The 70277-nt window shown below is 50.7% G+C and overlaps 2 protein-coding genes across 5 annotated transcripts in view; both read left to right on the top strand.

Moving 5' to 3' along the window:
* Positions 1 to 32824: 32824 nt before the first annotated feature.
* Msi1 (musashi RNA binding protein 1) lies at positions 32825 to 59440 on the top strand. Of its 4 annotated transcripts, none has more exons than XM_036172018.1 (15): positions 32826 to 33385; positions 33556 to 33596; positions 34184 to 34265; positions 34366 to 34450; positions 37395 to 37436; positions 39137 to 39229; positions 42561 to 42609; positions 44366 to 44448; positions 45117 to 45234; positions 49912 to 49992; positions 51924 to 51980; positions 54519 to 54587; positions 55249 to 55403; positions 55840 to 55903; positions 57645 to 59440. In XM_036172018.1, the coding sequence occupies exons 1-14, from the start codon at positions 33327 to 33329 to the stop codon at positions 55879 to 55881; spliced, it is 1056 nt and encodes a 351-aa protein (XP_036027911.1). In that variant the 5' UTR covers positions 32826 to 33326; the 3' UTR covers positions 55882 to 55903; positions 57645 to 59440. The 4 variants fall into 4 exon arrangements, with proteins under 4 accessions (XP_036027913.1, XP_036027912.1, XP_036027911.1 ...); XM_036172017.1 differs by having other exon boundaries at positions 55216 to 55403; XM_036172020.1 differs by lacking the exon at positions 51924 to 51980 and having other exon boundaries at positions 32825 to 33385.
* A 9313-nt stretch (positions 59441 to 68753) lies between these two features.
* Pla2g1b (phospholipase A2 group IB) overlaps positions 68754 to 70277 on the top strand; it is a 6657-nt gene continuing 5133 nt past the window's right edge. Inside the window, exon 1 of the mRNA XM_036171669.1 lies at positions 68754 to 68925. Within this exon, the coding sequence (XP_036027562.1) occupies positions 68892 to 68925 (34 nt within the window). The 5' untranslated portion in view covers positions 68754 to 68891. The remainder of the gene's footprint in view (positions 68926 to 70277) is intronic.

Genomic DNA, 70277 nt, shown 5'->3' with positions numbered 1-70277 from the left:
TTGAGATCTAGTTGCAGAGCTGCCTGGCCCTGTGGGGATTTATTTATTCCCTGGGTTCGGGGACAAGGCTGAGTGAGCCAGACTGCTTGGGGCAGGACCAGGGAAGGGTCTGGTAAGCAGAGGGGCCCTCACTCCTCCACTTCCCATCTCCTGAATAATTCATGACAAATAAAATGGCCGGGGCCAGACCTGGGCCCTGGCTTCTCCTGACAGGGAAGGGAGAAAAGTTTCTAATTACAGATCAGCCTGCCTGGCTCCCCCGGGCCCTTGGGCGCTGCACACAGGGGGTATTTATGGGACGAGACTGGGGGGGAGAGCTCTGTCACAGCCCCTTTCCTGAGGAACTCAACCCCATTTGAAATTGTAGCCTTGCCCAGACTAAGTGGGGGGAGGACAAGGGTGGGGTAGGTGAGGAAACTAAGAACCCATGGGCAGGAAGAGAAAAACATTCGGAGAGGGCAGGGAAGAAGCATCCAGAAAAAACAAACAAACAAACAAACAACAAACAAAACGTCAGGTCAGGGAAGAGCCCTAGGGAAGAAGACTCAGCGGACAGGAGCAATGGGATCGGAAGGGAAAAGATTTGCAGAAATCCTGTCTCCAGCAGTGACGTCTGGGTACCCTGGCTCCAAAGCCGGGCTCCTTTAGATCTCCCCTAACATCTGTAAAATGGGAGCTCGCCCTACCTCACGTCACGCCTGGGGAGTTACGAGAGTTGATGTCTGCACAGTGCTCAGAACGCCGCCGCCTGGTACTCAAACTAAAAATACACACGAGTGAGTCGGGGAGGTGGCTTCATGGGTAAACTGCTTGCCACATAAGCGTGGTGGCCCAAGTTTGGATCCCTAGCAGCCACAGGAAAGCTGAGTGTGGTGGTAGAGAGAGACAGGAGGAAGCGGGGCAGGACCCGCTGGCCAGGAAGTCGCGCCCAAATGGGTTGCTCCAGGTTGAGAGAAGCCATTTCCAAAACAAAAGTCATCTAAAGCCACCTCTGATCTCCACACCCATACACACACAGGCGAGCGCACCTCCCAGACATGTGTACGCATATATATTAGCAATAGTATAGTTTTAGTTGAGTGCATATATGTATAGATAATAGTACATACACTATTATATGTACATTATATGTTGTATTTACATTATACTACATCTCTGGAGAAGACGGGGAGAGTGAAGATGACCAGAAGGTGGCATGAAGGAAACTGCTAAGGAAAGAGGCAGTTAGCATGATTCACAGAGAGCCCGTTGGACTGAGTACAGTGTGTAGCAGAGGGCTTCCCTGGCGTGTGCAAGGTCCTGGGTTCCACCCCCAGAAACCCTTTCAAGAAAGAGAAAGATTATTTTCCTTCAAGCATGGAGGTGCACACCTTTAATCCTAGCAGTCAGGAGGCAGAGGCAGGGAGATCTCTGTGAGTTTGAGGCCAGCCTGGTCTCCAGAGTGAGTTCCAGGTCAGCCAAGACTACACGGTGAGATCCTGTCTCAATAAAATAAAGTAAAAAGTTTAAAAATAAATAAGAAGCAAGCATGATCTTCATATGTTATACCATTATATGCGTGTGTTTTTGTTTTTGTTTTTGAAACAGTTTCTCTGTTTGGTTTAAGCTGGTCTCAACTTTGGAATCCTCCACTTCGTGAATGTGCTGGGATTACAGGCATGCGCCACCACAGCTGGCCCACGATAGTGATTCTTTTAAAAGAATAAAAGCCAGGCTGTGGTGGTGCCCGCCTTTATTCCCAGTACTTGGGAGGCAGAGGCATGAGGATCTCTGTGAGTTCAAGGCCAGCCTTGTCTACAGATCTCGGACAGCCAGGGCTACACAGAAAAAACCAACTGGTCTCGAAAAACAACAACAACAGCAAAAAGGAGCGGGCTGGGGCTGCCCTTACTTGATAGAGTGCTTGTCAGCATAAAGTCCTAGAATAGACCCCAGAACCACGTAAATGGTACTGCACACCTGGATCTCGGAACGTGGGAGATGGAGGTGGAGGATGGAGGTTCCAGGTCATCTTCAGCTCCATATCAAATTCAAGGAGACCCTGTCTGGAGAAACTCCAGGACTAGGCTGCCTGGGTTCAACTCTGACTTTCTGGCTGTGTGTCGTCTTGAGAAAGTTACTGTATTCAAACACAGGAGTCTATGGAGGCCATGCATATTCAAACCGCAACACTCCTTGACTTGAAATCTTCAAGGGAGAGGTCATAATAATCAAGAGCATTTATTGCATACCTAGAACATACAGGTTCAATGCTCGAAACTAAAGCAGGAAGTGTCTACCTTCAGTCTACAGAGGAAGAGGCTGAAATGGAAGGACCTTGGGAGCAGAGCAAGATGTAAGGGCAGGCGTTCACCCACCAGCACAGGCCGACCATCGAACCTTGTTCACAAAACGAGCTAACCCTGGAGGTCCTGTAGGATTTCATGTCTATGAATTTCTAGAAAAATTCAAACTAATCTATAGCGACAGAAAACTGATGAAGGGTTGCCTTGGGAACAGGGGGAAGGACACTGACTGTCAGGGGCACGTGGGTTGTTTTCTGGGAGATGGCAATGTTTCTCATATGACAGTGAACTACTCCGGTATGTGCAGTTGTCAATGTTCATTGAACTAGACACTCAAAAGGGGTGTCTTTCCTTGCTTATAAATTATTCTTCAGTGAAGCTGACTGTTTTTTAAACGAGAAAATATAGTTGTGTACTAGATTCCAGCTTCCTGCAACCCATCTTATGTTATTTGAGTATCTGATTTCAACCTCACTTTCATGCAGAAACTATCAGATTCCCCTCAGTTCTCGGCAAAATTCTTTTTAAAAATTTTTTTAATGACTTATTTTTGTTTTATGTACACTGGTGTTTTACTTGCATATATACCTGTGTGAGGGTGTTGGATCTCTTGAAATTGGAGCTAGACAGTTGTGAGCTGCCATGTGGCTGCTGGGAATTGAACCCGGGTCCTCTGGAAGAGCAGCCAGTGCTCCCAACTGCTGAGCCATCTCTCCAGCCCCTGGTAAATTTCTTTTAAAAAATATTTATTTTGTGTATATGTGAGACTGTATGTATGTATGTCTGTGCATCGAATGTATGCAGGGCCCAAGCAGCCTAGAAGGCCACAGATCCCTTGGAGCTGAGGTTAAAGATGGTTGTCCACCTCCATGTGGGTGCTTCGAATTGAACCCTGGTCCTCTGCAAGAGCAGCCTGTGCTCTTAATCCTGAGCCATCTCTCCAGACCCTCAGCAAAATTCTTTTTTGTTTTGAGACAGGGTTTCTCTGTGTAGTCCTGGCTGTCCTGGAACTCACTCTGTAGACCAGGCTGGCCTCGAACTCAGATCTGCCTGCCTCTGCCTCCGGAGTGCTGGGATTAAAGGCCCTACTCCAAGTTTAGCAAACATTTTACCACCCTCTTCCCCATCATTGCTGGGGATAGACCCAGTGCCCAGGCAAGTCTTTCACCACTGAGCCACACCCTCAGTCCCTGGCCCTCAGCTTGGCTCTTAAACCCAAGATTCAGATCAATAAATAAATCATAGCCACCCTGGTTTTGCTGGATGCCAAGGTCACCATGTCTGGTGGGGAAACAGACAAAGGTGGACACATGGACTCAGTGTAGAGTGGTAATGGACTAACGGGGCGACTCGTTACTAAGCCACCACTGGTATTAACAGATCTGCCCTTTGCTAGCCGTGTGTGTTTGGGGGCTACCGCCCTCAGCATACCAGACCTCCATCTCCATCTCTGAAAAATGGAGGGCATGGAAGCTCAAATCTGGAGGAATGCTGTGTGAGTTAAAGGAACCTGGGGTAGGGCATGTGCTACCCTTCTGCAGAGCAGGGGGTTGATTGCCAATTTGAAGCTAGCCTGTGCTATACAGAGTTCAAGCCCAGCCTGGGCTACATACACACTGAAGCCCTGTCTTGAAAACAAACAACAACAACACACACACACACACACACACACACACACACACACACACACACACAAACCCAAAAGCAAAAAAACAAACCAAAGGAAAACAAAAAAAGGAGCCAGCCCATGTCAAATGCTTGGGGGCCCTAGGCATAGAAAGTGCTGGGTAATTGTTAGCTGTCCTTACTTATTGTGATTGAAGAGCTGGGAGCTGGAGAAGGGCACAGAGGGAGGGGGGCTCCCCGCCCAACCTGAGGTGGGAGATGGGCCAAAGATGCTTTCCCAGAGAGGTGAGGATCCTAGGAGAAAGGATTGGCGGGTTCAAGTGGTCTTGGGAGTAGGAGGGAACGGGAACAGCTTGGCGCAAACGCTCAATAAATATTTACTCAATAAATAAATTTAAAAAAAAAAAAAAAAAAGGAAAGACTATTTGAGCCGGTAACCAGGGGGACAGATCAGACCCGCTAGGGAGGACTGGGGGGTCCTCAGGAGGCGGAGTCTGGGTGGCTGCACTGTTGACACGTTCCGACCCCACCCTGTCCCCAGATGGACTTGGGATCCCCCACCCCTCACTCCCCGATCTGCAGCCTGGAGCCTATAGAAGGGATGCTACGGAGGAGGGCTGGGGGCCAAGGGTCCTCGAGGGCCTTCGCCCCTAATGAGAATCGGCCGAGTCCCCGCGAGGCGCCTCTCACAAAGGAGAGGGATCAATGCAAGGCGGGAGCGGCCGAGGGGCCTCCTCTTTGTGCGGCTGTCTCGGGCCTGTTTGCGCCGCCGTCTCCGCGCCCCCATTGATCAGGCATGTGGAAAGATTCCGCCTCCCGGGCTCCCTTTGTGGCCGCGTTGCCAGGCTGCGGCCGGCGTGACTGCGCGGCGCGCGGGGCGCTCCCCCTGCGGTGGGCACGGGCTGGCGAGCCGGGCGGGGTCCCGGGAGGGTGGCGGCCGCCAGATTTAGTAAGCGAAAATAGAGGACGCCCTATTAAGTTCTTGCTTATGACAGATAACAAAAGGGGGGAAAAATGAAGTCTGTCCCAAATACTGTATGGGGCATGCTAATACCACGTGTTGTTTATCTGACATTCAAACTTCGCTAAGTATCCTGGATCTCATTTGGCATCCTAGGAGACCGGGATGCCGGCATTTACACGTCATCCTGTGGGATTTTTGTTTGTGAGCTTGCTTTTTGTTTTGGCCATTTCTGCGCATACTCTCTGAACTCCACCCTCATCCCTCCCACCCCATCCCCCTTCCCGCCCCCCTACCCGCTAGGTCACTCTCTGTAACACAGGCTGGCCTAGTACCTATAGCGTGGTGGCCTGGACTGGCTTCAAACTCAACATCCTGCCTCAGCCTCCCGAGAGCTAGGAGCACAGGCCTTTGGCGCATTACCTAGCTAGACTAAATTGAATTCAAAATTTTTATTGTGCTGGGGGTTGGACTCTCTAGAGTATTAGCGCTCGACTGCTGAACCACACCCCCCAGACATGAACTGCTCTTTATTTACTTATTTCCTTCCTTCCCTCTCCCTATAGCCCCCCTCTTTCCCTTTACCCCCAACCCCCCCCCCCCCCCCCCCCGCACTGACACGGTCTGATGTAGCCCAAGCTGGCTCAAACTCACTGTGGAGCAGCAGAGAGATGCTCTTGAATTCCTGGTCCTCATACTTCCATCTCCTAAATCTGGGATTAGCGGTCCCACAGCTAGCACTGTTTTCCTTTAAATGAAAAAAAGAAAGTTGTTGCTGCTGGAGACAGGATCTCACTATGTAGCCCAGGCTAGCCTAGAATTCTCCATCATCCTGCCTCAGCTTCTGGAGTGCTGGAATTGCAGAACTGCTTAAATAAGAATAGTTATCATTATTATCATCATCATCATGGCCGGGCAGTGGTGGTGCACGTCTTTAGTCCCAGCACTCAGGAGGCCTAGTCTACAGAGCGAGTTCCAGGACAGCTAGGACTGTTATATAGAGAAATGTTGTCTTGGAAAACCAAAAAAAAATAAAAAACAAAACAAAACAAAAACCATCATTATTGTTTTTATTGAGATCAGGTCTCACTGTGTACGCCAGGCTGGCTCTTAACTCCCAGAGATCCACCTGCCTCTGCCTCCTGAGTGTGGGCACTAAAAGTGAATACTACCACATTTGGCTAGCATGAAATATTTTTAACATTTTAACTTATTACAGTGATATAATAATACATATACATTAGGGTGAGTAGATTTTTTAAAAAGATTTTATTATTCATTTATGTATATTTGTGTGTGTGTGTGTGTGTGTGTGTGTGTGTGTGTGTGTGCACAAACTCTCTAAACCTTGTACAAGTGTCCATGGAGGTCAGAAGAGTATATCAGCTAGTTGAAGTTGTGAGTAGCCCAGTGTGGACGCTGAGAACTGAGCTTGGGTCCTCTAGTAGAGCACTTTTAACCAAAAGCTCTCTTTCTAGCCCCAAACTTGGATAAATATCAAATCTACTTCCTGGCAAGTTGTTACCTTTGGGGACACTGCTGTGAGAGAGACTTCATCCACATCAGGGCATATAGAATGCTCCCCTTGGGTTGATTGGAACTCCCTTCCCGGTGACAGATGGTCACTAGTTTGACACCTGTACCAAGGACTGACATCCGGTGTTCTCGAACATCATCTGAATGGGACTGTATAGTCTGTACTCTGAGTCTCGCTGTCTCTTCTCAGTGCTATGCCTGGGAGGTTCATCCATGCCGTGGGGTGGCTCCATCTTCTGTGGCTGAGGAGACTCCGTTGCATGGAGTCATCTGTCATCTTGTGTTCTCCCATTCTCCAGGCGAGGAATGCCTAACCCTAGATCTTTCCGGGGTTGTGTTTTCTTTTTGAATCAGGGTCTGAATATATAGACTAGGCTGGCTTCAAACTCAGAGCTCTGCCTGCCTCTCTGCCTGCCGGAGTAAAGGTGTGCACTCCAGTGCCTCAGCTCTTTCCAGCTTTGCTAGGACCACATCTGTACCAGTCCTTTCGAGGTCTTCAACGTATTTCACCCAAGCAAGACTGTGGTCCAAAGACTTCAAACGCTACTTTTATGTCTCCTCCTGCACACGGGCTATGTCTTAAACTGTCCTATGTTTATGGGAACTCGGCGAAGACTGCCTTCTTCTGTAACAGCCACTGCCTCAAGCCTTACTGAAGAAGTTACTAGAACAGGCAAGACATGAGTTTAGAGCAATTGGCCAGCATACACCAGGGTCTCAGTCAGCACGTGTTGGGAGAAGACAGAGCAGGCTGACTTAGTGGACCCTGGGCAAGAGAGACCCTCGGCTCCTAGGCTTGTCCTTAGGTAAAGTGGTGGGATGGTGTTAATGATCTCCCTAGGTGGTTGGGTAATGCTTAGGAAAAATACAAAGCACAGCAGGGTGTGGCGGTACTGTAATCCTAGCACTCAGGAAGCTTAGAAGTTGAAGTTTATCCTAGACTACTTGAGGCACTGCTGAATTCCAGGCTAGTTTGGGCTACATAAGAGCTGGTCTTAGCCAGGTGTAGAGGCGCACGCCTTTAGTCCCAGTACTCGGGAGGCAGAGGCAGGAGGATCTCTGTGAGTTCGAGGCCAGCCTGGGCTACAAAGTGAGTTCCAGAATAGCCAGGGCTGTTACACAGAGAAACCTTGTCTCCAAAAACAAAACAAAACCAACCAACCAAACAAACAAACAAAAAGAATCTGGTCTCAAACCAACAGCAATTAAAACAGCACAGGGGTAGCCCATAGTGACCGTTCCACGTGGGAGTCACTATCGAGTTTTTATTATTGTTTTTGTGTTTTATTTTCCAGTTGTTTGTTTACTCATTGTGAGTGGCATGCAGGAACATGTGTGTGCTATGGTGTGCGTGTGGCAGCGAGAGGAAAATGTGGGGGAGTTGGTTCTCTCCTCTCACCACACAGATCCAGGGGAATCAAACTCAGGATGTCACACTTGGCAGCGAGACATTTTGCCTGTAGAGCCATCTCATGTGAAGACCCTCATATCAAGTCCTTCATCCCAGACGGGTGAGCTGGCACATCAGGTGCCTGCTTTATTCCAGCAAGCCTTTGAAACAGATTCTCATACACCCATTTCACAGATGGGGAGACAGGCTAAGAGAGGCCACGCTCTTGCTAAGAAAAGCATGTCAAATGGTAAAGGTACCTCACAGTGCGGTTTCCTAAGCCAGGCGCGGGAGGGACAGATACGGCTCCTGCTTGAAGAGTCGAGTAGGTTGTACAATAAGCTGTTTACCTCCTCCTTCCTGCCTCTGTCCCCTACTGGTATCCACCTCAAAGGCAGGTGGGAGGACAGGCTGGAGGAGGGGAAGCCCAGCCCTCCTCCAGTGGCAGCCGCTGGGCAGCGCTCAGAATCACTACCTGCCACCTGAAGGGCACAGGAACTGATGATCTCAGCGGATTAGCGGACCGATTCCGATCCGATCCTCAGCCCTGAAGCTGGGTCTGCGCAATCCCATTTCAAGCCAGCTTTCTTTAGCTAGCTAATTAGGGAAGGAATATGGGGGTATAACCTTAAAGGGCCTCTGCCCCCAAGGCCCGGTCTGCAGTTCGGAGCTAAAAATGGACCTGACCATCCCCCTTCAGCTCAGAACAGTATGAGTGGCCCCTTCTCCAGAGTCTCCCCCAGGCTGAAGGCATGTGCCCACACCACAGAGCTGACTGGATTTCCTCTTTCCAGTTCTCCGGTGCAGCCATTAGGCTAATGGATGGAAACTTCCTCATGAGTTAGGAGTTTAGACACCTTTCTTGTTATCCAGGCTGACCTTCAATTCCTGAGCTCAAACGAGCTCCCTCCCATGTCAACTTCCTAAGCAGTGAGGACCACAGTCATAGGGGATATTGTGAAATATAACTTTTTATTTTTTATTTATTTATTTTTCTGACACAGGGTCTCTAGCTCCAAGCTAGCCTCTAATTCTCTATAAGGCCAAGAATGACTTTAAGTTTCTGATCCTCCTGCTTCTACCTCCCAAGCATGTGCCCCCCAGGACCTCTGGGTTTATGCAGTTGCTGCCCGTTAATCTCAGGGCCTTGTCTATACTATGCAAATAGCCTGTATTCTCAGCCCTCAAATATATATATATTTTCAAAAATATTTTTCACTTTTAAATTCTTTTTTAAAATAATTTATTTTTATTTTGTGTTCATTGGTGTTTTGGATGCACGTATGTCTGTGTGATGGTGTCAGAAACCTTGGAATTGGAGTTACAGATGGGTGTGAGCTGCCATGTTGGGTGCTGAGAACTGAACCCTGGGCCCTCGGGAAGCACAGCCAGTGCTCTTAACCCCTGCGCTGTCTTTCCAGGCCTCTAAATTCATTTTTTTAATTTGTGTATGTGCATGTGGATGAAAAGGAAATGGAGAGAGGGGTCTCACTATGTAGCTCTGGCTGTCCTGGAACTCGCCTTGTAGACCAGGCTGTGCTCGAACTCACAGAGATCCACCTGCCTCTGCCCCCTAACGCCCCCACCCCAAGTGCTGGGATTAAAGGCATGTGCCAGGAAACTTAGTTTCAGATGTCATTCTAAAGTAATTAGAGCACAGAGACAGTGGTCCAGAACTCAGCCCTCTACCTATAATACAGTATGGCCTCCAGCTGGACGCTAACAGGGACTTGGGGTGGCCCCTTCCGATCCTGCCTGTGCCACTTGGCTTGCAAACCGTGTGCTGTGGCTCTGGCTTCCAAGTATCAAAAAGCTGAAGAAGGCAGAACACAACCTTTGGGGTGAGGTAGGGCTGGTTTCGAATCCTGACTCTGCTCCTTCCTGTGTGTTCTCGGGCGGACTCTAAACCTCCCTGGGACTATTTGATCATCTGCCAATAGGACCGATTGAGTCAAGCTGGCGACAGGGGAGGACTGTGGGTGCAGCTTAGTTGGTAGAGTGCTTGCCTGGCATACTCAAGACCCTCGTTTTGGTCTCCAGACACATAGGTAAACAAACAAAAACCTGCGTCGGAAAGGACCTATCAAGCCAGGCATGGTGTCCCGCACCTTTAATCCCAGCACTCAGCAGGCCGAGGCAGGAGGATCAGAAGTTCAAGGCCAGGTTAGGTTTTTTTTGTTTTTGTTGTTTTTGTTTTTTAATAGCTAGATGGTGTCTTAAAAAACAAGGGGAGGGGGGAGGGAGGGAGGGAGAGAGAGGAAAACGAAGTTAGGGGTTTGCCTAGGGCACCCACCTACAAAGTTGCAAAGAGAGGCTCGAGTCCACCCGACCCTAGAATCAATGGCTTTTAGATGAGATGAGCCCTGTGGCAGCCACCACCACCCTTGCCCCACTTAGCCAGGCAGGCTCAGGTGTCTTAGTCACCACTTGGTGAAGCATTGTGCTGACCTCCGGGAGGGAGCTGGGCACAAGATGGACGGGGCATAGCAGGTTTCTCGTTTCCCGCTGAGGGGGTGGTATCTGGGATTACTGGATCAACGTAATCCTGTAGGTGGGTGGGAAGCAGGTCAGGTGGAGGGCCGGGCCACGGCAGAAACCCAGAGGCGACATCCAGCTCGGGACTTGGAGGAACTGGGGGGCGGGCAGCCAGTGAGGCTGAGAACCAGGAAGAGCCTTCATCAGGCTGGACGGTGGACCACTAAGAACTTTCTGACCGCTCCTTTCCCTGGTTTCCCTCTGGTCTCCCTTTCTTCCTCCAGGGCCTCCTATTTCTCAGGCCCGGGGCCAGGGCTGTCTTCCATTCCCCCCACTTTGCATCCTCCCTCCTCTGCCCCCTCATCCTCTTCTGAACAGCTGCCCCAACCCCACAGGTCCAGGTCTCACCCACCCCTACCCTGCCCTCCCCTCTCCCCCTGACAATGAGGACTGAACCCTGAGGCCTGTTAGCCACAGCATTGTCCCTTTAAGGAATACCGAAATCCGGACACCCCTCTCCTCCCCCACCTGAGAACCAATTTGGGTTCCCGAATTCAAGTAGAGGCTTTTGTGTGTCACGTGTTTGGGGAACAAAGCCCTCTGCGGCAGGAATAAAAGCTCCCATTCAGGAGCCCGTTTGTTCTCCTTCTAAACGTTTCCACGCCAGCCTTGCCTCTTTCCCGGGTTCCCAGGGCCGCCCAGCTCGGCCTCACCTTCTTGCCTCAGCACCAGGCATTAATGCCCTACCCAAAGCAGGTGGCCACAGACCCAGGGCTCTGCCCACCTCCCCCTCCCACCCCAAAGAGATCAAATGACACCAGCTGGCCCTGAGCTGGGCCCCGTGTGTTCTCTCTCTCTCTCTCTCTCTCTCTCTCTCTCTGTCTCTCTCTCTCTGTGTGTGTGTGTGTGTGTGTGTGTGTGTGTGTGTGTTAATGTCCCCAAGGCATCTGAGACCCACAGAGTTTAGGTAGTTGTCTGAAGTCATGCTGCTGACCAGAGAGGGAGTCTGGACCCTTACTTAGCTGGAAGACAGGACAAACTGGACGACACACTGACTTTGGCAAAGCAGGCAGCCTGTGGGGTCAGTCACCTGCTGGGAGTTAGAGCCCCCACTCACAGTGCCTGTGAAGGAGGTCACAGTCACAGGCAAGCCTGAGGCAGACAAGTTGGAGCCTAATCTTTGAGAGAAACAGTGGGTTGGTCAAGTCTATGGTGGAAGAAGAGCCAGCACCAGGGAGAGTCACATGCTGGAGCCATTAAAAAGAATGCACTGATGTTCGCCCGGTGTGGTGGTGCACATCTTTAATCTCAGCACGCAGGAAGCAGAAGCAGGTGGGTCTCTGTGAGTTCAGGGCCAGACTGGTCCACATAGCAAGGTCCAGGCCTGTAGTGGCTGCATAGTGAGACCCTGTCTCCAAAAGAAAAAGGGAAGGGGAGAATATGTGGATCTGGAATGGTAATTGATACGTTGCCAGGAGACTTGGTGAATACCGCGCAATCCGGTCTGTGGAAGAAAACCGGAGAAATGGCTCCTGAGTGAAGAGCATGTACTTCTCTTGCAGAAGACTTGAGTTCTGTTCCAGAGCCCACATCAGGCAGTTGACAATTGCCTGTAACTCCAACTCTAAAGGATCCAGTGCCTCTGGCATCTGTGGGCATCTGCACTCACATATACATGTTTTGTTTATTGTAATTTATTTATTTTTTCTTCCTGCCACCTCAGCCTCCGTTGCTGGGGTTGGTTGCAAATATAGCTGGCAAACAGGACTTTTTTTTTCTTCTTTTTCTGGTACTGGGTATTGAACCAGGGTCCTTCACATGCTAGGCACACGTTCTACCATGGAGTTATATGCCCAGCCCCCAATTAGCCACCTCAAAGTGTGCATCGTAGGATCATCCCAGTATTGTGCATTATTGTTTCCACCATTTCCTCCTTGTCCTCACCTCACCGACAAGCCTGTGGCTCACTTAGCCATCACTCCACTTTAAAAAAAACAAAAAATTTAATTCACCGGGCGGTGGTGGCACACACCTGTAATCCCAGCACTCGGGAGGCGGGTGGATCTCTGTGAGTTCAAGGCCAGCCTGTCTCCAAAGTGAGTTCCAAGAAAGGTGCACAAAGAAACCCTGTCTCAAAAAAAAAAAAAAAAAAAAAAAAAAAAAGAAAGAAAGAAAGAAAAATTTAATTCATTTTACATACCAACCACAGATCCCTTCTCATTCCTACTCCTTCTCCTTCCCGCCTTCCTCTCCCTGGACCCACCCCTCATCTCCTCCTCCAAAAGGGTAAATTCTCCCATGGGGGGGGACAGCTAAGCCTGGTACATTCAGCTGGGGCAGGACCAAGTCCCTTCCTCCTGCATCAAGGGTGGCGAGGTGTCCCACCATAGGTAACGGGACATCAGTTCACTTTTCTCTACCCCATGGAGGTAGCCCCTGACCTGCCCGCTGCTTCTCTAGCTTTGGCCCCATTTTGATAGTGCAAGTAAAGGGAAGTACATGACATTTTCTGTCTCTAAAAACATCTATGTTTACTTAGCATGAGTTTTTTTTTAATGTATGTATGTATACATGTGTGTGCAGCTGTGCGTGAACTTGTGTGTGTGTAGGTTACCTGTATATTGGTGTGTGATACTGCAGGTGTGGGGTAGGTGGTGGTGGTGTGTGACATCCAAATCCTGTGTGCCTGTGGGTCCAGCAATGGAAGCTCCATGCCATTCAGGTCCCTTTTATTTCATTTTGTATTTTATTAAAAAGGAAAAGGAGCCGGGTGGTGTTGGCACATGCCTGTAATCCCAGCACCTGGGAGGCAGGTGGATCTCTGTGTGTTCCAGGCCAGCCTGGTCTACAGAGTGAGTTCCAGAACAGCCAAGACTACACAGAGAAACCCTGTCTTGAAAAAGAAAGAAAAGGAGAGAAAGGAAGAAAGAAAGAAAGAAAGAAGGAAGGAAGGAAGGAAGGAAGGAAGGAAGGAAGGAAAGAGAGAGAGAGAAAGAAAGAAAGGAAGGAAGGAAGGAAGGAAGGAAGGAAGGAAGGAAGGAAGGAAGAAAGAAAGAAAGAAAGAAAGAAAGAACTCACTTTGCATCTGGGCTTCTTCTCATACTACCCCAAGTCCCAACACCACCAGAATTTTCTCTGTTCTGTAACCTGTAATGAATCCCAGTGTACACACACACACTGCTGAGATCAGAACCCTAGACTAGCTCAGGTTCCCAAACCAACATCTACAGCTTCATCTCATCCCCAGGCCAGATTCCCTTTGCTTTTATTCATTTTTGTCTTTATTAATGCCAGGTTAGTTAATTATTTTAATTTTAATTTTTTTAATTGTGTAAGGGAGGCCAGAAGCTTTGGATTCTCTGGAGTGGGAAGACATAATAGAGGAAGAAAAAAGAAAGAAAGAAAAAAAGAAAGAAGAATTCTTCCTCCATCACTATTTTTTATTTAGTTTTTTGTTGTTGTTGTTTTTTTATGTGTATACTGTATATCCATATGTGTACGCATGTTCATGTGAGCACACATCCATGTGTGGGTGCATATGCATGTGTGTGTGTGTGTGTGTGCCTGTCCTCCTTGACTGCTCTCCAGAAGAACCAGGAACTCACTAATTCTGGCTAGTCTAGCCAGCAGCTTGTCTGGGCCTGCCAGGTTTTATGTGGGCTCTGAGGACCTTGCTCCAGTCTTCACACTTGCATGGCAAGTGTTTTATGCACTGAGTTGTCTCCTCAGTCCCTCCACCTCATTGAGAAGGGTCTCCCACTGATCTCCTCAGTCCCTCCACCTCATTGAGAAGGGTCTCCCACTGATCTCCTCAGTCCCTCCACCTCATTGAGAAGGGTCTCCCACTGATCTCCTCAGTCCCTCCACCTCATTGAGAAGGGTCTCCCACTGATCTCCTCAGTCCTCCACCTCATTGAGAAGGTCTCCCACTGAACTCCTCAGTTCCTCCACCTCATTGAGAAGGGTCTCCCACTGATCTCCTCAGTCCCTCCACCTCATTGAGAAGGGTCTCCCACTGAACTCCTCAGTTCCTCCACCTCATTGAGAAGGGTCTCCCACTGAACTCCTCAGTCCCTCCACCTCATTGAGAAGGGTCTCCCACTGAACTCCTCAGTTCCTCCACCTCATTGAGAAGGGTCTCCCACTGAACTCCTCAGTCCCTCCACCTCATTGAGAAGGGTCTCCCACTGAACTCCTCAGTCCCTCCACCTCATTGAGAAGGGTCTCCCACTGAACTCCTCAGTCCCTCCACCTCATTGAGAAGGGTCTCCCACTGAACTCCTCAGTCCCTCCACCTCATTGAGAAGGGTCTCCCACTGAACTCCTCAGTCCCTCCACCTCATTGACAGCCCCAGGAATCCTCCTATCTCTGACTCGGCAGTGCCGCGATCATAGGCATGTGCCTCTGTGCCCAGCTTTACACGCATGTTACAGCTCTAACTCCGGTCCTCTGGCTTGGGAGGCAAGCACGTCATGAGCTGAGCCATCTCCCTAGGCCTCGCTTATGTGTAGCATTTATCAGCTCATCATTCCCCTCCCACCACCAACCACCCTTTTATCCCCTTGTGTTAGGGCATAGAACTCAAATTGGCAAAACTTTCTGTGAGGCTGTGAGTTCAATCCCCAGTACCACAATAGCTAAGTTATTTTTTTTTTAAATAAGTAAATAGGGGCTGGAGAGATGGCTCAGCAGTTAGGAGCATTGACTGTTCTCCCAGAAGATCTGGGTTCCGTTCCCAGCACCTACATGGTAGCTCACAACTGTCTGTAACTCCAAGATCTGACACTCTCACACAGACATACATGCAGGCAATGAACATAAAACATAAAATAATAAAAGTAAATAAAACAATCATTGAATGGAAAAAGACTTTAAAGTGATGGGGATCAAACCCAAGTTCTTGCATAACTGAACTACATTCCAAGGTTGTATTTGTGTGTGTGTGTGTGTGTGTGTGTGTGTGTGTGTACAGTGTGTATGTATGTGTTCACATTCCTTTGTGTAAGTGTGGGTGCACAAGCGCCACATCTTGCATACAGAAGTCTAACTTAGATGTCAGTCCTCACCTCCCACTTGGTTTGCAATGGTGTTTCTTTGTTTTTTGCCACTGTGTGTGCCAGGCTAGCTGGCTCTCTAGCTAGCTTCCAAGGAGTCTCCTGACTCTACGTCTCATCTCTTCATGAGCAGCTATGGGTGACCTTGAAACCCCTATGCTGTAATTACAGATGTGCCCAGCCACACCCCAGTCAAAAATATCTGGGTGTTTTTTTTTTTTTTTTTTTTTTTTTTTTTTTTTTGTCATTAAATACGAAACCTGCAAAAAGCATGACTGTACAAACTTAAACCCAATAAATACAAAGAACACATATCGACGAACTAGGCTTCTCTCTCAGGACCATTCTGACCGGCTCCCAGGGACTCCAGCTTCTCTGAAGCCTGCTAATGCTGATGACCCAGCAAGCACAGCGCTGCTATGGGGACAGCTGGGTCAGCTGCAGTAGTAAAGCAGAATCGGGATCTCCTCGCTTTTAGGTTCAGCATCTCACTCCGAGGTCACAGTTGGAAGGACCGGGTATTGAAACCTGCTGCTCTTTCTAGATGCTGTAATACCGCAGGAAGGAGCCGCTCTCACAGACGTGCTGATCTCCCGATGGTAGCTACAGAGTTCAAGGCAGAAGCCTGTTGGTGGAGGAACTGAAGGGACAGAGGGGGCAGCGTGGACAGTCCCGGAAGCAGCCAGCCCCACCCTTTGCGAGGTGACACCAAGTGATTGGCGTAGTGTACCTGGGCCAGAAGAAGAGGCCTGGGCAGAAACCCTGCTCTTCTTACATGTGATGCCACTTTAGCCAAGGAGTGGCGTGTCTCTGGACCTCATCTCTCCTGCGGATATACTAGTAATTAAATCAGCATCATAGAGTTATCTGATGAGCCAATGAAATAGTATGAGAAAGTGCTTAGGCTGCTGAAAGAGCTCAATAAACCATAGTGGTCATTACTATTATGTCCAAAGGCTTAAGGAGGGCAATGGGTCCATCATATCTAGCATTCAAGATGGAGTGCCTACTGTGCGCTAGTCCACACCATGGGGAACAAGAGAAAACAATCCTTACTTTCGGGAAGGATTTAATGAGGCTGGTATGAAACTCAGTTGGCAGAGTGTGTGCCTAACGTGCACCCTGGGTTCCATGCCCAGTGATCCATCAACTGGGATGGTGATGCAGCGGGGAGGTGGAGGCAGGAGGATTCCAAATTCAAGTTCATCCTCAGCTACATATTGCATTTTAAGCCAGTCTGGGTTACATGAGACTCTGTGCAAAGAAAAAAAAGAAAGAGGATTAGAGAGGGGGAGGGGGAGATTCAGGGACATTAATCAGGAGACTCATGCATAGTCACATGGGCACGAAAACACACAGTTGTAGCAAAGGCTGCAGGGAAATGCAAGGGGCAAGGGAACGTGAAGCAGAAGGTCTCCGTGGGGAGGTGACATTCATTCTGGACAGAAAAGAAAGAGGGAATTTGTGAGGCACAGGAAGGAGAGGATGGTGCGGTCGGGGGATAGAGAGCTCAGGCTGAGGAAGGGCGCCCAGAGTAAGGTGGGTTTGCCTGTAGCAGGAAGATGCTGTAGAATGGGAGGGATACTCTAGGCAGACAGAAGAAAGCTCCGGGAGAGAAACACAAGGGATGGGTATTCTGGCCAGGGAGAAGGTTGTTGCCAAGGATGAGTCTGGCGATTTCCAGATTCTTCAAGGTCAGTTAAGAAAAAACCGAGGGGCCACAGCCGTAGGGCAGACGAGGCAGGGGCCAGGCCACACAGAGCTTGGCCATCCACTGACCATGTTTGGGATCTGCTCTATAGGTTCGAGGGAGCTGTTGAGTTTCAGCTAGAGCAGAGGGCAGTATGACACCAGGTCACATGTTGTCCCATCTCACTGAGCTACTCTTTACTTTTCTGTGCCTGCATGTGCCAGTGGTATATGCACATGTACCTTTTTGTGCACCACCACTGCCCCGCATTGCTGCTATCTTTGTTTATCAAGAAGAGAGGGAGGGAAAGACGGGCTTGGTGATGGTTGGCCTAGTGGAGTCAAGTCCCAAGGAAGGGCACTTAGCACTGTACTTGGAACATGCTGTTATGTTGTTCATAACATTTATTAAATATTTGCTGAATGAATAAATTCATGCACTTTATTTTTTTGAGATGGAGTCTGTTGTAGCCTGGCCTCCAAGAAGAGGAAGTCCTTGAACTCCCAAGCCCTCTGCCTTTCCCTCCCAAGCACCATGATCACAGCCTGACTTCCTCTCTCCATTTTTGCTAGAATAAGTTCTAGCCTGCCATCAGTTGGTGACCCTGGTTGAGCTTTACCGTAGCCTGGGCGCCATGGCAGACACTAGAGACAATGGCTGGGTGGAGGGAGAAACACCAGTTCAGCCAAGCCACAAGGAGGGCTCTCTCCTCCATGTCTGCCTCGGAGTCTGCTGGAATGCCAAACTTCTTTCCTCTCCATCCACTGTCTTCTTCCTTTGAGCCCCCGAGGTTCCCTAAAGGTCTCATTCTCTGTTATAACTTCTTTAATGTGTCCTTGAGTTGAAGGCTAGACTCCCTGAGAACTGGCAGAAGGTCTTACTCGGGTGGGATACTGCTGAAGTAACTGGAATGCTGGCAAAGGTGAGTTTGATTCTTTGAATGAAAAGTCAAGATTCTTTTTTTTTTTTCTTCGAGACAGGGTTTCCCTGTGTAGCCGTGGCTGTCCTGGAACTCACTTTGTAGACTAGGTTGGACTCGAACTCAAGAGATTTGCCTGGGCCTCCTGAATGTTGGGATCAAAGGCGGGTGCCACCACCGCTGGCAGAAAGTCAAGATGCAAAGATGGGGCCACCAAGCTAGTTGTATGGTCTTGGACTGAACACTTCCTTGTCCGGATCCCCGAGTGCTCTTCTGTAAAGTGAGAGGGTGCCAGAGCCTCTCCATAGTAACATGCGCTCAACCATTTTGAAAATGGTATACTGATGATGAACAACTTTCTCATGTGACACACTTCTGTGGGTATTCAAATAACACAATCTGAAGTTCTAAGTCACCGCAGGTCGATCTCCTCACCAGGAGAGCTTGTCTAAAGGCTGGGGGCAGGAGTGACATCGTTGGTGGATGTAACCTTGACTCCACTCTCTCTCATTTGTCTCTGCTCTGTTCGCCTTTTCCTTCACACTTGTTCAAGACTCAGTAGCTCAAAAAATGAAGCCAGGGTTTTAGAGAGATGATTGAGTGGTTAAGAGCACTGGCTGCTCTTGGAGAGACCAGAGTTCAGTTCCCAACACCCCTATGCTGGTACACCACCACCTGTAACTCCAGTCCCAGGGAATCCAACATAGTCGTCTGGCCTCCAAGGGCACAAGGTGTGTGCATGGTACACAGAGCACTTGGAGAGTTCCAGGACAGTCTGGGGTACCATAGCAAGTTCAAGGCCAGCCCAGGCTACAGAATGAGACCCTTTCTCAAAAGGAGGGGGGTGGGGCATTGAGGATGTATGTGGCTCAGAACAGTGCTTGCTTAGCATGCCTGAAGCCCTGGGTCTGATTCCCAGTAACACCAACACACACACACACACACACACACACACACACACACACACACACACACACACACATACACACATGCTTTTTTTTAAAAAAAAATTATTTCTTTTAGTCCATGGTTGGTTAAATTCATGGATGTAAAACCTTTAGACACTAAAGCCTTACTGTATTAGGCACATCTTGCCCTATTCCCCAATTACCTGTATCCATGGCAGACATTGATAATCAATCACAGATTTCCATCCTCACACAGCTACAGCTACTGCCAGTCAGAAGAAAAACTGAGTTCAATTTCCCATCTCTAGTATAATTTTGCCACTTTCCATTTTGCACATGAATAAACTAGGGCTCTGGGAGGGGAAGAGCGTGCTTCAAGGTCAGAGACAGAGCCCCGGGCTCCTGCCTCCCTGTCAAATGCTTTTTCCTCTTTATTCGCTGACTCCAAAAGCTATTTTCTCTGCTGAAAACCTGATCTCTAGGGAGAGGGCACAGAGCAGGGGACCCTGCCCTCTAGCCAGCCCTTCATCTTTATGCCCTACCCGAAGTACAAGGGAAGCCCCTGCCAACAGCCTGCCCTCCCCTCCGCCATGGGCACCAGCAACAGACCTGTGGTTTCTGTTCAGTTTCCCAAAATAAATACTTATACAAAAAAAAAAAAAATTTTTTTTTTTTTTTTAAATAAAGGAAGCATGCTTTTAGCATCTTCGTGTTCGGCCCCTGAATCGTGGGATTATTAATTGACCAGACTAAATCAAATAGTTAATTATAGGCAGGAGGAGGCAACTCTGGTGGCCGAAAACATAAAACTCTGAAAGCAGCCTCACCCCCCTCCCTTCACCAACACATCAAACTCGCTCTGGTTGTCATTGGAAGCGACATCGAGAAGGCAAAGAGGGAGAGTCAGCAGATCTGGACACACTGGGTGTTCTCGGCCAGGCAAGCAGAATCGCTCTGTTAATTCCCTCATGCCAGGGCAGGGGCAAAAAGCAAAGGGGGGCAAACTCATGCTTCAGTCAGGCACGTGTGGGCTCTTGTGGTGGCTGGCTGTTTGATCTTACCTGGCTTGTCATTCTAGGCATCTCAGCCTCAGTTTCTTCACCTGTAGGATGGGCCTAAGAACATAACCTATATGTATTGAAATGCTGCCCTAGTTCCCATAGAGATGTATAATTACAGGCCAGTGAGACAGCTCAGTGGGTAAAGGTGCTTGCCGCTAAGCCTGCCAACCTGAATTTGATCCACGAGCCCAACATAGAAGGACATAAAAGGCTCTTGAAAACTGTCCTGACCGCCACATGCACACGGCAGCACACATGTTAAAGAGACGTGCAATTATTATGTATCGATTAAAACTGAAGTTATGGGGCTGGGAGTGGTCATCTCTGTGATGATGGTATAGGGTGCTAGTCCCAGCTACTGATGGAGTTAAGGCAGGTGGCTAACTTGAGCCAAGGGTTTTAAAGCCTCCTGAGCGATACGGTGAAACCCTTCCCATCTCAGACAAGCTTATCTGAATATGGCACCTGGGATTGTGGGTACATCTCAATGGGATAAAGCATGGCTTCCATGTGTAGGTCTCTGGGTTTGATACCCAGGACCAATAAATAAGATAAACATAGAAGATATTTTCAGAGAGAGGTAGACAGACAGTCAGACAGAGAAACTATCTACTACATTGTAGTGATTTTTAAATGATCTGGTTAAAAAGTACAGTTATAACTGTGTAGGTGACACATCCTTAATTCCAAGCCCACCGGAGGCAGAGGCAGCAGGATCAGGATATTAAGGCCAGCCTGAGCTACACAGAGAGACCCTGTATCTCAAACAAGAAAAGCTTTATGATTTACTATTTACTTATTTATTTGAGACAGGTTTTTCTCTGTGTATCTCCAGCTGTCCTGGAGCTTGCTCTGTAGACCAGGCTGGTCTTGAACTGGAAGATCTTCCTGCCTCTGCCTCTAAAGTGCTGGGATTAAAGGCACACACCATCACTGCCTGGATTTATTTTGTTTATGTTTTTGAGGCATGGTCTCCTGAAACTCAGGTAAGCTTTTTTTTTTTTTTTTTTTTTTTTTTTAAATTATTTATCTTTATTTTGTTTGCATTGGTGGCTTGCCTGCATGTGTGTGTGTGAGGGTGTCAGATCTTGGAGTTACAGACAGTTGTGAACTGTCATATGGGTGCTGGGAATTGAACCCAGTTCCTTTGGAAGAGTAGTCAGTGCTCTTAACCACTGAGCCATCTCTCCAGCACCCCCAGGTAGGTTTTCAACTCGATAGGTAGCCTAGCTGGCCTTGGACTCCTGACCCTCCTGCCTCCACCTCCCCAGCACTGGGATTTCATGGTGTGCCAGTGTGCCCAGCATGCCCAGCATTCATCGTGATGTTTCATTGTGCACAGTGATGGTTCCACAAGCTGACAACAGAACTGAGCTGTTGCTACAGCCTGATGATATCGCAGACCTCGTCACACTGCAGCACAGTGGGTTACTCACCTGCTTATGGCCAGGCTGCTGTGAATGTACCCACTGCACTGCCAATCGTTAAAAGAGCATGGCATGCATGATTATGTGTAGCACATATGCTTCATAAGTGAGATCCCAACGGCTTGCTGTTTACTATGATGTGCTGTGCCCCTTGCTATCTTTGCTTTGTTTATTTATTTACTTATTTTTTTTTTTTTGGTGTTGGAGATTGAACTCAGGGTCTTTCCACCCATTGACACGTGGCAGCTCCATTACTAATTAATCAGATTTATTTATTTACTTTACGTTGGTATGGAGTTATCTAATAGATCTTGGGCAACTTACCAGTGGCTACAGCTCCCCTCTCCCCACCAGGACCTGCAGCTGTCAACTGCCTAGAACTCCTTAGCTTGGGATAGGATCTCATGAGCTATTCCTATCCATGCTAGAATCTTGTTTGTCTGCTTAACCTAATGCAGGGAACCACATTTAGGAACAATCATTCACTGAATGATCACTTTGACCAGTTATGAATCTTTGTCTTTACTGCTGACTGATGAAAAAGAAACTTCTCTAAGAACAGCACAAATCTGTGAGTGTAAACGTACGTATCTAGAAGGAAGTTTGACAACATGCATTTAGTAAGACAACAGTAATAGCTTCCCTCTACAGTTTGTGACCTCCCCAGCTATGGACTTTTGATCAGGATTACAGTATGAGGCATAAATTCCCCACTGGAAATTATGGACCAGGCCTCAAAGCAAATCAAAAAGTGATTGGTTACTCCCATGACGGTTGCACCATTATTGCACTAGTGTGAACATTTTGCCTGGCAGTGTCCACCACAGGGTAAAACCATGAGTCACTTTTCTTCCCCAGTTGCCTGCATATCACCTTCTGGCACTAAGACTGGCCAATAGGGAGGAGGTGACGAGGTCACCTCCAGCTTGGTTTCTCTAGGTTCTGTTACCAAATGTATTGTATCTTTGGCAATAGGGTCTTACTATTCTAGTTCTGGTACATGATCTAGAGTCACAGCAGCAGCCTGTGTTTTTTGGAGGGCTTTGTTGTTTCCCTGATTGACAACTCATAGAAAGATATCCAGGCCTGGTACTGAAATTTTTTTTTAATGACTCAAGTCTTATGAGTGTAGCATTATCAAACCATGCAGGGAATTCTGTTCAAACAATTTCTTCTCCTTCTTCTTCTTTTGGTTTTTGAGACAGAGTTTCTCTGTGTAGCACTGTCTGTCTTGGAATTTGCTTTGTAGACCAGGCTGGCCTCGAACTCACAGAGATCCGCCTGCCTCTGCCTCCCAAGTTCTGGGATTAAAGGCATGCGCCGCTGACACCACTACTCAGCCTGTTCAAACTTTATACACACACACACACACACACACACACACACACATATATATACACACACATATATATACATATATGTATATATACGTATACATATATAAATTAGCTTATAATATTAATATATCTTTTTCATACATCCTTAGTTTTGTTTACACCTATTTACTGCCATTCCATCTTGCGTAAACACTCCATCTCCAGTTTTTTCCCCACCTCCCCTTCCCTGTATCCTTTATCCATCCAATTGGTATTTTAGAATGTACTCCTTCTACACATCAATAAATATACATATAATTAAGGGGACTGGAAACACAGCTCAGTGCTAGCTTGCTCCCCCAGCATACATGAGGCCCTGGGTTCAAGACTACAAGAGGGAAAAGAAAGAAAAAAAAATTAAACTAAAAGCTAAGCCAGGCAGTGGTGGCGCACACCTTTAATCCCAGCACTCGGGAGGCAGAGCCAGCCGGATCTCTGTGAGTTTGAGGCCAGCCTGGTCTACATTGGGAGTTCCAGGACAGGCAGAGCTATACAGACAGACTGTGTCTCAAAGCAACAATAACAAATAAACAAATAAATAAAAAACCCCAACTAACTCTGATCACGGTCATGCATTTAATATCAGATCAGAAGTTTAAGGTCGCTGGGTGTGGTGGTACATGCCTTTAATCCCAGCACTCTAGAGGCAGAGGCACTCTGTGAGTTCAAAACCAGTCCGATGTACATAGTGAGTTTCAGGACAACCAAGGCTACATAGATAGACCCTGTTTCAAACATCATCATCAACAACAACCAACAAAAACAAAGTTTATTGTTATCCTCAATTTGAGTCTAGCCTGGGGTATGTGAAACATTTAAAATAATCTCTCTTTCTCTCTCTCTCTCTCTCTTTTTTTTTTTTTTTTTTTTTTTTTTGGTTTTTCGAGACATGGTTTCTCTCTCTGTAGTTTTGGAGCCTGTCCTGGACTAGGTCTTTAGACCAGGCTGGCCTCGAACTCACAGAGATCCGCCTGCCTCTGCCTCCCGAGTGCTGGGATTACAGGTGTGTTCCACCACCGCCCGGCATGTCTTTCTCTTTTTAAAAATAATGGTTTTAGTGGAGGCTGCAGACCAGGGTGTGTGGACCGGTTCTTAGCCCTTACTGGAGAAGCTTCTTTTTGCAGAGACCTACAGCTAGTCAATGTGCAGACAAAAAAGAGAATGTGGAGTGCTCAGCTCTAAATGGGACACCTGTATCACACCTCCACCCCCAAGGCCCTAGGATCATCTCCGAAGAAGGGGCAGAAAGATTCTAAGAACCAGCAGGAGTGGACATCGGCAGTGAAATGATTTCCTGGACAAGACAGAGCAGCTGCAAACACGAACTCACTGCGGCTGGGCTGCACGCACAAGACTTGCACAAGACCAGACTGGCCCAAACCCCAGCACAAGTGGAGGCAGGGCTGGTGACATTCTAGCTCTATCTGAGGATCTTTGCCAACTGATGGCTGCTGGGCGTGTGTGCGTGCGTGCGTGCGTGCGTGCGTGCGTGTGTGTGTGTGTGTGTGTGTGTGTGACGGGGAGAGTTTTCTCCAGGGCTGTGGGTTCTGAGAGGCTACCCATGTTCCAGGGGAGGGTCACAGATCCATGCATTAAGTCAACAGTTCTTAACCTTCCTAACACCGCGACCCTTTAATACAGTTCCTCATGTTGTGGTGACACACACCCCCAACCACAAAATTATTTTCACTACTACTTCTTAATTGTAATTTTGCCACTGTTATGAATAATCATGTAAATATTTTTGGAGACAGAAGTTTGGTGAAGGGGTCGTGACCCACAGGTTGAGAGCCATTGCACTAAGCAGACGCAGTAGGTAGTTAGGGAGAGCACACAAAATTGGGAGAGCGGGTGGTGGGGCTAGAAGAGGAACTGAAGGAGAAGAAATGGGAGGGGGTTGATTAAAGTGCACTGCATGCATGAACTAATATTAACTATTGTTTTAAACTTTACTGTGAAATCGTTGGCTGTGGTAAGCTGTCAGGGGCCTCACATACTTGGTGCTTAACTGTCTTGATCACATCAAGAGAACACATCCAATGATCGACTGTACTGTTTAGGTTGACGTTCACATAACAAAATCCCTCAGCTCACTTCTCAACACTGCATCGCTGTTGGGAAGTGACGAGGGGATGTCTATAAATCTGTGCTTCGGTTTGTGAGCGTGGGAATAGCTGTCTTACTCGCCATGCCATGCCATCTAACTGAGATGACCTTGAACTTCTGATCCTCCTGTCTCCGCCTCCTGAGAGCTGAGTTGGCAGGCGAGTACTACCACGTCCAGTTTATGTGGTTCTGGGGATAAAACCCAAGGCAATACTCTACCAACTGAGCCACACCCTCAGCTTCTGACCTTGAACTTGTGGTCCTCCTGCCTCCCCCCTCCAGAGCACTGGGATTACAGGCAAGCATCACCACACCTGGCCTCTGGGTTAACGCTTAAGTACTCAGTATCTATAATACGTGGGTCCAAAGGTGGAGAGGGGGATGGAAACTTCAAAGAGGCTTAGAACAGGGTGCCTGCTCTTAGTAGCTCTCATCCCAGTACAATAGATAATCCAGAACCATCTATGATTAACAGGTGTATTGTGTACACTTTAAAGAGGTGGGTAACATGGTACAGTGGTTTATGATGGAAACAGTGACATCATAAACATCTCTGACGTCCTCAGCTCACCCACCTGCTAACAATCTGACATTTGTTCATGTATCTGTTGCTGTTATTTTGAGATAAGATCTCACTACGTAGCCGAGGCTGGCCTCAAATGAATGGTCCTCTTGTGTCTGCCTCCAGAGTACTGATACGACAGATGTGCACCATCACAACTGGCCAGTTGGAGCTAATAGGAATATATTTGCTCCTCTTGCTCCTGTTTCCTGGTCTATGAAATAAGAGTCCTGCCCCAGAGTAGTTGTAAGCATTGAATGAATGTACTGGTGCCCAGTGTTCAGTACAGGGCCTGGTACATCCTGATTGCTCGATACACCATTGCACTGAGATGTTATTTTATCATTTATTATACGACTTTGGACAGATTGCTTAACTTTGTGCCACTTGTTTTCTCAGTCAGGAAAATAAAAATAGAATAAAATTGCCAGGAGGACGAAATTGGAAAATCCTGGGAAGTGCTTAGGACCGTGTCTGGCAGAGGAAAAGTGCTTCATAATGTTTCGACAATGATAATGAAGGAGAAAGCATGTCATGGTGGGGGGCGGGGGCAGTACATTCATTTTGTTGATAGGCACTACATTAGGGAAAGGGTCATACTAGGTAAAATTATACTTTTTTTTTTTTTTGGCAACATCTTTAGTGCAATATAATTCACATACCATCCAATTTACCTACTTCAATCCTTAAAATAGACTCATAGAATTTGGAAACATCACTATAATCAATTTTAGAATATTTTCATTCTTCCAGAAAGGAAGCTGAAGCCAGGTGTAGTGGCACATCCCTGGAATCCCAGCACTCTGGCTTAAGGAAGAGGACCATTTCAAGGTCATCCTCAGGTACAGAATGAATTCAAGAGGCCAGCCTGAGGGCCAGTGGCATAACTCAGTGGATAAAGATGCCTCTTGCCAAGGCCAAAGATGTACTGTGATCAATCGCTGGACCCACAAGGTAGAAGGAGAGAAGTGACTTTGAAAGTTGTCCTCTGACCTTCACACACATGCACATGAAATGTGATACATTTTAGGATTCTAGATATAAAGCAAAGAACAATCAGACTGCAACCCACAGAACCAGGGAGGCTACACAGCAGGGGGGACCCCAGAATGACTGTGGCTTAGAATAAGTTTTGCTTTTACTCAATTACTGAGCAAGCAGAGCACTAGCTGCTCTTCCAGAGGACTCAGGTTCAAGTACCAGCAACCACATGGCAGCTCACAACTGTCTGTAACTCCAGTTCCAGGAGATCTGGTGCCCTCACACAGACATACATACAAACAAAACACCAATCAATCCTCAGAAAATAAAAAGAAAAAAAAATTATTTAAACCAATCAAACAAAACAGCCCTTAGCAGGCAGAGGCAGGAAGATATCTGTGAGTTCCAGGCCAGCTGAAGCTACATAGTGAGACCCTGTCTCAAAACAACAATAACAACAAACCAAAAAAATCTCCCAAAACATAAATGAGTCAGTAGTGATGGCTCCAACGCCTTCAATCCCATCACTTGGAAGGCAGAGGCAGGTGGATCTCTGAGTTTATAAGACCAGCTTGATCTACAGAATGAATTTCAGGCTCGCCAGAGCTATATAGTGGGCCCTGTCTCTAAATAAAACAGAGAAACATCAAGCCCTGACCTAATTTTTGCTAATTATGTGTGTGCGCGCGAGCATAGGTGCCCGTGACATGGTACATTAGAGGACAACATGCCAAGTCCATTCTCTTCCTAGCATTAGGCCACAAGGTTTGGAAGAAAGCACCTTTACCTGCTGATCCACCTTGCTTCTCCAGGGAGTTTGTTCATTTTATTTTATTTATTTATTTTTTCAAGACAGGGTTTCTCTGTGTAGCCCTGGCTGTCTTGGAACTTGCTCTGTAGACAAAGATGGCCTCGAACTCACAGAGATCCACCTGGCTCTGCCTCCTGAGTGCTGGGATTAAAGTCGTGCGCCACCATGGCCCGGTGGTGCTCTTAATGGCTCAGCCCTCTCTAGCCCACAGGGGCTGATTGCTAAACTCCCGTTAATCTCTATGTCTCTCGGTAGGCTAACGCAACACACACTTTATTTTTCCTTTCTTTCCCCAGTGCTGGGAGTTAAACCCAGAGAGCTATTTGTATATGTGAGGACCACTGAGAGCTGTCTGCTGGGCCCCAGTCCTGATAGTAACAGAATCTGAATTGGACCAGAGAAATGCTCTTATCTTCCCACCCACTTCAGAGTTTCCAGATGCTTCCAAATGCAGGATCTCAGTGCTGAAACATCTGTGATAGGACACAGGGCTTGGAAGGCTTCATGGGAAAGCCTGAGACCCATCTAGAGCAGCAGAGATCCTTGGACCAGTCTATGGGTTGTCTGACTCCCAGTCAGCCGCTCTCCTCTCGGCTTATTGACTTCCTGTGGAGTCCAGAAATTTGAGAAAACAGGAGAGGAGGGAAAAATTAGAACCCCGCCCCCCCCCCCAAATTGTACAAGGCCACCTCAGCAGCTTTGTCTATAAACTGCCTAAACTTGAAAGCATTCATAGTGTCCCTCAGCAAATGAATAAATGGGTACATACAGAGAACGGAGTATTATTCAGCACTGAAAAGGAGTGGGCTGGGTATGACATCACACACCTTTAATCTCAGCACTCAGGTGGCAGAGGGAGAGATCTCTATGAGTTCAAGGCCAGCCTGGCCTACTGAGAATTTCATGTCAGCCATTGCTACATGATGAGACCCTGTCTAAAACTAAATGATGAATGAATGAAGGAATGAGTAGCAAGGCATGAGAAAATATGAAGGGACCTCCCATGCACATTACTATTCATGAACAGCAGTCTGCAGAGGCTACGTACAGTGCGTGTCCCCGAGAGCTCTGTGGCATTCTGGGGCTGAATCTGCTATGGCAATGGTAAGATAAATGGTGTCTAGCACCAGAGAAAGGGTGTGTGTGAAGAGGTAGAACCTGGAGGACTCTGAGGGCAGCAAAGCGGCCCCATTTGCTCCCATGATGGCGGAGAAACAGCGTGTGTTTTCTACACCCCACAGTGTCCACCCACAGTAGCCTCTGCAGTAGCCTATGGAGTCCCAGGGATACTGGATCTGCAACATTTGCCTATTCCTACAAGTGAAGCAGTTGGTGGGGGACATTGTTGACATGGCTGGTGCTGGTCATGCGTGGTGGCCAGGCATCCATGCAAATCTCCCTACCCTCGGATCAGTGTTGCTGCGAACCAAAAACCACTCCCAAAAGCATGATCTTATTTCACTTTTTAAGTGAGGGGAGGTTGTAAAACGGACCGGCTCTACGGGCAGGTAGGCCAGCATGTACCTGTGAGACCAACACTTGGGAGGTGGAGTGAGGATGACCAGGAATATTTAAGACCAGCCTGGGCTCCATGAGATCCTGTCTCAAAACAAAACAAAGCAGAATTCCAGAAGAAAGGAAACGCTGGGGAGATGCTTCAGCCTGTACAGAGCTTGCTGCACAAGTGTGATAAAGATGCCAGGCGTGCTAGCCTCTGGGCTGCCACTTCGTCTAGGTGGTGAGCATCAGGCCGTCAGAGACCCTGTCACAAAGCGGGATTGTCCTCTGGCCTTCACACACACGTCACCCACACAACCTCACACTCTCTCACACACACCAGAAAATGGAGGGAAAAAAAGAGAGGAAAGACGAAAGGGAAAGAGAGGTGAGGGACATTATGAATGGAGAGTTCCTCATCAGGTTAAAGTCAGATTTCCCTTCCGTAGGAAGAACTGGGATGCGATGGCTCATCCAGGGGCTTCACCTGGGTATGGCATTTCCGGAGTGAAAACACAGTGCCGTGCTTTTAAAATCACACTGATTGAGTGTGCGTGCACGAGCATCTGTGTGAGCACACAGGCTAGGGAGTCAGGGGGCAACTTTTGGGAGTCCGTTTGAGCCTCGGCAGCCAGCGGCAAGAGCCTTTGTCCTCTGCCATACAGTGCAAGCATTTTAACACAACATCAAACCTGGGCCAGCAAGACGGCTCAGAGGGTAGAAGTGCCTGCCACACAGGCCTGGCGATCTGGGTTCGATTGCAAGAACCCACAGTGGAGAGAGAACTCCCCTCCCCCGCAACTGCCCTTTCACTGTCACAGGTGTGGCACAGTGTGCCCGCACACCCCCACAGCACACAATAACAAATCAAAGCATTTTGAACGAAGTCCCATAAAACGAAAGGCAAACATATTATAATTTAATCCTCAGCTTGGCAGTTGCTCCCAAAAGCTCCTTAAAGTAGTGTTTCCCCAAAACTTGCCTAAAATGAACCCTCAGCTATCGGCATCGTCCGAGAGGGGCTTATTTAGGAAAAATGCTGATGTCAGAGTTCTGCTGCCAGGCTTGGTGGTACGTGCCTGTTTATACCAGCATTTGAAAGATGAGGCAGGAGGATTGCCTGGAGTTTGAAGTTAGCCTGGCCTAACCTCACACAGTGAATTCCAGACCAGCCTGGCCTACAGAGTGAGACTCTGTCTGAGACAATGAAGTTGGGGGCAGTACAAGGCAAGACACTCAACAGAGTTCTTGCTTGGCATGTGTGAAGCCCCGGGTATAAACTCACCACTTGGGAAAGGATCAGAAATTCAAGGTCATCCTTGCTACATAGGCCAGCCTGGACTACAAGAGACCCTGCCTTAAAAAAAAGCAGTGAGGTGGTGGTGTATACCTTAATCCCAGCACTCCAAAGGCAGAGGCAGGTGGGTCTTTGAGTTCGAGGCCAGCCTGGTCTACAGAGCGAGTTCCAGGACAGCCAGGGCCACACAGAGAAAATCTGTCTCAAAAACAAAACAACAACAAACGAGTTCTGGATGTAGATTCATGTACTTTCTCTACAAGTCTTTGCCAACATACCACCTTCCCTAGGAATGCTTTCCTGATTTAAAATTAAATATAAGGGGCCAGCAAGATGGTAAAAGCACTTGCTGCCAAGCCTGACTTTCTGAGTTTGGTCTTTAGGAAGCACATGATGGAAGAGAGAACTTTTGAGAACTGTCCTCTGACTTCCTTCTGTGGATCATGGTGCACATGTGTGTACACACTCATACACACACACACACACACACACACACACACACTAAAATATAATAGAAATCCAAATTGGACATCAAACCAGGTGTGGTCTCATGCATGTAATTCCAGCACTTAGGAGGCTGAGGCAGGAGGATCATGTGTTCCAGGGCAGGCTGGGCTACCTAAATAAACAAATCTGAGTACCACTTTCTCCCCGATACCTTCCAATCTCCCCATCCCTTCTCAATAACACTTAACAGTGCTCCTATTTATTCATCTGATTCTAGTTGGCACAAATCAGCCTTCATAATGGTGGCTGTGAATACTGTACCTGGGATAGTGTCTAGAAGGGAGGTGTTCTGGAAATACTTGAGACAGGCTACATCATCTCCGTTGCTGGGCGCCATGCCCCTTGTCTGAGATGTCTTTCTCAAGAGTATTGAAAAGCATTATAAAGCAAATGATCCTTTTATTCTTGGAGTGAGCGTGGGTATGTAATATACTGGTGAGGAAGGGCAGAGGCTACCTCCTCTAATCTTCCAATTCTAGAGTCTGGGTCCCAGTGATCTGAGGATCAGTTTTCCTTAATACTGTGCAGATCCTCAATTTATGATGAGGATCATGCATCTTGCAGCTGCATTGTCCTGGGAGGGCCACCCTGAGAAGGATTCATTGTCCCTTGTGTGAGAAAAGTGAACTGAACCAGCCAGGTAGCAATGAACCTGCAGTGGTCGGGGACGTGAGTCCATTCAATGCCACTGTGCTACACACTAGTTATTGACACAAGGAAATAGAGGCTTTCTGCTCCAGGGGCCTGAATGAGGGTACCAATAAGGGATGCTATCTTAAGCTACTACTTACAGTCTTGGCTGGCTTTGAACAAACAATGCTTACTATGTCCTAGCCTCTGAGCCACCTGCCAAAGGCATGAACACAGAGACCAATGTTCACACGCCCTTCCCCGCATGTCTCTGAGCACATTTTATACACAAGGAACCCAAAGTTCAGATCTAGAAGGAATCAGGTCACCAACACCGGGCACCTGCTGACCCTCGTCTAGGTCTCTGCTATGACACACCTGAAGTTCCAGCTTATGTTGAGATGGTAGGAAACGTCCTGGATAGGATGCTGCCCATCCCACCTCCCAATCCAGGGGATGCTGAGAAGCGGGGTGAGAGTAGGAAGAGACAAATAGGGAAAAGCAAGTTTGTTTGTGCTCCCTGGCAGGATATACCTGCTGAGCGGTCCCACAAGGTCCCTAAGGAAGGTCCCACAAGGTCCGGGGTGAAGGATGGGGGAAGGAGGTGCTAAGAGGACCCGAGAGCACCTCCAGGTTGGGATGCCAAGGCTGGTGTGGGGGGGTTAATACAAAGGTACGGAAGAGCTACTGGGTTACACTGGGGGGTTTAAGGAAGGAAGGGTGAGGGAAGAGAGGCAAGGTATCCGGGAGGAGCTTGTGGAGATCCACAGCAGGAACAGGGATGGAGCTGGATCCCCTGAGCCTCCTGTCTTGACCATTTCTAATTTGGTTTCAACCAGGGAAGCCAAGAGATCCCTTAGGCTTGAGAAAGGAGGGTGGACTCTACCTCCCGTCTGCTATAAGAGACTTCCTTGGTCTTCCCAGGCTGGAGAGAAGTTTCAGGGGCGAGTGAAGAGACGTGGGGTGTACTAGGAGGGAGGAGATCCTAAAGACACGCGAGTCAGACCGAGGAAGGGAAGGAGTTCTGAGGGAAGTTAACTCCAAACTCGCTGGGTAGGCAGGCAGCTCAGGTTCTTCCAAAGCAGACTGGAGGGAGATTGGGACTCTGTAAAAAGAGTTAGGTCATTGGGGGGGGGGGGGACGGGACGGGGACGTGCACACTGGGATCTCTGAGACACTGATTCTCTTCCAGCTTCCTCGGGATCCACCGGCGTCTGGAACCAGGTTCCCCCCACTCCAGACAGAGTTGGAAAGGGACTGGAAGAGTGAGCCAGGAGTTAGCTGTACACACAAGGGCGGGCAGGCAGCAAACTGAGAACCCAGGCTATAGGCAGGGAGGGCATCCTTTCAACAGACCACAGGGGTCCCAGGTGTGGAAAGAAGGGATTTGGGGGGAGTCGCGCGAGGTACTCTTAATTTGGACAGCGAGGGCCGGGGAGGGACGAGGAAAACTGGGGGAGGTTGTACTGGTGTGCTGGTTCCCCACTCGGGACGCGAGGGCTCCCCAAATTGGACGTGGGAAGCTAGGAGTGGACTGGAGACCATAGTCAGGGTAGTCTAAATTAGGTTCAGGAGAAACTGGGGGGCTCCAAGGGCGGCTTCTGGCCCGGACTGGGGGGAGAGCTTCTTACCCGTTGGAAGGTGTGGGGACTGGGGCGGGGGGGCACTGGGCTATCTCCAACCCGACCCAGGAAGATCAGGGGCGTCTTCTAAATTCTGAATAGCGGGGACCTGGGAGGTAGGACTGGGGAGGGTTCCCGATCCGGAGCCGAGCTACCTTGAACGCACCGGGAAGGGAAGCGCTTCATCCCGGGAGGGCGTTCCCGCGGCCGGGCCCCCGCGCCGCTGTGGGTGAGGGGTGCGGCCGCGCCCCAGCCCCAGGCCCGGGCCCGCACCGGGAATCAGGGGGAGCTCGCTCGCTCGCTCGCCCCCAGGACGCCCAGGAGCCCCGCGGGAGGGGGGTCCCAGCGCCGCCGCCTCCGCGGGCGCCCGGGCGCGCGCCGGGCTTTATGCGCGCAGGGCGGCGGGGGGAGGAGCCGGCAGGTCGGCCCCCGGCGGGCCCTCCCCTTGGCCGTCCCCGCCCGCCCGCCCGAGCGGGGTCGGGGGAGGGGGCAGCATGGCCTGTCCGTCCGGCCCCCTTCGCCGCGCTCCTCATCTGCCCCGCGCCGAGCGCCGCCGCCGCCGCCGCCGCCGCCGCTCCGCTGCCCGCGCCGCCCGCGGCTCCCGATGGAGACTGACGCGCCCCAGCCCGGCCTCGCCTCCCCGGACTCGCCGCACGACCCCTGGTACGGTCCGGCCCGGCCCGGCCCGGCCTGCCCAGCCCGCGTCCGCCCCGGCCCCGCCAACATGGCCGATCCGGGTCGGGCCGGGGCCTCCCCGGGGCCCGAGCCCGCGCCCCCTGCTCCCTGGCGCCCGGCGCTCACGCGGGCCCTTTGTGTCTCTGCTCCTCCCGCAGCAAGATGTTCATCGGAGGACTCAGTTGGCAGACCACGCAGGGTGAGCCAGCCCGGGGAGCACCCGCCGGCCCCGCACCGCCACCCTGCACCCCTTGCGGCGCCCCAGCCCCGGACGCCCCTGCCCGGCCCTGCGCCCTGCTGACCCCGGGCGCCCTCGTGCCCTCTTCCGCGCCCCGCCCCGGGGACCCCGAGAGCGCAGCACGCTTGGCGAGCGCGCACGGCCCGGCGCGGGTTGGGGAGCAGTTGAAGAGGGGGGGTTCAGGGGGCATCGGGGGGGCGGGCTGGGCCCCCGGGACCCGCCAGCGGCAGCTCCAACTCCGCTCGCACCTGCGGCTCAAACTTTTGTGAGGCGGCTCCCGGAGAGGCGGGAACCCAACCGGAGCGGTCCCCCACTCCAGCCCGGCCCGGCCCTTGTCTCCCCGAGGCCCCGGTGGGCGCCAGGAAGGCTCCACGGGAACCCCCGGCGAGTGCAGGGGTGGCGGGGGGGGGCCGGCAGTGGAGAGCGCGCGCGGGCAGCTTGGCGCGGGGGCGGCAGGGCCGCGCTGGGGTCACCGGGGGCAAAGGACGGGGGAGGAGGGGGAAGGGCTCCGGGCCTGGGCTGGTCCGAAGGCGGGTGTGTGGTTACAGAAGGGCTGCGTGAATACTTCGGCCAGTTCGGGGAGGTGAAGGAGTGTCTGGTGATGCGGGACCCCCTGACCAAAAGATCCAGGTGAGTCGCTGAAAGCTCCCCTGCCGCCGGGCTCGCCCCTTCCACCGCGGCCACTCACTGCCCTCGTAACCATCTGCCTCTCCCTCACTACGCGGCACAGGGGTTTCGGCTTCGTCACTTTCATGGACCAGGCGGGGGTGGATAAAGTGCTGGCGCAATCCCGGCACGAACTGGACTCCAAAACCGTGAGTGGCCCTCGGGGTTTCGGGGGTCCTTTGGGAGTGGGAGGCTGCCGGAGCAGAGAGAATCGGGACGCTCTCCAGGGGACAGCTGGATGGGGTTCTGGAGGCGAGAGGGAGAGTTTTCTGAGACTTGAGAGCTGTCATGCACTGAAACTTTTTCAGTAGAGTTGGGGGCAGAGGGAGGAAGGGAAAAAAAAAATTGCAGGCCAGGCCTGGGAGAAGATGCCACACACACACCCACTCAGGTATTGACGAGGGAAGCAATAACGACGACTACCCTCTCTCTCTGTGAGTACTGATCTTGATACTTCAGGGTTTGGGGTCGAGCTAGGTCCCTCTCCTACCCCAGATTGAGTGAGTGAGTCAGGGCTGCAGTGACCCACGGTGGCTTCTCCGAAATCTACCTACTGTTTGACTCTGTGACACCCCCTTTTGCATTCCAGACCAATGGCAAAGCATCCCAGAGCCCCCTCCCCTTCTCCTGCCCTCCTTCCCGGACTTTGGTCAATGAGCTCCCCTTGCTTTGTGTAGAAGTCATGCATGCACCTTCTTTGCCCTTACAGGGGATTTATGAACATGGAGCTAGCCTGCATTGGGGGGGGGGGGTCCCTTCTGAAGACTAGATCCTAGGAGAAGCCAGCCGCTTGCTTGGCATTCAAACTCCTGGAACATTTTGCTTGTTTCCCACTGCTCCCCAGTGTCTAGAACCCTGCAGGGGGCGCTGGCGGAGGCCAGCTCAGGGGTTCCACAAGGAAAAGGAGAAAAATCATAGGGAGGCTTACTTGGTGATGGGGGTGACTGTCTGCCAGGGGGGTGCTGGGACAGTGTGACCTCTCTTCACACTCCCCCATTCTTCCCCAACCCAGGGCCTCCCTGCTTTGGGCCAGTCACTGGCTCCTGTTTACCTGCAACAATGGCTGGTTGTGCCCAAGAATTTGTTAAATTACCGTCTGTCCCCAGCTCCTCTTATCTCTGCCCAGTGGCTCCCACTCCTGTTCACAGTAATGAGTGAATGAGGCCAGGCCTCGACTTTGCCTGCTCTGAAAGGATCTTCTTGGCTCAGCCTGAGTGACCCAGGCTGGGAAAAGCAGAGACAGTGGCCTATTGTTTTTTGGCGATTATCTGCCATCAAGCAGCTTGTTTCCCCTAACATCCCCTGTCCTCAGAATGCACTGATGGCTTCTGCTGCTCTTAGGAAGCTTGAGTTTTGGGGCTGGGACTTGGGGGCTGGAGGAGTGCAAGATTGATAAAGGAAGGGGGGTGGATGATGAGATGGGTATCCTTAGGAGATGGAGATTGCCAGCCGCAAGGGCTTTGTCTGTGTTTAGCATCTCTCGGGCTGGGGAAGGGGGCGGGCAGGAGTCTATTTTGGATGCCGACTTTCACCTTTTATTTACTTGTTGGGTTTCATTTATGTTGCCAGCTGTGAGTCAGAGTGGAGGTGGGGTGTGTGTGTGTGTGTGTGTGTGTGTGTGTATGTAGGATTTGGTGCATGTGGGTCTGGGGGAATATGGCTTGGGTGCTGTCTGTCCGTCGGGGTCTGTGCATTGAGGTATGTAGGTAGGTGGCTGGGGAGCCTGCATCTGGGAGAAATGAAAAGATATGAGTGTCCATAGAGGTATGAAATCAAAACTTCAGGCGGGCAGTGTGTGGTTTTGATTTTCCCGAGAGATCACAGAACCCTTCCTGGAGGAGGGACATTGTCCTAGCGTAGGTTTTGGAGATCCGTCTCTGGGCAGATTCCAGTGGGAGAGCTGGCAAAATTCTACTTCCTGGTTCATGCCATGCAGGCAGAGGGAGGCTGGGGCCAGTTGTCTAGAACGAGGCCGAGTTTTGAATGGAAGGAACTTTGGGAAAAGATAGATCTTGCCTGTGATTGGCTGGTAACTTCTAAATGATGTCCGTCCGTGTCAGCGGCAAGAAATTGGCATGACCAAGCCTCGTAGGCCCTGTCTCGGTCACAGAGTGTCGTGTTCTGTTTCTTATGGTCTGTCGGGATGGCTTGAGCACCCAGGAGTAGTACCCAGGTGCATCCTGATTTGGTTCCCTCTGGTTGTTCACAGTCAAGGGCAAAGGTAGCCTTCTGGTAATAGCACCTTTGTTTGTGCAGTAAAGGGATGTTCACAAAGGGCCGCTTTCAACCTTTATCTCATTTGGTTCCCCCACCCCCCGCAGCTGCCCTCAGCAGAAGTGGGTGTGATTTGTCCCCACTTTGCAGATGAGGGAACTGAGGCAGGTGACGCTTCCGAGATCACAGGCTTGGCCTCTAGCCCAGAGTTTCTAAGTCCGAGCCCCATGCCCTTTCACACCACTAAAGACTGTGGCCTGCCTCACCTGGAGCCTGGCTGCACTACCAGGAGCTGTTTGTGTGCAGCTTCTAGCAGGGGATGTCAGGGGTCAGAGGTTGTGAGGAAAGAGAACAGAGGCTGTTCCTGGAGGGTCTGGACTCTCCTCCTAGCCCTCTCCAGGCAGAGAGTCTCGGTTGGCAAAGTTAGAATTCCGTGCCTCACCGAGGCAGTAGGTCACGACGCTGACACCACCAGTGTGGCGTCTGTTCGGCGAGGCCTTCGGTGTCTCGTATTTGGTGAAATAAGACTTGGCTTGGATTTTTTTTTTTTTTTTCACTGTGAGCCAGACACCGTGTCACATGCTTGGTGTGCATTGTCTGAAGTAACCTGCAGGTGACCCTTTGGAATAGGTATTCATTGTCATTTAGCAGGTGAACTTGACCTTGAAGCTCTCCAAAGTTAACTGGCCAGGGGTCTTATAGCTAGAAAGTGGCGTACGTGGGATTCGAACCCAGCGCGTTTTCCTGCCCCAAAAGCTATTGTGATTATTTTTACTTCTGTGTTCTGGGGTGAAGGAGACTGGAGGCTGGGCAGCCTCCCCAGGCTGTATGTGATACCCCAGACCACCCCTTACACGTCCCCTTATATGTCTCTTGCAGATTGATCCCAAGGTGGCCTTTCCTCGGAGAGCACAGCCTAAGGTAGGTGTGCAGATTGTGTGTGTATGTGCTGGGGAAGCTCCTTTATCCCGGGCAATTCTGGGTAATGGTTTCCCTAGCATTCTCTTCTGTGGCAGATGTGTCTGGAACCTCTGTCTGGAGTGTTTCTGGGATGTGCGGAGGGTGAGGAGAGGGGATATCTGTGTTGTGTAGAGTGAAGACACCGTGTGCTGGGGTGGGCAGCAGATAGGCTGGCGTGTGTTGGAAAAGAGGAAGTCAATTTTGTTGTCTTGTATTTGAAGCCAATACAGTTTGGACCCTGAGTGTAATTCTAGCCTCATAGCTCACATTCTCTGGACCCTGAGTCTTGGAGGGACAAGCTTGTCTAGCTTGCATGAGAGAGTGTGCCTCTGACTTCAGGTCACTCTCCTGTCTCTGGTGTGAGGTGTGCTGTGCTTTTGGAGGGCAAGGGAGGGAACCCTTCAAATCTGTCACCTGTTGTGGTTTTTGTTTTGTGTTTTTCAAGACAGGGTTTCTCTGTGTAGTTTTGGTGCCTGTCCTGGATCTCGCTCTGTAGACCAGGCTGGCCTCGACCTCACAGATCCGCCTGCCTCTGTCTCCCGAGTGCTGGGATTAAAGGCGTGCACCCCACCACCGCCTGGCTACCTGTTGTGTTTTAACTCGAGCATCTGGGTTTCTCAAGGGTTTTCTTCTAGAGCAATGGGTGGGCAAGAGGAATTCTGAGCAGTCGAGGAAAAGAACACTAAAAACTTGTGATATAAGACAAGGGCTTTAGATTCCGATTCCAGACATCATGGCGACTGGCCAGATCTTCGTTTTTTAAGCCACTGACTTACGGGGATGGGAAGAAAGGCCAAGTCTAGTACCAGGAGTCTGGACTTTGCTGGGATCGCCCCAGGACTGGATGATCCTTCTCAAGGAGGTCTCATTTTCCCCCCTTGGCGGCAAGTACGGTGCTCTGAGATTCTGCACCATGAGTTTCCATCAAGGCTGCCAGCTCCTGCCGGGGCGGAGGGAAAGAAACACCTCTTAGAGGAGAGAAAGGGGGCATCTCTGGAAAGGGTCCAGCAGAAGGTGTGAAAGCAACCACAGAGCAGGTATCCGAAGGAAGCCACACCAGGGAGCACATGGTCGGAATTGGGTTAATTCCATTAAGCAGTTTGGTGACAGAAGGTCCCTTAGTGTTAGGATGGGGCTGGGAATTGCCTGGGATTAGCCATGCGCTCCTGGGGTAATTAGGACCATGTGTTCTTCCTAAAACAGGGCTGGGGCCATGGGGCTGCCAGAGGTTGGGTTGGGAGGAAGGTTGATGAGGAAAATGTCGGCGTTAAGTTTGGTGACATCCTGTGGTGGCTTTGGTGTCTCCCAGGAGGACTGGTTCAGTCTCTGTGCTAGGCAGTGGGTCTGGGCTATCCGCATACTCCCCTTCCTTGTATAGGTCCTAAGGGAAGGCATTTTCCATACACAGACCCCAGGGTGGGAGGCACACTCAAGCCAGCCAGAGTGTGGGGTGCACAGCCACTTATGACAGGCTTGGAAGCAGGAGTCCAAGGGGGAACTTGGAAGGGGGCCTTGGAGAAGCCGGGGCCCTGGAGAAGCCTCGGCCACAGTGAGCTTGTCAGCTGGCATCCTGGCAGGGTAAACCCCCCTCCCCCAGCCCCTGCTGGTGGCGGTAGGCCACAGGACTCAGATGCCCACTTTCTCATTCCTTCCCCTAACAGATGGTCACTCGAACGAAGAAGATCTTTGTCGGGGGGCTGTCGGTGAACACCACAGTAGAGGATGTGAAGCAATATTTTGAGCAGTTTGGAAAGGTAGGTCTTCAACTGGGGGTGCTTTGCTGGGGCTGGGAAAGCATCAGAATAGATCAGGCCAGGTTGGGGGTGGCAGCCAGGTCATCCCAGTTCCAGGGAAAGGGCAGAGAAGGGCCTGGCCCTGCTGCAGGTGAGGTCAGACCAAGTCAGTTTGGGTTCCCCACCCATCTATGGGCCTCAGACTCTGGACCTCTTCAGGGAGAGGAAGCCGCATAGTCAGCCAGTCTCTCTCCTTACCCTTCCTCTGTATTTTTCTCCTGCTTCTCTTCACTCTCCCAAGGGAGGAGGTGCTCCTGCAGCCAGTTCAATCTCCCCCCCCCCCCCTGGCCTCCTGGGAGCTTGCACCTGTCCAGGCCACAGGCAGCTGTACCTTGCTGGGGAGGTTGATAAGACGCCAATAAATAAGAATCCTTATTGCATTGGGTACCCTGCTTACCCAGGTGGGGAGCTGGGGATGGTGCTGATCCCTTAGGTATTGGGACTGAAGAAAACATCCCAAAGTCTGCTCTGGCCCAGATAGGTGACTAGCCCTCAGCTCTTGGGTGTGTTGAGATTTCATTTCTGGGCCTTGGGAAGAGGTAGGCCATGAATAGGAGGTGTGGTACCACTAAGACAATAAAGGTATCCCTAGAAAAATCGAGCAGTGTAAACTTCAAGGTTCCAGGGAGAAATGTCAGAGGGGTCTGTCTGTCTGAAGAGCAGGGAGGGGGTGGAGGAGGGCCGCCTGCTTGAGTGTTTCAGGTGAGATAGGCTAGGGGTTGGGGCCCTTGCTCTCTCCATCATGACATATGAATTCCCCAGAAGGCCCAGCTGGACCAGGCTTGGGAGACAGACAGTGAGCTGTGGCTGGGTGGGGGGTCTGCAGGCCAGAGGATGCTGACGTGTTGGGGCCAGAGGCCTTGGCTCAGGCGCCTCCTTGGGGACCTGGGTCCAAGATGCAGGGCAGGCAGAGCCTGGGCCCCAGAGGGAAGGGCGCTCCTGGGAAGCTGCAGGCCCCGGCTCGGCTCCGGCGGGGTGTCTTTGTGTCTGAGCACCGAGCATTAGAGCCCGTACTAATCTGATCCAGCAGCTGTGATTGGAGGCCGCCTGCCCCCGGGGCCGGCGTTGCCATGGCAACCGGGCCCCAGGAGAAGCCGTCAGCGGCCGCGTCTTTTGTTCGGGCCTAAATCGGCGTTGGCATGTGAAACCGGCCCGGGGAGGCCAGGGGGAGCTGGAGAATAGGCTGCCAGGGAGCGAGGGGGACAGCCGGGAATGCCAAGGGCCCCGCGGCTGGGGGGCCACCCCCCCTCCCGCCTGGATCGAGGGGCCGCCACCGAGGGGGGAACAATGGTCAGCCGCCATGGCTGCCACTCAGGCTTAGCCGCCGCCGAACTTGGCGGCTCCCACTGGTCAGCAGGCCTCGGTCGCCTCCCCTCCCCCCTCCAGAGCCCCCCTGCCCCCAGGTTCCCATGGAGACCAAAGCCTATTAAGGACACTGGGCTGGTAGCCTCCCTCCCCTCAGCCGGCCCCAGGAAGGGGACACCACCGGTGTGGGGGTACCCTAGACCCCCAGCCACTTCCTTCAGGGGCCCCTACCCCGGCTTCCACCCCACCGCCTCCATGGGGGTCTGTCTGCCCAACCGAGCCCAGCTTGGAGGACGTTGGAGACCAAGGATGTTGAGTTTGGAAGGTTGCATGGAAGAGGGCCGGAAGGACTGGATTTGACCTGAATCAGTTTGTGGGTCAGGCAAGAAACTCAAAGCTGCAGGATTAAGGAGGAAGGGTGTGGCTGTTTTTTTTTTTTTTTTTTTTTTTTCCTGTTCATTCACTCATCCATTCAAAAAATAATTAATTGAGCACAAGTCAAGATGCCTGGTAGAATAGTGATGTCGATTATAACTGATGCAGCTGCCCTGGTAGGACCTGGGAGTCATTCTCTCCTGTTGGGACTGTGGGCAGGTCCCTCCATAATAAAGATAATAACAGCTGCTGTTTATCGAGTGCGGCCTGAACCCCAGCTCCATGGAAGTTGAGTATTCTGTGTACTCCTTCTATAAGAAGTAGTCTCTATGAATACCCATTTTACAGACTGAGGGATCAAAGTCATAGAAACCTAAAGCCATTTACCCTAGGACACTCAGCCAGCAAACACAGTATCCAAGACGCCAGCTCAGGCCTGCTCTCCTCAAAGCTTCCGCTTTGATCAGACCCTCCTGGGTGTCCATTTTCCAGTGCTTAAGCTAGGGATGAGATGTGCTGAGCCTGGCGAAGGTTGAAAGTCGGCTTAACTGCCGGCCGAGCTGGGTTAGAGGTCTGAATGTGCTCATCGGCTCGGGAGTGAGGATGGCATTCAGCTGCAGGGAGCTGTCATTGTCTACTGAGATTCTCCAGGAACCCCAGTCTCCGATTTCAGTGGGGTCTTGGTTCCCTCTGGGAAAACCGGAGGCCTGGTGTAGCTTGACCCCTAAGGAGAGCTTCCGGGTTCTCTAAGGAGGCCCACCCTGTTTCTGGGTCTGCACTTCCTGCTTTAATGAGGCTTGAGAGGCATCTTTTTAAGACTGATGAAGGGCCTGGAGTAGGGTGGGGGGAGAGGCTATGCCTTCTAGTCTGAGAACTTGCCCCCCGCCATTAGGAGTCAGGTCAGTCATTGGATCAGATGCAGGCCCAGGAGAAGGCGGGCAATACCGGCAGAGGCTGCCTGTGTGTCTGGAGAGGATGTTTGGAGGGAGTAGCCAGGAGCTGTGGCTGGGGTTCAGGAGAGTGTAGCTGATGTTGACCCTCCCCCTCCCTCACCTCTTCCCCTCCCCCAGCCAGTGCAAGGCTAGCAGCTCAGGCAGTGAACTCTACTTGCTTTAATTACAGCCTCTAGCTAAAGGAAACCTCAATTAGAGAACAGATCTGTAGCAGAAGGGAGTCTGGCTGCTGGCCTTTTCCAAAAAGGGAAGAGGCTTTGGTTTTCCCACCTCATAATCTTGTTCCCCCATATTTCTTTCTCTAGTACCTACTTTGTGCCTTTTCCTCCCTGGCTCGGTGCAGGACTTGCTGTGTGACTGTGGGCAGGCAACTTCACCTCTCTGAGCCCATTTCCTTTAGCTATACAGTGGGGATGAGCCTGTGTAGGGAGCGCTGGGATGATAGAAGCCGAAGTGTCAGGCATGCATTTGGAGTCTAATAAATGTGAGGCTGATGGGCTGAGAGTCTGACGTGCACTCTGGTGTGCTGTGACGTCTAGGATGCCTCCCCCACTGGAGAGAGAGAGCGGGTTTAAGATAAAGCCTGGGGTAGTCAAGCAAGGTGTAGGTTCGGGGAACCCCTGGTGTCTGTGGGTCTCACAGGGCAGGCTGTGTTTCAGGTGGACGATGCTATGCTGATGTTTGACAAAACCACCAACCGACACCGAGGTGAGTGCGGCGGCAGCGGCGGCCCCTCCCCCTCCCAGGCGGGGCCCGGGGCCTGTGATCCCTCCGCCAGGGGGCTGCAGGTCACAGCTGCCCTTTCATGGTGCCTCCTGACATCCTATCCCTGCCGATCCAAGTCTTCTCCAGGGCCTGGCCTCACAGAAGGCTTTTGTCCTCTTTCCTGCACTTGAAACTTCGCCAATTGCAGACACACACACACACACACACACACACACACACACACACACACACACGAGGAGTTGAGGACACCCCCAACGGTACCCTGTACCCCTCCTTGGTCAGTGTCTGACCCCCTACCCCAGCTACCTGGTCCCTGGTCACCAGAACTGAGGCCAGGCTGCCCTAGGGTCTGCACCGCCCCCTGGACCCAAGCTAAGCCCAGGCGCACCCCCGCCCTCCACCATCCTCCAGGCCCAGAACCTGGTCACATCTGGGCCTCTCTGGTGTGTCCTGACTGGTGATTTTCTCCCAAGAGTTTTGCCTTCTGAGAAATCCAGCCCAGCTCTTGGGGAACTCCCTGAAGAGGTGTCAGGGGCTGTTTCTCCAGTGGCTTCAGGGCTTTTAGCTTCTTTGGGCAGAGTAGGCTTTGAGTGTGTAATGGGTGTGTCGAGGGGAGTCTAAGGGTGCCTGGTATGTCAGGGCAAGTACACCTGTAGGAGTGTCTGTGAGATAGGGTTTGCATGTATACCTACATGTTCTCTGTAGGAAGGTTTGTTTGGGCATGTGCAGCTGAGGAGTACAAATAAATACATAAAAGGCGTGTTAGGTGTGAGGTCATCCCCACATTTCTGTGGAGCTCTGCGCTTTTGGGTTCAAGCAACTTCAATTTGGAAAGACCCCCCCCTTCCAAAAAAAAAGGATATCTTAAGGGCTGAGGATGTAGCCCAGTGGGCTAATAGATGCAAGACTCTAGTTCTGTCTTCAGCACCAAAGGGAAAGAAAGAGAGAAAGAAAGAAAAATAAATAAAAGAGAAAGCCCCTAAGCCCCGTTACATCTGTACTGAATACAGATGTTTCCCTTGCCATTAATCTTTCAGCCATAGAGTGTAAAGGGATTTGTGGACCACTTACACTGTGCTGGGCAATAGAAGGACCCCAGATAGGACGAGTTCACTGAAGGGCATGCATGGATTCTATGCAAATGTGCCATTCTGTATAAAGGACTTGAGTGCAGCCTTGACTTGGGGTCAGGGCAGGCACCTAGAACCCTTAGCCCTCTGACTCCAAAGGATGACTGTATTTTCATGGTGGCTCTGCCACTTTAAAAAAAAAAAAAGATTTATTTACTTTACTTATGTATGTGTGTGTCTGTCTGTAAGTGTATGCCCGGTGTATGTGTGGGGGGGGGTTGTCTTCGGAGGCCAGCTGGAGTTACAAGCAGTTCTGAGCAGCCCGATGGGAGTGTGTGTGGGGGACTGAACTCACGTCCTCTGGAAGAGCAGCAAGTGCTTTTAGCAACTGAGCCGTCCCTCCAGCCCCAGCACTACCACTTTCTAACATGGCTGTGTGACCTCGGACAAGTGAGCTCACCTCTCTGAGCCTTGGCTTGTTCATCTGTAATTTGGGACTTGAAACCTTGACTCAGCCAGTAGTTGAGATGCTCTTAGGCTGTGGGCAGAGCCTTTCATTAACTCTCAGACACTCGCCCGCAAGAGATGAGCTGTGGTGTATGTGTGGCATGGGGCTGGGTGTTGACCGTGAGCCCTGGTTCTGACCCTGCCCCTTGTCTAACCTCTAGGGTTTGGGTTTGTCACGTTCGAGAGTGAGGACATCGTAGAGAAAGTGTGTGAGATCCACTTCCATGAAATCAACAACAAAATGGTGAGCTGGGACTAGATGGAGGTCGGGGATCGGGAGGCTGGGACACCAGGATAAGGCAGTCAGGGAAGCGCCTGGGTTCTGAAAATGGGTGGAAATCAGCAGAGCTTGATTTCCTTGAGGATGCAGTGTCGCAGGGCGGTCCTTCTCAGAGCCCAAGTTGTTTGTTGTTTGTTTTTTGAGACAAGGTTTCTCTGTGTAACTTTAGCGCCTTTTCCTGGCCTCAAACTCAACAGAGATCAGCCTGGCTCTGCCTCCCGAGTGCTGGGATTAAAGGCGTGCACCACCACCACCTGGCCCAGCCCAAGTTTTCATAAGATAGGAATCCCAGCTTCATGGGATGGCACACATCTGTAATTGCAACTTTCTGGAGAAGGGCAAAAAGATGGTCACAAGTTCAAGGCCAGCCTGGTCTACATAGCAAGTTGCAAGCTAGCCAGAATGACACAGTAAAAGACCCTGCCTCAAAACAAACAAACAAATCTATTTAATTAAAACTGAAAGTAAATAGAATACATGTTCACCGTATGTTTGGTGTGAACATTCAGTGAGAGAGCTGGTGTATGTAAAGCCCTGTAGACGTAGTGAGCACTCCATAAACGAGAATTTAAATGGTGATAACGAGACCTGCTATAGCACCGGAAGCTCTTGACCATCAGGTGTCTTCGCAGGTGGAGTGCAAGAAAGCTCAGCCAAAGGAAGTGATGTCCCCGACAGGCTCAGCCCGGGGCAGGTCCCGAGTCATGCCCTACGGAATGGACGCCTTCATGCTGGGCATCGGCATGCTGGGTATGTGCTTGGCCGCTACCTGTGGCTTCTTCCTGCCTAGGCTCCTGGGGGCTGTGTGGGTAGGGCTTCTCCTCTGTGGTCTGCCCTTCTGAAGGCAAAGTTCAGATCTGGTGTGCCGGCCCAAGGTGGGCAGTTTGGTGTGGAGCACTGCCCTCTTGTGGTAGCTCCAGTGTAGTCCAGCCCGCTCCATATTATTTGGTCCTCTGCCCATTCATTCACCCATACTCTAACCCATGGGGATATCCATATCCATTCCCCATTGAGCGCCTATCCGTGCCGTGCCCTCTGCTGGGAACTCCAGCAGTGACTTCTCTGAGATTTGTGGTCTGTCAGGGAAAACAAGAAAAGACAGACACATTTAGGGTGAAGTATAGGATACCAGGAGAGTGTGGTCATAGGGAATTGGACCAAGGCTCCGGAGAACCAGGAACTATGTAAGAGTCATGCTGAGTCTGCAGGGTGAGTGGGTGCCAGCTGTGGGAGGTCAGGAAGAGGAAGGGAATGGTGTACCAGACACAGGGAGCAGCATTACAGAGGCCCAAAGGCATGAAGAAGTCTGCCTCTTCCTACTCAGCTAGTTTTTATAGTGCTTTTTGAGAGGCAGGAACGGCTCTCACAGGGCTGTGATTCAAGTGAGAAATAGGAGTCTCTCCATAGCGTGGCCGGAGGCCTTGGGAGGCTCGAGAAGGCACCTAAAGAGCCCTGGGCGTCAGGGAAGCTCCCCGGACGAGCAGGTGGTGGAAGTGGCCTTGACAGTCAGACAGGACTCAGCTACACTTTGAAGAGCACCCAAGAAGCCAGGTGGTGGTGGCACACACTTTCAATCCCAGCACGAGGGAGGCCGAGGCAGGTGGATCTCTGAGTTTAAGGCCAACCTGGTCTACAAAGCAAGTTCTAGGACAGCCAGGGCCACACAGAGAAACCCTGTCTCGAAAAACCAAAAAAAGAAAAGAAAAGCACCCAAGCAATTGGGGAGATGGCTCGGTGGTTAGAACACTGGCCGCTCTTCTGGAGGACCCAGGTTCAATTCCCAGCATCTACATGGCAGCTCACACCTGTCTGTAACTCCAGTTCTAGAGGATCCGACGCCCTCTTCTGGCCTCCACAGCATTGTGCACATTGGTGCAGGGACATATAATACAAGCAAAACACTCATACACATAAAAGGAAAATAACATTTGCAAAATTATTTTTTAATAAAAAAAGGTGAATCTCAAAAAAGAAAGAGAAGGGCCCAGGTCTTAAGTTGTTAAAAGTGCTCAGCTCTTAGGAAGCACGTGTGAGGGGACACAGATACACACACACACACACACACACACACACACACACACACACACAGTAAATAGGGGCTGGAGAGCTAGCTCAGCAGGTAAGAGCATTTCCTGCTTGTGTAGAGATCCTGGGTTTTGTTCCCGGCACCCACAATGGCCTGCACCCCTAGTTCCAAGGGGTAACTGCCGTTCTTCATCCTGGCATGCAGGTGGCTCACATAATGGCCGATACACACACAGACACATGGAATAATAATAATAATAATTAACATTAAAAAGAAGAACATGCAGCCAGGGGCGGAGAATGCCTATAACCCTGGGCTACTAGAGGCACCCCCCCCCCCCCCCCCCCCCCCCCGGGTGTGTGAGTGTGTGTGTGTGTGTGTGATAGAGAGAGAGAGAGAGAGAGAGAGAGAGAGAGAGAGAGAGAGAGAGATCTCCTAAAGAGGTAGAGGCAAGTGGATCTCTGAGTGAGTGGCCAGCCTGGTCTGCGAAAGGGCTGAAAAGATGTCTGTGTGATTAAGAGTGTGCATTGTTCTTACAGAGGACTTGAGTTTGGCTTCCAGTAGGCATGTCTAGCAGCTCCTGAGTCTGGCTCCAGGAGACCTGACCCCTCTTGTAGCCTCTGTGGAGACTTGAGGACTCCACACAGTCACATAGTATACACATAATTAAAAACTAAAAATAAATCTTTAAGGAACTGGGCTTGGTGGTGCACGCCTTTAATCCCAGCACTTGGGAGGCAGAGGTAGGTAGATCTCTGAGCTTCAGGCCAGCCTGATCTACATAGAAAGTTTAAGGTCAGCCTGGTCTGTTTAGTGAGTTCCAGGACAGCCAGAGTTACATAATGAGACCCTGTCTCAAAAATAAAAAACAACAAACAAACAAACAAAAAAAAATAATAATAGTAATAAAATAAATCTTGTAAAGAAGTACAATTCTGGCAGTTCTGGAACTTGCTCTGTAGACCAGGCTAGCTTTAAACTCACTATGTAGATCAGGCTGACTTTAAACTCACAGAGATCCGTTTGCCTCTGCTTCTGAGGGCTTTAGAGTGCTTTTTATTTTTTTATCTTTTTATTTTTTGGTTTTTCAAGACAGGGTCTCTCTGTGTAGTTTTGGTGCCTGTCCTGGAACTCGCTCTGTAGCCCAGGCTGGCCTCGAACTCACAGAGATCCGCCTGCCTCTGTCTCCTGAGTGCTGGGATTACAGGCGTGCGCCGCCATTGCTCGGCTTAGAGTACTTTTAAATTTTTAAAGCGTTATTATTGTATATGGGGTGTGGGGGGGCATACATGCGTGTGTGCACATCCTGTGGAGGTCGGAGGACAATTTAATTCAGTTCTTGACTTTCTCCTTCATGTGGGTTCTGGAGATTTACACTCAGGTCATCAGGCTTGCTTAACATGTGGTTTACCCTCTGAGCCATCTTACAGGCTCCCAGCCTTTTATTTTATTTATTATAATTGTGTGTAGATGAGAGCAGGTGTACACAGGCAACAGGTGTACACAGGCAACAGGGTACAACAGAGGACAACTTTCAGGAGTCGGTTCTTCCTTTCCACAGTGGACTCGGTTGTGTGTGAACCCAGATCGTCAGGGGTAGAGATGAATGCTCTTACCCGCTGAACTGACCCTCCTACCTCACGGCGTAGTCGTCAGCGTTGAGATTTTATATTGATGAAACACTTTCATCTAATGTACTGTTTTCTCCTGTTATTAGTTGCCCAGATTGTTTTGCTGTTGCCAGATTGTTTGTTTGTTTGAGGTAGGATCTCACTTTGTAGCCCTGGCTGTCCTGGACCAGGCTGGATTCACAGAAATCCACCTGCCTCTGCCTCTCAAGGGCTGGAACTAAAGGTATGTGTCACCATGCCCGGCTCTACTTTATTTTATTATTTATTTATTTGTTTGTTTGTTTGTTTATTTTTGAGACAGGATTTCTCTGATTCTCCTGGAACTCACTATTTATAGACCAGGCTGGCCTTGAACTCAGAGATCTGCCTGCTTCTGCCTCTCGAGTGCTGGGATTAAACACAAGTGCCACCACCACCACCTGGCTTTATTTTATTTTATTTTTTGAGCTGGACCCTGTAGCCCAGGAGAGTCTAGAACTCACGGTGCAGCCAAGGATGACCTTGAACCCCGAGAGGACCGGCAGGCATGTGCTGTCATGAGTTTACGTCAGGCTGGATGGAGGTTGAGCTCGGGCTTTATTTATGCGCAGCAAGCGTTCTGCTGAGCAGGCTGCATCCCAGCCCCAGAGTTGTTCTCTCTTGAAGATCCTGGCCCTCCCAGACAGGATGGGCTGGAATGAGGCATTTGACTGTCTCGTCTTGTGTCCTCACTTCCACCCTGCACTTTGAGAAACACCTTTGTCTTTCCTTTGTTGTTTTTGGCTTCCGTGATCTGTGAGCTGCTTTTTACCCTCATTTCCAACACCAAAGAGCAAGAAAAACCTGTCTGCAATCCGTAGTTTACCGGCCACTGGCGCAGTGGGTCGGGGGGCGCTGCGCAGTCATGGTGACTTGAGTTCGTAGCCCTAGGACCCTCTTGAAAGCCAGTTACAGCTTACGGCCTGTCACCTCTGTACCGGGGGCTCACTGGTCACCCGGTCTAGCTAATCAGTGAGCTCTAGACTCAGTGAGAGACCCTGCCTCAAAATAAGGCGCAGAGTGACAGAAAAGAACACTCAGCATCGGTCCCTGAGAGCAGGCTTGCATGCACACCTGTACACCACACACAGAAGAAACTTAAAAACATAAAAGAAGTGAGGTTGGTGGTGTAGAACCTGGAGCTAATCAGGTCTGAACTTGAATTCCGGCGCTCCATTGTTACTGACTGAGGCATTTTCTTTGAGAGGTGGACTATCAGCCCTCACAGAAACCGTGAGCTGATGACATGGTGGAAACTGTAGCCTCTGGCTGAAAGCTCCAGAGTCGGGAGGCCTGGCTGACTCTAGCTTAGCAAGGCCTCAGTGGTCTCATGGGGGATGGCGCAGGCAGAGTTGATAGTGCATGCGGAGATCCCGGGCTGCACTTTGCAGACTTGAAAAGCAGCAAGTCCATGTGGCCGGAGAGGCGGGAAATGGGGACCGGAGGAAGCAGGGAGCTGCAGTGGGAGGGAGTTGGGTAACAAGGTGGCATTGTTCTCAGTCAGTACCATCTCTTTGTGCCTCAGTTTCCACGCCTGTACATTGAGACTCCTTGCAATGTCCCCCCGTTACAGTAGTTGCAAGGTTTAATGAGATAATAAAATGGACACTGAGACTTGTTTGCACAGAAGGCTTTTGGGCAACTGAAAATTATCTGTGGCGAGGTGGGGGAGGAATCCGAAGAGCTCAGATCCAAGCCAGCTGTGCCCCAGCTGTGGGCAAGGCGTCTCATACTGCCCCCTTGTCCCATCAGGTTACCCGGGTTTCCAAGCCACGACCTATGCCAGCCGGAGTTACACAGGCCTTGCCCCCGGCTACACCTATCAGTTCCCTGGTAAGTCCCGCTGGGTGACCCTCTGCCACGAGCGTGTCCCCAGCGCCCAGGCAGTGTTGACTCCTCAGGGTGGTGGTGTCTGGGGTGCATGGCTGGGAGGTCTGCCTACTGGAGACTTGGAAGGAAGTCCTCCTCCCCCTCCTTCAACCCCTTCCACAGCAGTTGAGAGTTGGGGTGCCTCGTGCGTGTGGCACTGCATGGTACAGTTCTCGCCCAGCCACTCATTCTCTGTCTGTCTCCTCCCTTTCTCGAACCCCTACCCGACTCCAGGATTGCCACTTCTACCAGAGACAGCACTGGACTTGTAGTGGGGGCTTCCCCAAGGGCCAATGTGAGTCAGGCCTTTGCAGATCTACTTAAAGGGGCTGTACTGAGCCCTTACAGGGTCATGCAGATGGAGAGCCTATGTGCTGATTCTTTTTTTTTTAGACAGGGTTTCTCTGTGTAGTTTTGGTGCCTCTCTAGACCAGGCTAGCCTCGAACTCACAGAGATTTACCTGTCTCTGCCTCCCGAGTGCAGGTTAAAGGATTAAAGGCGGCATGCGCCACCGCTGCCCGGCCATGCTGACTCTTAAAGCTGAAATATTCAGCATAAAGAGAACACTAGACCTGCCATTTAAACAGAAATTTCAACAAAATTCTGGGCTGGCCTGTTATTATTATCACTTTCCCTGAATTCTCAAATCATTCCCCAGGCCTTATTCATTCATGTAGTGCTGGGAATGGACTAGGTACTTCACACACGCTAGGCCAGTACTCTAGCAGAACCACATCTCCCAGTATTGGTCATTTGTCTTTGAAACAGAGCCTCCTGTAGCCTAGGCTGGCCTCAGACTCACCATGTAGCCACATGCACCTCTTCAGTGCTGTGATTACAGGTCGGGCACCCAACCAGCTGAGCTACAACCCCAGTCCCCTGGCATTATTTATCCTTTTCCCCACCCAGCACTGGGAATTGAATCCGTGGCCTTAAGAGTGTTGGGCAAGTGGTCCACCACTGAGCCACATCCCAGTTCACCTGAGTCTTCCTTACTGGAGGGTCCCTGACCACTTGCATCCTGTGCCCTCCAAGGGCTGTTTAACTTGGAGTCCTTAGTACGCATGTTGCCCGACCCTCTTGGGAATCCCATTTTATAGACTGAGAAACCAGCTGCTCAGGAAAGACGGGAGCTGCTACAAAGATCACCGGGAAGCGGTGTCGCTAGGCGCTAACCCACCCAAGCACCCTGGCTGTTCTAGAGGACTGAGGTTCAAATCCTAGCACCCATATGGTGGCTTGCAGCTGTCAGTAACTCCAGTTGCAGGGGATCTGAAACCCTCCCGAGCTCCAAGGGCACCAGGTGTGCACGTGGTGTGCAGATATACCTGTAGGCAAAACACTCAGAAACACACAAAATACATCTTTTTGGTCTTTTGAGGCAGGGCCTCTCTGTGCAGCTCTGGCTGTCCTGGAACTCACTCTGTAGACCAGGCTGGTCTCAGCTCAGAGGTCCACCTGCCTCTGCCTCCCAAGTGCCGGGACTAAAGGTGTGCGCCACCACCGCAGGGCTAAAATAAGTAAATAAACCTTAAAACAAGAAACAACAGGGCTTGGAGTACTGCTGAGTGGTAGAGCGCTCGCCGGGCTTGTGTAAAGACCTGGGTTCGACTGTCAGCAGCAAAGTCAAGAGTCTAGTGCCGGTGTCGCCTTGTGCCCAGGTGTAGGTGGTACCTCTGGCTCCCTTCATTTTTCCTCCTCCTCTCTTGGCTGTGTCACCCCTCTGCCCCCACCTCATCACCCACTGAGACTGTGCACTCTCCATTCCGGGTTCTCGAGTCCCATGCATGGCCTGTCTCCCCACCCATGGTCCCCGTGGGTGCATCTCTTCCCTCTCGGCCACGCCGGAGGGGCTCCCTTTCTTCTTCCTAAGCTGTTTTACGTTTCATTTTAGAGTTCCGTGTAGAGCGGACCCCTCTCCCGAGCGCCCCAGTCCTCCCCGAGCTTACAGGTCAGTGGCTCGGATTTTGTATATCTCATAGGCCACGTGGGAAGAAAGAGAGAGGGAGAGGGACCGTCCCCGGGGAAAGCTGGCAGGACCCTATCCTCCTGCCTGCCAGCCCCATGGCTGTGAGGACACGGCAGACCGTACCCGGGCCCTGGCCAGGTGGTTCAGCTACATGGCCCTCAAGGGTGGGGCGTGAGGCCAAGCAGAGCAGATGGAGGTAAAGTCACTCATTCATCCATTCGGCAAATATTTATCTAGCGCCTCCCATGCGCCAGGCACCACGGAAGCTCTGGTACCCAGTGGTGGATAGACCAGGGTCACAGACTTGGAGCACAGTGGGCTATGGGGACTTTGTACACGGAACTGGGCATGCCTGCGCTTAGTGCCAGCCCATCCTTGAGGGGCTCCAGATGCAGCACTTGGTGCCAGCCCATCCTTGAGGGGCTCCAGATGCGGTACTCATGTCTCATTTCTCCCGAGAAGCCAGAACTCCCAGCTTTATTCTCTCACATGAATGTTCAATCTTTATTCCGTCATAGTAACGCTCCCACACAACTCCAGATACTGTGGGCCGTGTGACACACACCTGATGGCTCCATCTGACCCCAGGGGTGTCCCTGGGTTACTACTGGGAAAATGAGGGACCAAACGAACTCATCTGTGAGGCCGGGGCAAGGCTGAGTGGGGAGTACTGTGCACACGAGGTGGGCCCCCAGGCCTTTCTCTGTCCCTCCCGCTTCTCTCCCACCCTGCCTGTAGACTCTGCCCCTGACCTGGCTATGTGTGGGGGACTGCTTCAGACCTTCCTTCCAAGGGATGCTCAGGGGCCTGCCAAAACAGGAGTGGGGGAAGAGAGACAGGATAAAGGAAAGGGAGCTGGAAGCAGAGTCCTCGTGGTGGAGGAGATGGTGGCCGTTTAAACGAACACAGTGCTCCGGCACTTGGAGCAGGAGGGCTTTCCTGCCTGCTTATGTAAGACCTCTGTGTGAGGACCTACTGTGTGCAGCATGTGCCACCAGGCCACGGGGTGGAGGTAGGGGGAGGGAGAAGGAGCAAGGCCCTGCTGTTACTGAGTGTGCAGGATAGCAAGGATAACAAACATTTATTATGCCAAGAATAATTCTTTACACTTTGATAAATGCTCAGTGAGGTTGGCTACTTAGAGTTTGCTTTGTGAAGGGTTAGACCCGAGACCTTAGTGCCCAGGGTCGACCCTGTAGGCCTGAGTTAGGAAATGTCAATGCTGATGGTATCTTGGCAGGGGAGGGCATGGGTTCCAGTCTCCGTAGCTCTTGGGAGTGTGGTGTCTGAACTTTTCTCTTGGCTTGGAACAAAGAGATTTGGGTATTCCTTTTATGTGTTCAGTACATATTTATTGTGCTGACTCTGGGCCAGGCACTGGGGGACATATACAAATAAGCAGATAAGGCCCCTGCCTTCCAGGAGCTGGTAGAGACGGATGGATTAATTAAGTAAATGAAGTTTCTTGGAAAGATAAAGCACAAAGCTGTGCAGGGCGCTTAGGGTTTCATGCTGGTGGGAGCGCCAGGAGAAGGCGAGGGGGTGAAGTCTCAGTGAGAAGCCGCCAGCCAGACGATGGTTTGCAGAAAGGGGAATCCAGAGCTCAGGAACCACAGTCGCTGGGTCTGAATCCCCTGCACAGTGACTTTGCTCAAGATTTTCAGGGGAAGGACTGGGCACGTTTTTATCTCGTAGACTGCTTGCCTCGATTGCCCGAAGCCCTGGTGTCAGTCCCCAGCACTGTGTGGAACCAGTTACAGTGGCACACGCCTGCAGCTCCAGCGCTTAGGAGTCTGAGACCAGCCTGGGCTACATAACAGGACCATGGCTCAGAAAGCCAAAAAGAAGATGGAGGGGGAAAAAAAGAGCAGAACTCTTACTTTTTCAGTGCAGGCCTTTATTAAGTGCCTGTTGTATACAGGACTGAGGACAGTCTGTTGAAGCAGACGTAGAGGACAAGGGAGAGGAAGGACCCTGTGTCCCGAGAGAGGAGACAGAAGAGAGGCCAAGGGACTTAGAGGGGACGCTGGTCACTTAGCCTGCTAGGCAGGAAGGCCCCGGGGAGCGTGAGGGGATGCAGGACCCACAGCAGCAAGACATAGCAGAGCTGGGGCCTTATCAGTCTGACCCGGTGGGGAGCCCTACAGCTCACAGTCCTCAGCCAGTCCCGCCTTGAGGTAATGGGCCTGGCTTCTGTGCCCTGGGCCAGTCGGTGACTAGCTGAGAAAGGGAACATCATGTCCCCTGCCAAGGGCCCTGTGGACAAGGTGCTACTGCCTCCGCCACAGCAGATCAGCGGTGTCCTAGAGTCCAGAGTGGAAACTGAGGCTGGGCTGCTCCCTGGGACCCATCAGGTCAGGGCACAGAACGGCTCTCCGCAGCAGCTATCTGCGCTTTGACCCGGGGCGGGGCACGACGACACAATGACCCCCATCTCCAAGCTGGGGCCAGGTAGGAGAAGCTCTGCCAGGTGGTAGGGCCCCTCCTCCTCGCGCTCAGTACCCACACTTTGTTTTCCAGCTATTCCCCTCACCGCTTACGGGCCGATGGCGGCGGCGGCAGCGGCGGCGGCTGTAGTCCGAGGGACAGGTGAGGCCTTCTGGGAAGGGAGCACGCGAGGGGGTGGAGGAGTCCCGGAGGAAGAGGCTCCTGCTCCCCCCACTGACAAAGGGGTTCGTCTGTTCACTCACCCACACACGGGCTGAGCTGAGTACATGAGCCAGCCGAGGGCCACCCTGGCAGTGTCCCCCAGAGCGTGCACACTGTGGGGGGTCGGTGTGCAGAGAGGATCATAACCCTGAAGATGGCTGCTGTGGCTCTGGAGGCAGGTCCTAAGGAGTTGCCGGCGGCGGGTGCTTTAGGGGAGGCCAAGGAAAGGCTTATGGAAGGAGGAGCAAGGGATTGTTCTGGCCGAGAGAACAGCCGGTCTGCATGGGTCAAGAACAGGGGCAGGGAGCGGGGTGGGGGTGGGGTGGGGAGTGGGGGGTGGGGAAATGGCTTCAAGCAACAGGGTAACCTAGGCCAGCCTTAGACAACGTGCTAGGCTCTCAGGGAGAGGAGGCTGCCCAGTGGCCAGACAGACGTGGTGGGGGCTGGGGAGGAGGCCTTAGTGATCTCCAGGGAGCGGCTTCTTACAGGTCCTGGGCAGGCATGGAGTGGCTGTGGCGGGGTGGTCGTGGGCATCCGGGCTATCACCGTCTTCTTTCTGGGTTGCCAGGCTCTCACCCCTGGACGATGGCTCCTCCTCCAGGTTCTACTCCAAGCCGCACAGGGGGCTTCCTGGGGACCACGAGCCCCGGCCCCATGGCTGAGCTCTACGGGGCAGCCAACCAGGACTCAGGGGTCAGCAGTTACATCAGCGCCGCCAGCCCCGCCCCCAGCACTGGTTTTGGTCACAGTCTTGGGGTGAGTGGCCAGGCCTGGTGGCCTCCACCTCACCCCCTCATCCCGGGGGATCTCTGAAATTGGGGGAGGGAGAGGCCTTGTCCATCTTCTTGGGCAAAGTGAGACTGGGGGATGATGACAGAGAAGAGGTGTCCGTAAGAAGGACGGGACGGGAGGGCGTCCTGCGATAAGCTTTACTCACTGGACACTGTCCAGTGGCTCCAGGATGTTGTGTGAATGGAGCGCCCTCTCCCTTCCGTGTGGTCAGAGTCCAGCTCAGTTCCCTCGTTTTAACCAGGGAACTGGTTCTATGCAGGTTCCCAGGCCCTGCCTTGTATGTGAGTAGCTCTGTATGGAGTAACGCGTGCCAGCTAGAAGATCTGTGTCTACCCCCAGGGTTCCCCCAGGGATGACAGGAGCCCCCAGGATCCTAGGCGTCTAATTCTTTTCTTTTCAGGGTCCCTTGATTGCCACAGCCTTCACCAATGGGTACCACTGAAGCAGGGGAGAGGTGGCAGGAGGTGAGGAATTGGAGGTGGGTGGGGCCGCCACGGAGCCGGTCATTTGCGATGCTGTTGTGAATGCCAGCCACATTAACCACTTAGTAGCGTGCACAGCCTACTGGGGGAGACAGACCTGGATGCCCTCCGTGGCCAGCAAACACAAGAGAGAAGTTGCTTAGCTTGCTACAGTCTGATGTAAATTAAGCCAGGCTTGGTGGCAGAGGCCTATAATCCCTGCACTTGGGAAGCTGAGGCAGGAGGATTCCTGTACGTTCTAGGTCAGCTAGGGCTACCTAGTGAGACTGTCTCACAAAGAGAGCTGGAGAGCTGCTGTTCAAGGGCCTGCTGGGCAAACACGAAGACCTGAGTTGAGATCCCACATAAAAGGATGAGCACAGGGGCACATACCTGGGAGCCCCGAGCACCGACAGGCTGTCCCTGAAGCTTGTTACCCAGCCATTCTAGCCAAATGGGGAAGACAATTGCCACCAACCACTGGCCTCCACATGCACATGCACACAGGTGCACTTACCTCCTCACATGTATGTGCATACACCCACACCAACAAGTAAATACACCATACAAACATACACAGCTACACAAAGAACATATAACTTAGCCCAGCACTGGGGAGATTGTAAGTTCAAAGCCAGCCTGATATGCATAGCAAGACCCTGTCTCAAGGAGCTAAATATTAATTAATTAATAGAACAAATATGTAAATGAAATATAAATTAATCACGCTTCTTTAGACTGACAGAGTTCTTTTGCAATTGATGACACCCAACATTGCTCTCTGTCTAAATTGGCTCCAAGTTCCCAGGAGACAGTCTTACACATCAAGGGTTTTAATTTGTGCTGGGGATTGAACCCAGGGCTTGTGCATTCCTAGCGTGATCTTACACTAAGCTGCAGCCCCAGCCCTGTCCAGGTTTGGTTTGGTTTAAAATTTATTTTATGTGTCTGCATGTTTTGCCTGCATGTATGTATGCTCACTATGAATGTGTATGGTGCCTGCCGAGGCCACACAGGGCATTAGGACTTCTGCAACTGGAGTTAGAGGTGCCTGTGAGCTGCCATGTGGGTTCTGGGAGCCAAATCCAGGTCCCACATAACAAGTGCTCTTAACCAGCCTACAATACACACAGTAAATCTTTAAAAAAGTGTAAAAATAACGGCGTGCAGCAGAGATGGTTCAGGGGTTATGAACACACACTACCCTTGCAGAGAACCTGAATTCACATCTGGTGGCTCACAACCACCTGTAACTCCAGTTCCAGGAATTCAAATTTAGTACTTTCTTCTCTCCATAGGATCCTGCACTCACATGCACAAATACACACAAATGAACATTATTTTCATTTTTGAGACAGTCGTACCTTGTAGTTGTGGCTGGCCTGGCACTTACTGTATAGACCAGGCTGACCTCAAAGCAGAGAGATCTGCCTACCTCTGCTGAAAGGGCATCTACCACCACGCCCAGCAGGAAACATAGTTAAAAACATAATAATATGATCAGTCTTTTAAAATGTAAGAATCAAGCAAACAAATGAGATACTTCCAAATAGCTTACAAGGTGCTGTTTTCAGTGGGACTCAGATAAGCTTCCCAGGGAACAGGACATAAACCTAGCCTCTCAAGATCTGGGGTAAGCACCCAGCGCCAGTCAGGGGTTAGGAAAGGGGGCATGCCTATCCTGTGGGCCCTAGAGAGAGACCAGGTGGGCTACAGCGCCCTCTATCTTGCTGTTGCCTTTCAGCGCCCCAGCCTGCAGCTGACTGAGGACCAGAGTGAGCCAGCAAGGGGATGGGGACACCTCAGCCACAGCAGCCCAGCCCCTCCGCTGCCACTCCGCTACTGCCTGTCCACCAGCCCCGGGCCCAGCCCCTGCCCTGCTGTCCCCACACATCTGGTTCCCCTACTAACCTCCCCCTTTCTGACCTTGCCCCCTCCCCCCCTCTGCCTCTTCCTATTCGCTTTTATTTATTTTGGATTAGCCGGTTGCCCCCCCCCCCCCGCCCCCACCAGATTTCCCCTCTCGGGTCTGCCCCATCCTTCCCTGCTGCCCCGTTTAGAACACCCCCAAGAAGGCTTTTGTATTTGTGCATAGCTAGAGTGGGGGCAGAGGGAGGTGGCTGCAGGCTGCAGCCCCAACCCTGGTTTTTTTATTCTGGCTTTCTTTTTTTTTTTCTTTCTTTCTTTCTTTTTTTTAAAGGAACTGTTTTTAAACTATTTCTAGGTTTGTGAATGTGAAGCCCCAGGCCGCAGGGGGCAAGGGGCCAGGTGCCCCCCCACCAGCTGAGAATAAAGTGTCTATGGGTGTGGTCTCCTGGCCACCTCCCTCCAGTCCTGGAGAGGAGGCCAGAGGGCAGGGCAGCGGGTAGGCCAGGCCGAGCCCCTGGAACCATCCCGTCCTGTATCATATGTAAATACTGTGAGGTGAAGTCCTATCCCCACCCACCCCTCTCTAAGGCCCCTTGGGGTGTGGGCATTGCCTGACCCACAAGGCAAAGGTCTCCCCTTCTCCCTTCCCTGTCCCCTCCTCCTCTGACTTACTGTAAGCTTGCAGACCTCAGCTCTGGCCACGGCAGGCCCACACTCTCAGGCCTCCTGGGTTCAAGGCCTTGGGCCTACTCTCCCCCCAAACCCAGTGTGGGGACAAGGGGCCAGGGAAGAGGAGGGCTTGTCTAGAGCCCCTGCTGGGAAGGAATTAGCTCTCCAAAGGTCTCCTGGCCACTGCTTAGGCGGGACCCTCATGGTTTCTGCTCCGAGCCCTCCACCGTGGGTGGGCATCAGGGGCACCTCAGTAAGGAGTAGATGCCAGGGAAAGAAAAGGGCTTCTCAGGGAACCCCCACATTTTCACTGAAGTTTCCCACCAGGATAGTCCCGCAACCAGAGCCCTTGGTAGCCCCTTCCCCTGGAGCCCCTTTCCGAGGAAAGAGACAGGGTCAGGGTGTGAACATGGAGTGAGACCTGGCTGGTGTGGCAGGGCTGAGGCCTACCTGCTGTTATCCCCTCCCTGTGTCCTCCCCCACTCAAGTCTGAGGCTGGGGGCTTAAGCTCCCTTCCCCAGCAGAGCCCCCAACCCTCAAAACCCCCTTTGGAGAGTTAATTGTCCGTGTGAGGCGCTCACTCAACCTATTAGCCCTGAGAACTCAAAGCAATAATCTTTGTCACCAAGATGCGCGGCTGTTTTCGGTTTTTTTTTGTTTTTTGTTTTTGTTAAATATTTCCTAATAAAAGAGAAGCTGCATTTTACTGTTTTTTTTTTTATTTTTAATTTTCTACACATCCAAGCTGAGCCCCAGGAGACTTAGTCCTGCCCCCCCCCCCCCCCCGCCCTGGACCCGCTTACCCCACTGGGCCTAACTGTGGGTTCAGGGACCTGGGATTCCATTTTCTGATTTGTTTGAGGAAGAGAAAAATTTTTTTAAAGATGTTACACGGTGTTTTTAAAGCCAGCCAATCCCACCCTCGGTGTCTCTCCACATCTGTAACTTCTTTTTCCAGGTCTTATTTTGTTTTAAATTCCTAATAAATTATTTGAAAACGGTGCTGAGCTTGAGTCTCCATGTGTGTCCTGTTTTGAGGTGCTGCCCCAGGGAGGTGCAAAGTGCCTTATGACTGTACCCCTCCCCTAGCTCAAACTGACATAAGATAGATGAACAGTGGGGGACTGGGGATGTGGCTCAGTGGTAGAATGCTTGTCTAGCATGCACAAGGCCCCAAGTTCAATCCCCAGTACAGTAAAGCAGAGTAATAGGAGAAAATTGTTCCTGTTTACTTAAACCTTAAATGGTCCAAGTGTTCTCATGTGATGACTCAGGAGCTGGTGGATGGCTCAGAGGGTAAGGGTGCTTGCCACTCAAGCCTGTTGGCCTAACTTTGATCCCTGGGTCCCACATGGTGGGAGAAGGAGGACACTGACTTCCAAAACTGCCCTCTGGTCTCAATACCCACGCTCTTATTCGTGTGCGTACGTGGGTGCATGCACACAGAAACAATAAACTAATACCGAGAAAAGCCTTATGACCGGTAAGTGCCAGGTGTGGTGTCATACCTGTAATCCCAGCAATCAGGAAGGTGAAGCAAAAGAATCTTAAATTCCAACCTAGCACGTCTCCAGAGTGAAACCCTGCCTCAGACCAACAGCCAAGAGCCAGGTGTAGTTCATGACCACAGCTCCAGAACTAAGGAGGCTGAGGCAGAGGATCCCTGCAAATTCTGGTCTACATAGTGAGTTCCAAGCCAGCCAGCGCTTGGCCGTCCTGTCCCACCCCAAAGGAAGAAATGCCCCAAACATAAAGCCTTCTGGAGGTGGTGAGTGGTAGTAGACAGCTTTGATCTCAGCTCAGGAGACAGAGTTCTGTGAGTTCAAGGCTAACCTGGTCTACATTTAAAGAACTTCAAAACAACAACAACAAAAACTGCTTAGGTTTGTTTATTGTTTTGAAGTTCCACTGTGGTTTAGGGTGGTTGAACTCACAATCATCGTTTGTCAGATGCTTTTACTCCACAAACCAACTCATTTGCCCAAACAAAAACTTTTAAAACGTTTAATGACTCAAATGGGCCAACAGGTGAAGGGTACTTGTACAAGCCTGGTGACCTAAGTTGGATCCCTAGAACCCACGTCAAAGTGGAAGGAGAGCTGATTCCAGAGCTGCCCTCTGACCTACAAAAGTTCTCCATGACAACACACACATTTAACTTCTTCACTACTGTTGTTCCGTCTTCTCTTCTTCCTGGGAACGGTCCTGATTTTCCACTCCACTCAACTTCTGTCTCCGGCTTCTTGACCAAGCACAAGGAAGGGACAGAAGAGAGTACAGCAGGGTAGATGAGCTCTGGAGCCTTTGCCCTGGCCGGGCTGGGGCTGGAGCCTTCACACTGGCCGGGCTGGGGCTGGAGCCTCTTTGGTAGAGGGATGTATGAAGACTCTTTGTTTTGTTTTTGTTATTTCAAGACAGGTTTTCTCTGTGTAGTTTTGGTGGCTGTCCTAGAACGCACTCTGTAGACCAGGCTGGCCTCGAACTCGAGATCCGCCTGCCTCTGCCTCCTGAGTGCTGGGATTAAAGGTGCACCACCACCACCCAGCTTATATGAAGAATCTTAAATCAAATTTGTTGAAATAAAGGACAGTAATGGGGCTGGTGATAGAATGCAGTGGCAGGAAGCTTACCTGGCATGTCGGGCCTGGGGGGTCACTCCCCGGGTTAATGAAAACAAAAACAAAACAACCCTCCAAAATATCATAGTAGTTGCCAGTGGCTGGGAAGGGGTGAAGTGTTATTGAGTGGGTTCACATTTTAGAGGAGCTCAGGGTGAAAAATTTAACGGTGTTAGTACTCTTAGTACTATTGAACCATCAACCTAAAAATAATGAAGATGCTTACCCCCATCCCACCCCACCCCACCCCACCCCACACACAATAAAAAGGTCTTTGTGAGGGGACTGGAGAGATGACTGTGGTTAAGAGAATTGTTTCTCTTGCAGAGGACCTGGGTTCGGTTCCCTGCAGCCATATGGGGGCTAAAAATGTTGCCTGTAAACATTCTCTTCTGGCCTCCATGGACATAGCACAAACGTGGTGCAATGACCCACACAGATAAAACAGAAATAAACCTTAGGTGTGCTGAACACTTGGGAGGCAGACAGAGGTAAGTGGATCTCTGTGAGTTCGAGGCCTGCCTAATCTACATAGTGAATCCCAGGACAGCTAGAGCTACATAGTGAGACCCTATCTCAAAACAAGCAACAACAACAAAAAATTCAAAATAAAAATAATAAAATTATTTTATTATTTGAATAAAAATGGCCCCATAGGATCATATATTTGAATGCTTAGTCACCAGAGAGTGGTACTATTTGGGAAGAATTAGGAGGTGTGTTGGAGGAAGTGTGTCTCTGAGGGTGGGCTTTGAGGGATCAAAAGGCCCAAGCCAGGCCCAGTGTCTCTCTCTTCCTGCTGCCTGTGGATCCAGATGTAGAACTCTCAGCTGCTTCTCCAGCACCATGTCTGCCTGCATGCTGCCGTGTTCCCACTATGATAATGAACTAAACCTCTGAAACTGTAAGCCAGCCCCAGTTAAATGCCTTCCTTTATAAGAGTTGTCATGGTTTTGGCATCTCTTCACAGCAAACTGATCAAGACAAAAATAATAAAGGGCTGGAGGGACAGCCTTGTGGTTAAGAGTACTGGGTGCTCTTACAGAGGACCCAGATTCAGTTCCCAGCACCCACATTGAGCAGCTCACAACCTCCTTTCTCTCTAGTACTAGGGTATCTGACACCCTCTTCGGACCTCCATGGGCTCCAGCATGCCCCTGGTGCACATACAGACAAGCAGACACACACACATGCATATGAAGAAACTCTAAACTTTCAATAAAAGTGCGGGGGGTGGGGCTAGCAAGACAGCTCAGAGGTAACAGTGTATGCCACACAAGCCCGGTGTGTGACACTGCCAGATGTGGTGCCAAAGGTCTGTAATCTCAGCACTCCTACCTCGAGCGGTGGAGACGGGAATCACAGGGTGGTAGAAACGGTGAGAGACTATGCCTCAAAGGCATAGTGGAAGAAGGGAACCGACTTTAGAAGTTGCCTGTGGACCTCCATTTGTGTGCTGTGGCTTGCATGCATTCTCTGCCCCCCTCCCCTTCCCCTTCTCTGTGCGGGTGTGTCTCTGTCTCTGCTTCTCTCTCCTCTATTTCTCTCTCCATCTCTCTCTCTTCTGTCTCTGTTTCTCTGTGTGTCTCTCTCTGTCTCTGTCTTTGTTTTCTCTCTGTGTCCCTGTCTCTGTCTCTCTGTTTGTCTCTCCTCTGCTCTCTCTGTCTCTCTTTGTCTCTGTCTGTCTCTCTCTCTCTCTTACACACACACACACACACACACACACACACACACACACACACACACACGCCAATAACAGATTAAGTAAAATAAAATGAAATGGCTAGGGATGTCGCTTAGCCGGAAGACTGCTTGTCTAGCGTGCATCCATCCCATAACTGGGTGTGGTGGTGAAAGCCTATTAATCTAGAACTTGAGAGGTGGAAACAGAAGATCAGAAGTTGAAGATCATCTTTGGCTACATGTCAAAGGCCACCCTGAGGTATGTGAGACCCTGTCTTAAAAAAAAAGTTCAATGTAGAAAAAAATGAAGGAGGATCGGGAGGAGGGGGGGGGAGAGGAGGAGGGGGAGGAGAAGGAGAAGGAGGAGGAGGAGGAGGGGAGGAGGAGGAAGGGGAAGAGGAGGAGGAGAAGGAGGGGGAGGAGGGGGAGGAGGAGGAGGAGGAGGGAGGAGGAGGAGGAGGAGGGAGGAGGAGGGGGAGGAGGGGGAGGAGAAGGAGGGGGAGGAGGGGGAGGACTGGCAACGCTGGCAGGACCTGGAACTGAGCTTTGTGACGTGGGTTTATTTTGCTGCCTTTTCTACTTCGGCCTGTACGTTTCCCCCAAAAGTCCCCAGAATACAACAGAAACTAAAGAGAGATAGACAGCATGTAGACGTGTTCTGTTTTGTTCTGGAGTTAGAGGTCCCCATCTGCCGCCGGGCTTTAACTTGTATGCTTACTCAGTCCTCAGCTTCCATTGTAGCTGGGACCACAGGCGTGTGCCTCCATCACTCTTTGCACACATTCTCACATGTGTGTGTGGGCGGGTATGATTTTTTTCTTTTTGTATGACTGTGTTTACTCTGTGTGTGTGTGTGTGTGTGAGTGTGTGTGTGTGTGTGTGTGTGTGTGAGTGTGTGTGTGAGTGTGTGTGTGAGTGTGTGTGAGTGTGTGTGCGTATGTGTGTGCGTGTGTGTGTGTGAGTGTGTGTGTGTGTCTGTGTCTGTGTCTGTGTGTGTGTGTGTGCGTGTGTGTGTGCGTGAGTGTGTGTGTGAGTGTGTGTGAGAGTGTGAGTGTGTGTGAGAGTGTGTGTGAGTGTGTGTGTGTGTGTGTGTGAGTGTGTGTGTGTGTGTGTGTGTGTGTGTGTGTGTGTGTGTGTGTGTGTGTGTGTGTGTGTGTGTGTGTGTGTGTGTTGTTGGGGGGGTCCCCTTTCCCCAACTCCCTGTGAACTGGAGATGAGTTCTGGGGATTTGAACTCTGGTCTTCCTACTTGCATGCAAACACTTTATCCTGAGTCATCTCCCCAGCCTTTTACTATTTTCTTATTTTTATACTTTATGCATAGGTGTTTTGCCTGTATGTATTTTTTTTTTTTTCCAGAGCTGAGGATCAAACCCAGGGCCTTGCGCTTGCTAGGCAAGCGCTCTACCACTGAGCTAAATCTCCAGCCCCGCCTGTATGTATGTATGTGTACCATGTGCATGCCTGGTGCCTGCAGAGGCCAGAAGAGGCCATGTGGGCACTGGGAATCGAACCTAAGTCCTTTGGAAGGACACACAGTGCTTTTTAACTCGGGTGCCATCTCTCCAGCCCCTGCTCACCCACCTTGTTTTTAGACATGGTCTCACTCTGTAACCCAGGTCGGCTTGGAACTCAGAAGTGCCATCCTGCTTCAGCCTCCCAAGTGCTGGGGTTTCAGGCATGCAACACTCCACGCCATCTCCACCGCTTTCAGGCCATGGGACTTGGAACAAATTATCTAACCTCTGGGAGGCCACTTCATCACCTGTCAAAGGGGGAAGATGACTTCAGGGGACCCGTGGCTGGGATCCTTGGGCAGAATTCCTCACCTTCTGTGCCAGGCCTGCAGGAGCACTCCGTAGTGGTAGTGCACAGCTCTTTTAAGCATTTCCAGGAAGCCGGGGCCTTATCCTTTGAAGCCCCAGCAGATGTGACCTTGACCTTACTGGAGTGTGGGTATGCCGGCACCTGAAGGAGTCAAGAAGCTATCGGGGGCTGTTCTTTCCACTAGAGATTGTGGGTTTTTTCCAGGCGGGGAGAGGCGGTGCCTCACACACCTGTGCATGGATTTCCGCCAGCAGAAACCAAGACACGAAGAGCGCAGGGCCTGGGGAGGTCTTCAGTGAGCGTCTTTCAGGGACAGCAAAGATCGTTGTCACTTAGTGTGACCTTTCTGTGTGGCACACACACTGTTGGGCCGCCTCTCCACCCACCACTCCGGGTTCTTTGCCTGAGCCCCAGCACAGGAGAATTTGTCCAGACTGCCCTGGAGGAACCTACAGATGCCACTGGTATCACTGTGCTTCTGATGGGGTGTCACAACCTCTCTCAGCCCCCAAAGCACCCCCTGGAAAATAGAGGGTTTGTTGCTGTTATTGGTAGTTCTGGGGATTTGAACCCAGGTCCTTCCATGCAGCAGGGAAGTTGATCTACCGTTGAATACATTCCCAGTTGTTTTTGTTTTGGGAGGAGGTTGATTTTTTGAGACAGGCTTTCTCTGCGTAGCCCTGGCTGTCCTAGAACTCACTCTGTAGACCAGGCTGGCCTTGAACTCAAGATACTCACCTGCCTCTGCCTCCAGAGTGCTGGGATTAAAGGGGCGTACTACCACCACAGCCTGGCTACATTCCCCATTTTTAAACGGAGTTTGAAGGCTAGTAAGATGCAGCCTGTGATGCAAGCCTGTAGACCTGAGTTCGATTCCTGGAACCCATCTAAAAGTGGAAGGAGAGAACTGACTCCACAGAAGTCCTCTGACCTCCACATGTGTGAACATGCAAGCACATGCACCCTTGAGTGCGTGTGCATGTACACAATTAATTAGTTAAAGATCAAATCTGCAACTGGATCTACCTCATAGGCTGTGTCAGGTTCTTGGAACAGTTTTAGCATGTAGTTTATACGGTTAACATGGAGGATTGCATGGTCCAGCTCCTCCTGCCTGGGACCACATGTCACTATCTGCATCCCTCAGACCTAACCCCAGGGGCAATGTCTAGATCTTCTTATAATGTCAGAGCATCCACAGCGAAGGGACTTGGCCCTTTGCCAGTCACTGACTTGAGCTGGTTGGAGTGTTGAGCTAGCCCTTTCTCTGTGCCTCGGTGACAGCACTGATTCAGGCTCTGTCACCACCTACAGCAGCTCTGCAGGTCGGGACTGTGTGTGAGGGTGCACATATTCTACTTCTGTGTACACACACAGTAGTCACAGGCTCGTGTGCTGACTGGACACTGTCAGAGCACAGCTAGAGGAGCAAGAGTGATTCTGTAGCCCAGGCTAGCCCGGGACTCTCAGTTCTCCTGCCTCAGCCTCCTGAGTGCTGGGACTGCAACCATATACTACTGTACTCGTTTTGTTTTATTTATTTATTTATTTATTTATTTATTTATTTATTTATTTATTTATGTTTTTTGAGACAAGGTTTCTCTGTGTAGCTTTGCTCCTTTCCTGGATCTCACTCTGTAGACCAGGCTGGCCTTGAACTCACAGAGATCCACCTGCCTCTGCCTCCCGAGTGCTGGGATTAAAGGCGTGTGCCACCACCGCCTGGCACTTGTTTTATTTTCTTGTGTTTACCTTTTTCTTCTGAGTGTGTGTGTGTGTGTGTGTGTGTGTGTGTGTGTGTGTGTGAGAGAGAGAGAGAGAGAGAGAGAGAGAGAGAGAGAGAGAGAGAGAGAGAGAGGAGATTTTATGTATGGAACCTAAGTCTAAAAATAAAATTCATGGCTGGGCAGTGGTGGCCCATGACCTTAATCCCAGCACTCGGGAGGCAGAGGCAGGTGGATCTCTTGTGAGTTTGAGGCCAGCCTGGTCTACAGAGTGAGTTTTAGGACAGCCAGGTCTATACAGAGGGACCCTGTTTCAATAAATAAAAAAAAATTCATGTATGTTCTAAAAATACTCAAACACTTAACCTGGGAGTCTTAAGTACTTTGATACTATACTTTTAGTGCACCTGAATTTTGACAGGAACCTGTACATGGGGTGGAATTTCCTAACTGTGGCGTGAAGTTCGTTGGTGCTCAACGTTTTGTATTTGTTTTTGTCTGAGACAGGGTTTCTCTGTGTAGCCCTGGCTGTCCTGGAACTCACTCTATAGACCAGGCTTTCCTCAAACTCAGAGATCTACCCGCCTCTGCCTCCCAAGTGCTGGGTTTAAAGGCATGCATCAATATTCCATGCTCTGGAGTTTGGATTTTTCGTTTTTTAAAATTTATTTATGTCTGTGTGTTTTGTGTGTATGTATGTATGTATATATGTATGTATGTATGTATGTATGTACACTATGTGCATCCCTGGCTCCCTTAGAATCCAGAAAAGGATATTAGATTCTCTGGGACTGGAGTTACAGACAGTTGTGAGCTGCCATGTGGGTGCTGGGAACTGAACCTGGGTCCTCTGGAAGAGCAGTCAATGCTCTTAACCACTGAGCCATCTCTCTAGCTTGTGGATTTGAATAAGAATATTCAACATGTATGAAAGACACAGAAGTGAGAAGGCCACAGAGGCACATGGAGCATTAGTAGTTGTCAGGGGTTGGGAAGGAACAAGGTTCTTCTTGGGGAGATGAAAATGTTTTGAAACTATTTAGAGGTGATGGTTGCACAACATAGTGTAAGCACCCGATGCCACTTGCACACTTACACCAGCTAATGTCATGTTATGTGAACTGTGACACCCCCCCCCCCCCCGCCCCCAGTGTTATGTATTGGGACTGGTTAGAAGGGAGGCTCAGTGGCTAAACACACTCGGAGCCACCAAGCTTGACTACCTCAGTTTGACCCTGGAACCCACATGGTGGAAAGAGAGAACCAATCCTTTAAGTTGCCCTCTGACCTCTACGTGTGCGCCATGGCCTATGTACACACACACACACACACACACACACACACACACACACACACACACTAAACTAACAAACAAATACATATTTCTAAAATGAAATGCCGCATACACACTTGCTATAACTCCACTAAAAGTCTTTGCCATTCTGTTAGTCACACCTAAGGCTTTAGACCTCCACATCTCCAAAAATGTTCTCACAAACCTCCACTGGGGAGTGAGAAAGGAAAGCAATGTTTACGGAGTGGGGAAAAAAATTAAGATGTATGCCTTGGAATTTGGCAGATCTAAACTTGAGCTGGCCTTGCTCTGCCGTTTACTATTTGTGTGTCCTTCAGCAAATTACTTCAGCTCTCTGAACCCATTTCTTCATCTGTAAGGTGGGTGACAGAACCTTGCCATGACATCTCCCACACAAACCCAAGCATTACAAGACACAGGGGCAGCAATATCACCTTGTCCTTCTCATGGGTGTCCAACAGGAGAGATGCCCCAGTCCCTTGAAGCTAGACTGAGGACCAGTGGATGGAGGTGAGGAACAAGATTCTCCGTCAGGGCTGGGGATGTAGGTCAGTAGATAGAGTGCTTGTCTAGCATGCATGAAGCCCTGGTTTCAATCCCCAGCACCATGTAAACTGGGCACAGGGGTTGGGGGCATGCCTGGGGCATGCCTGCCACCTCAGAACTTGGAGATAAAGGGCAGGAGTGTCAGAAGTTCAAGGTTGGGCTTCGGGTTAAGAGTGTAGTGCCGCTGCACAGCACCAAGGGCCATTCCCGGCTATGTTGGTGGCTCACAGCTACCTGTCACTCCAGCTCCAGAGAATCTGACACCTTCTTCTGGCTTTTGTGGCATCTGAATCACACATGCCACACATAATTAAAAAATAAAATAAATCTTTAAAAAAAAGAAATTCAAGGTCATCTTCAGCTCCATAGCAAGTTTGAGACCAGCCTGGGCTAGAAACCCTGTCTATAAATTAAAATAAAATAAAAAGAAGTTCAAAGTTTTCCTCAGATAACTAGTGAATTCCAGGACAGCCTGAGACTTGGCAAAAAGGCTAGAAAAATGAAAATAAAAGGCTCTAAGGTCTGAAAGCTCCAGAAACCATCTCCTTGGTGAGGAAATGCCAGCCACAAATCCATGACGTTGATTTCAGTGATCTCTTACAGGCAAATCCCTCTGGGTCGTTCCCCCATAGACTCAAGGCCAGTCCAGAGTGCCTAAGAGCAAAGCAAACAGCCTTATCGTGAAAGTGTGGGGCCCTGACTATAAATAGAGAAGTCACTTGAGTCTCTCTCTCACTCAAGATGAAACTGCTTCTGCTGGTCACTCTGCTCACAGGTAGGACCCTTGTCCCCTCTGAGTGTCCATATCTCCCTTCTCTTCAATGCCCAGCCTCCCTGTTGATCACACCTGAAGTTCTGTGTTGGGGTTCCCTTTGGGGTCTAATAGCCTCTGGGTTGGGGTTCCCTCCTCATCCCCATGTAGACAACAGCTGGCACCTTTAGCCTCTGATTGAACTCAGATGGCCCTTTAGAAGAATCCACTACATTCACCGACCCAGGCAGAGAAAGCCCCTTCTGCCTCTGCCATAAGCCCTGGCACCAATTTACCTGACCCTAAGGTGCCCTGGCGATTTGATTTTTCTTGTTCTTTAAAAAAAAATTGACTTTTATTTTATGTGTCTGAGTGTTTTGCTTGCATGTGAGTCTGTGAACTGTGTGAGAGCAGTGTCTACAGAGGCCAGAGGAGGGGTCTGATCCTCCAGAACTAGGGTCTTAGACAGTTGTGAGCTGCCATGTGGGTGCTGGAACTGAGCCTGAGTCCTGTGCAAATTCAACAAGTGCTCCTGACTGCAGAGCCATCTCTCTGGTCATCATCATCATTATTGATATAATCTTACAATGGGGATGAGGATGTCCTCCAACTCACCATCCTAGCCCAGACTTGCCTCAGCCTCCCATGTGTTAGGATTACATACATGCCTGGCTTGTGTCTGCAATTCTCTCTCCCTTCCTTCCTTCCTTCCTTCCTTCCTTCCTTCCTTCCTTTCCTTTCCTTTTTGTTTTTAGCACAGTTTCTCTGTGTAATCACTCTGGCTCACTCTGTAGCCCAGGCTGGCCTCGAACTCACAGAGATCCGCCTGCCTCTACCTCTGAGTGCTGGGATTAAAGGCGTGCGTCACCACATCTATATGTCTGCAATTCTTATCTTGTTGATTCATTTACATATTTTGGCCCCATACTCTCTCTCTCTCTCTCTCTCTCTCTCTCTCTCTCTCTCTCTCTCTCACACACACACACACACACACACACACACACACACACTGTACTGTGTGTTAGGCACAATGATAGGCTCTAAGGAGTAGGAAAACCATGAGACCCGCCCTTGAGAACTTCCTGTCCTACAGAGAGGGAGGGAGCACACCAGCAGAAGGTGTGAAGGGTGGTGGAAATGCTAAGAGACAGCATGAACTCGAGGCAGGGTGCCTAGCACTCACAGAAAAAGCCAGGCACCGCAGTGGCACACCCCCATAATCCCAACACTTGGGAAATGGAGATAGGAGGATCTCTGGGGCTTGCTGGTACAGCCACCTTAGCCAAACAGCAAGCTCATTGAGAGACCCTGTCTCAAAAATAAGAGGGTGGGTTTAAGAAGACTCCAGATGTTGAACTCTGGCCCTCATGTCCGTG

This window comes from Onychomys torridus, chromosome 22, assembly GCF_903995425.1.
Source record: "Onychomys torridus chromosome 22, mOncTor1.1, whole genome shotgun sequence".
NCBI lineage: Eukaryota > Metazoa > Chordata > Mammalia > Rodentia > Cricetidae > Onychomys > Onychomys torridus.
The sequence above is the reverse complement of the archived record's forward strand: the minus strand, read 5'-3'. Positions and strand labels throughout refer to the sequence as shown.

Coding starts and splice junctions, on each gene's coding strand:
- Msi1 (XM_036172017.1), top strand. CDS start 33,327: ATGGAGACTGACGCGCCCCAGCCCGGCCTCGCCTCCCCGGACTCGCCG. Junction 37,437..39,136: donor CTCGGAGAGCACAGCCTAAG/GTAGGTGTGCAG, acceptor TTCCCCTAACAG/ATGGTCACTCGAACGAAGAA. Junction 55,404..55,839: donor GTTTTGGTCACAGTCTTGGG/GTGAGTGGCCAG, acceptor TTTTCTTTTCAG/GGTCCCTTGATTGCCACAGC.